This window comes from Urocitellus parryii, chromosome Y (genome assembly GCF_045843805.1).
Source record: "Urocitellus parryii isolate mUroPar1 chromosome Y, mUroPar1.hap1, whole genome shotgun sequence".
Classification (NCBI taxonomy): domain Eukaryota; kingdom Metazoa; phylum Chordata; class Mammalia; order Rodentia; family Sciuridae; genus Urocitellus; species Urocitellus parryii.
The window spans coordinates 34002879-34074967 of record NC_135548.1 but is presented as its reverse complement, the minus strand read 5'-3'; the positions used below and the strand labels follow the sequence as shown (position 1 = coordinate 34074967).

The 72089-nt window shown below is 37.5% G+C and overlaps 3 non-coding genes and 2 pseudogenes across 3 annotated transcripts; 4 read left to right on the top strand and 1 right to left on the bottom strand.

Annotated features, from left to right (window-relative positions):
* The first annotated feature begins 16617 nt into the window (after positions 1–16617).
* LOC144251215 (U6atac minor spliceosomal RNA) lies at positions 16618–16742 on the top strand. Its single transcript, XR_013342647.1, has one exon. It is a non-coding gene; the product is annotated as a U6atac minor spliceosomal RNA (small nuclear RNA).
* An 8941-nt stretch (positions 16743–25683) lies between these two features.
* Positions 25684–25790, bottom strand: LOC144251205 (U6 spliceosomal RNA). Its single transcript, XR_013342639.1, has one exon. It is a non-coding gene; the product is annotated as a U6 spliceosomal RNA (small nuclear RNA).
* A 3828-nt stretch (positions 25791–29618) lies between these two features.
* On the top strand, positions 29619–31011 carry LOC144251091 (zinc finger protein 385B pseudogene; annotated as a pseudogene).
* A 4856-nt stretch (positions 31012–35867) lies between these two features.
* LOC144251021 (vitrin-like) lies at positions 35868–63688 on the top strand (annotated as a pseudogene).
* Positions 53208–53279, top strand: Trnaa-agc (transfer RNA alanine (anticodon AGC)). Its single transcript has one exon. It is a non-coding gene; the product is annotated as a tRNA-Ala (tRNA).
* Positions 63689–72089: the final 8401 nt, after the last annotated feature.

Below are 72089 nucleotides of genomic sequence, written 5' to 3'. Positions count from 1 at the left end.
CTGGATATTGCCAGTCATTAAGGTTTTTGTGAATCTAATAGATGAAAATTGTTTTCTCACTATAATTTGCATGTCTTTGACTATATTTGCTTAAACTATTTTTGTATGTTTATTTGTCATTTTTATTTCTTCTTTGGGGAATTAATTGATTTTGTATATTTCCATGAGGGACAATATTTATCAATTTTTTTGATTGAAGGAACTATTTTTATACTAAGCTAATGGTGTTTTAAAATCAAAACCAGGCTAGGAACCTAACAAGTCTAATTTTCTAGTATATTTATAATTGGATCAAAGGGCAGTTCCAAAAATATTTTGGGGAAATGTCAATATTCTTAGGAAATGGGTATATATATTGTCTCAAGGTAACAGCATTATTACTTTGAAAAACAACACTATCTATAATTTTCTATTTGTTTAAATAAAACATTATAATTCTTTATGTTTGATGGAAAGCTTGTGCTCTGAAATCAGATACCCTATCTCCAAATCCTGACTCTCCGATTGATAACCTATAACCTGATCTAAGACAAGTTGCATAACTGATTTGTGCCTAGTTTTCCTCATCTATAAAACCAAGATAATGGTCCCTGTTATGTAGAATTGTTTGGGGATTAAACAAGAGAATGTACATAAAGTCTGGGAACAATATACATAATCAACAAATAATAGTTACCATTAATTTCATTAACTGTAATAATATTTGGATTCATGGCCTGCTGAAACCTAAACCACCAATTTTATTTTTACACACACACACACACACACACACACACATATATATATATATATATATATATATATATATATATATATATATATATATGTTGTAGATGGACACAATACCTTTACTTATTTATCTTTTTTTCATATAATGCTGACAATCGAACCCAGAGCCTCATGCGTGCTAGTTGAGTGATGTACCACTGAGCCACAACCCTAGCCCCAAGTTTTACTTCCTGAAAGCATTTTTTAATGTGTGTTTCACTGCATCATTGGCAAATAAACTGCTCTGATGATATGCTTAGAGTCTCAAACTTTATTTTAGTAACTAAAAAAATAAAATAAAATTCAGAATGAGAAACAAGGAACTCTCCCTTTAATCCTTTGGTGGCTTCAGAATGTAACAATGTCAGAATAAAGATGTAAAATCTTCACACAGATCTGGACACTAACATGTATAGTTTCTGCCTCATCTAAGCAGGATTTAGCCTAGTAGTAAGATCAGGATGAGCTGGATGTTGGGGAGTTAAGAAAGACCTGTAAGCCCAGTTAGCCAGTAAGACTTGGGCATACTCCTAGTTCTAAACAGGTAAATGGCCACCACCCTGATCAGCAACTAGGGACGCGGAAACACAGTGAAACCTAGCAGAGACATTTTGATGTGGAATATGATAAGCATGCCAGACTCCACAACCAACAAGCTGCTCCTGGATGGAAAGCAACATAGTGTCAACATGAAGTCACCAGAACCTTGACCTGAATCTTGACTCAGGCACATAGCCTATGGCCCTTTGGAATAATTAAATCATTTCTCTGAGCCAGTTTCTCTTCTGTAAAAAAAAAATATGTCTGATCATAACTTATGATGAGATTACTCTGAGGATTAAAAGAGATATCAAAAACATTTAACATATACTCAGGCTCATGTGTTCAATTAATGATTTCTAGAAAGCAGAGGAGACAGAATGTTTAAGAACTAAACTGCATGGGTGCTGATCAAGCATTACAGATGCATGACCAAAGAGGACAATTAAAAGTGACCCCCCCCCAATGAACAGGAAAGTTGGACCAATCAATAAGAAGAGATGCAGCCCTGAACACCCTATTGGTACATACTGCTTCTTAAAGATGAGAAAGGAGTTTCTCATATTGAATAAAGATCCCAGAGTTGGGAGTTTGGAGCAAATATTCAACAGAGCTTCATCTAGCAAGCCACATACAATCTGAAATCAGACCGAGGGAAAGAACTCAAAACTGCCTGGCACTGGTGTAGCCTTCCGGGCCCGGGTGCTCCTGCCGTGGTGGCCACTGTGCTGGCGGGCGCTCTGAACGCGGCGATTCTCCCACTTCTCTGGGTGCGCCCCGAACCAAGGCAAGCAGAGAAGCAGCGCCAAGCAGTAGCTCGGCCGCAGGGCAGGCTCCATGCGTCCGGAGGCTGGAGGAAGAGGAGAAGGAGGGAAAAGATGAGGAAGAGGCGTGCAAGGGAGGAAGGGCCTGGCCGCCCAGGTGGGAGGAGGAGGAGGGGGATGGGGCCAGCCGGGCCGAGAGGGGTGGGGGGGCAGTCAATGAGCCGCGCGCTGCTGGGGGGGGGGGGGCGAGGTCTGGGGGATGAGGTAGGATGGGGGATGGCGCAGCCCGAGCAGCGGAGGCTCCAGCCATAAACAAGCACCTGGAGGAGCCCTGCAGGAGTGAGGCGAGCTGGGCGCACAGAGTAGACCCGTGGACCTTCTGCAGCGCCACCGCGCCCACTCCGCGGCTCAGGAGGCGGGACAGGCCCCGAGGCTGCGCAGCCGCTGCTGGCAGGCCAACTAGGAAGAGAAGACGGAGGAGGCGCCGCCAGCCCCGCCTGGAGCCCAGCGCGGCCACCACAGCCACCAGACGTTTGGGTTGAACCAGAGCTGCCCGGAGGACACTTCCCCCACCCCCTATAAGATAAGAGAGAAATTTCAAGAAAGGCAGATGAGGCCAGGAGTGGTGGCTAATGCCTGTAATCCCAGTGACTCTGAAGGCTGAGGTAGGAGGATCACAAATTCAAAGCCAGCCTCAGAAATTAAGTGAGGCCCTACACATCTTAGTAAGACCCTGTCTCAAAATGAAAACAAAACAAAACAAAACAAAACAAAAGGAGGCTGGGGATGTGGTTCCGTGGTTAAGCACCCCTGGGTTCAATCCCCAGTACCAAAAAAAAAAAAAATGCAGATTATAACATCTAAAGAAATAGTACATAAATGAGGAAAGAAAAGGGTCCAGAGGAGGTTATTAGAGACCTTCTTCAGAGTATTTTCTTGGGTTGGTAAAAGCCAGATTGTAGAAGATCAGGGGGGTGAATGAGAAAGCAAATGAAAGGAAGGAGCTGGGAAAGGAAGGAGCAAGACAGAGGAGGCATGTGGGTAGATAAAAGGGTCTAAGAGACTTTGGGAGCTTTAGATAAGAAAGAATTGAACATTTTTCTTATATTGAGGAGAATAGTCTAACTAGACAGGGAGGTTGAAGACATATGAGATATGATTGAAATCTTTGAAGAATCCCTGGAAGTCAACTAGGATGGGAACGGTGGGATCACATGAAGAAAGATGAATCAACTTGGGAAAGAAGCTGGGCATTAGATAAAGTGGAAACATTAAGGGAAGAGGTAAAGGTACTTTATTTGTGATTGAGCTTTCTCTGACTTTGAAATTTGAGGCAGACTCATTGGGCAGACTACCTGTGAAAGCTGAAAGTGAAAGTTTGTAATCGTTGCTGAGGTGAACAGAGGAGGGACTCGCCAAAAATCCCTGTTGTCTGTGGCACACAACTCTCAGGTACTCAGCTTAGATTTGGTTTAAGGGCACTAAACTCTAACAATATTGTTTAATTCAAGTATTTTTTAACTGTGGGAGAATAATTCAACTTAAATATTTAAGACATCTGTTGCTTAAATATCTGTTAGAATGAAATGTGACCATTTCCCAAGGTTGTTAATATTCTTATTTGTTACACAGCCCTCTATGTTAATATTAATTGCAAAATACTTTGTTTTCATATGTATGTTTTCTCAGCTTTTAATAATATACGTTTATCCTTTAAAATTAAAATTAATTCAACTTATTTGATTCAATTTATAATAGCTGATTGGTGTTGAGTTTCTGAGTGTTTTGCATCATCTCCTTTTGACCTGAAAAGCTGTTGGTTACTGGAGTTTTACAACAGATAGTAAGAGCTGCTCAGAATTATTTGTAGGAAAAAAGAAATACTCTAAGTAAGCACTTTAAATCACACTAACTTAAAGTAAACCTTAGTTGCACTCTAATTTTTTAAAGTAGTAAGGCCAGGAGGTTTATGATTTTAAAAATGATCATACATTTAGAAAATTTGAAACTGATTTTGTTTTCATTAGGACCAAATGAAATTGCTGATAGCTGATCATTTTTCCCCTCCAAAAATGTCAACTTCACATAGTTTAACCTAGCATATGTGTTATCTTTATTAGGAAATAAATACCTAATATTTTCCAAGTAAAAAATAACTATCCATCAGTTTAGAGAAGTTAATACACAAAATTCTAGTAAGGCATAGAATTATACTAAGAAAGACATTTGGCATTATTTAGGCATTTACCTGTAAATCCTTTTGCAGGAATTTCTTAAAGGTATTTATTGTGATATTTTATATGCCATTTTCAATTTTCTGCTGAAAATTTCACCAAAATTATTTTTTATCTAAGATGAAGATCAAATGGAAAAAGAATCCTGTCCAGTATTAGGAGAAGGAGTTTACAGTTGTGGCCTCATTCCTGGAAAATCTCTTATGTTTGCAACTATGGAACTATTGATGTTCATTTTAGTTCAGCATATGCCACATCTGAGTACCAAGATGTCAGACTCTCCAAGTCACATAGCCACTAAAACCCGGCTGTCAGAAGAAAGTGCTTGTCTGGTGGCAGCCACAGTCACCATTCTCTCTGATTTACCGTCCCTTTGTTCACCTGCTGGTAAAGTATTGATCGGTATTTCAAAATGCATTATATGCAGTAGTGAAAGTGATCTTGCCTTGAATTTTAAACACTTATAATTTATTTTTCTCTTAAATCTCAAGTGTGAAATGAGAGGTCAGTCTTTTAAAAAGATTTATGTACTTTTAAGATCCTATAAAGATTAATGATTCAAAAAATGAAAGACCTAAGCTGTCTTTTCAGATATGTTTCAAACAAGACAGAACTGCAGACTGGGAAGATAGTAAGGTAGAATTACAAAGCTCATTAGTTTCTAATCTGGTTGACATTCATGAGAAACATTGAAAAGCTAAAGAATTTCAGAGGAGAGTGATATCCAACTCTAAGGAGTATCTAAAGAAATCATGACTAGTAAATATAATAGATATTGAAGAACTGTTGTATGGAAGCAAACTTTCCTTGTTTTGCTGGAAAGTAAAAATAATTATTAGTAAACATACTGGTAAATTTCAGTATAACCAAGGGACAATTTTTTGATTCTTACACATACCCTACATGTGTAAAAAGAATGACTTTCTCTCCTTGGAGTTTTGTAGGAAGCTACCTATAAGAATAGTGAAGGGATTCTTTTGTTAAGTGTGTGGTTGATTTTTTTTTAGTTGTAGTTGGACACAATATCTTTATTTTATTTATTTTTATGTGGTGCTGAGGATGAAACCCAGCACCTCGAACATGCTCAACCACTGAGCCACAACCCCAGGCCCCCCAACCCCCGCCACCATGGTTGAATTTTTATCCACAAATTCTGGGATTCTATAATTTCTTCTTTGCTTACCTCAGTAGTCTTCTCATTTTCCTGGCTTGATTAGGCTGCCTTTAGTACACTGAAGTTTAATTATATATTTTAGAATTACTAATAAGATTCACCAGGTAACTTAGATGCTTCTCAAAGTATATGGTAGTATTCTCCTTCTGTTTTTCTATCTTCTTTTTCATTTTAATTATGAAGGGTATGGACTACTAAATAGGTGAAATATTAGCAGTAACAAAATGGCTGGGTTGGAAAAAGAAAATATCAGTTCTCTCTTCTCTAAAATAAATGGCACTTTCTTATGTTCTTTTTTAAACATTGAATTATAGTAAAAGTAGTGTAGCAAATTTTATATAAAAATAAAGAAAATAAATAATATGAAACCATAGTCAGCCAGGCATGGTGGCATGCACTCTAGTCCCAGCTATTCCAAAGGCTGAGGCAGAAGGATCACTTTAGCCTAGGGATGTGGGGCCAGCCAGAGAAACAAAGTGAGACCCTGTCTAAAGGAAGAGTGGAAAAAAAGACAAACATAATTAATTGTAAAAAAAAATAAGGAATGGAAACTTCTTCAGTGGCATTGAGTAATTATGAGGTAATCTGATTTGTTTTTATTTTAGGATGTATGACAATCCTGCCTACAATTCTGTTCTTAATTGCAAGAATATTAAAAGACACAGCAATAAAGTCTGCAGACAATCAGGTTCCTCTACCAGTCAGTGCAGCTCTTCAAGGGATTAAAAGTATCGTGACACTTTCAATGGCCCAAACTGAGAAAACTCAAACAGTGGACAGCTCTAATTCATAGCACTCTTGCATGTATCCTGGAATATTCACAACCAGGTAATCTGTCAGAGTTTTTTAAAACTTTTGATCTGTTCAGATATCTATCTGTTCTCTAATTAATTAATTATTTAAGTACTCTAATCAGAAAATTGCTGTATAACATTGAATTAACTCAGAGAGGTGCATTAGTCACATTTTTTTGGATTTGAAGTTTCAATAACTCTGTCTGAATTATTGACTTTAAATATCTTTCTCTTAGAACTTTCATACATACTGGAAAGTTTAAAAAAGATATGATATATACCCAGAATTGACATGTGTTAGTATAATTGATATAAAATTGGAAAGAAGTTCAAGTATCTGTCACTATTGCAATGTACCCTAAATGGAACCATAAACTTGGTATTGATATATTTTATCCCAGAAATTTCCCTATTATAAATTATATTTTCTATGTTAATGTGTATCAATTATTTTAACAAATATACTTAGTTTATATATATATATATATATATATATATATATATATATATATATATGCATTATATAGAAAGTGAGATGAGTAACCATGAATGATATATATTTTTGTACTATTTAATTTACATAAGTAATGTTATAATATCCCATTCTACTTTTTTTCCCTCTGAAATTAATTTTTGGTTCTATTAATGTAGATAAATAAAACCTTCATTCATTCTTAACTCCTATGTAGCTTTACATCACATTTATTTGTTCAATTATTCATTCCTGTCAATGGATATTTTTGCTGTTTTTAGTTTCTCCCAATTAAAAAAGTTGCTTTAGCAAACATGGATTGCTTTTGCATGTGTGCTGTGAGAAATTTTCTAGGGTATATATCTATAAGTGGAATTGATGGCATATATTAACTTCCATTTTATCAGACATAGCCAAATTTTTCTCCAAAGTAGCCAAGTGAATTTTCACTCACATCAGCAGCATAAGATTATCTTTGTTTCCCCATATCCTGACCAATACTTGGTATTATTTGGTTTCCAAATTTTGTTATATGATGGCTAATATGTCCTATCATGTTGTTTTAATTGTTACTTCTCATTTTCCTAATGAATATAAGTATTTTTCATGTTTGTGTTTCATTTGGAGGGAAATCCTTAGTCATGTTTTTGTCCATTTTCTTCTGTGTTTGGCTTTTTCTCTCAAGTTTTTCTTTTTTGGCTATAAAGAAAATGTAGAAGAACTAAAAAAAAAAAGAATAATAAGGAAAGATTTGTCCTGTTGCCTAATACAAAAATTCCACATAATTTAAAAATGTTTAGTAGCCCAAGAATCAGTGGATGGGACAGTAGAACAGAAGAGATTTCTATAGAAGACACATGTATTTTAAGCAAATAAACAATAAATATCATTTATTCATGATTCTTCAAATGGGTGTACCAATTAACTGTTTGAGAAATAAATTCTCATTATCCCTTCATCTTATATCATGATTTAAAATAAACATGAGATAAATTTAAATGGTAATATAAAATGTTTAAAATAAGAAAACAAAGAAAATACAGATGAGCTCTTTTTGGCAGAATGGCAAAAGACTAACTAACTATAAGTCAGTGAGAGATACTGCAGAGGAAATATACATATACACAGACTGATATATTGGCCTATGTAGGCATCAAAGCATCTTACATTGAAAAGTGTATGAAAAACTAATAATAATATCTATGTCACTGTTTATTCTATTAACAAATAAAGAGGCCTTATAAGAGGATTAATAACCAATAGAAGAAAGAACAAAGGAAAGAAGGCACATTCGGTAAAAGTGGTGGTGCACGTCTGTAATCCCAATGACTAGAGAGGCTAACACAGGATTGACAGTTTGAGACCAGCTTCAGGGACTTAGTGAGGCCCCGAGCAGCTTAGTGAGACCCTGTCTCAGATTTTAAAATAAAAAGGACTGGGGATGTGGCTCAGTGATAAAGTAGGTTAAATTCCCAATACCAATTAAAAAAAAGAAAAAAGAAAGAAAATGCATACTTGGGGCTATATGTAGCTCAGTGGTAGAACACTTGATTAGCATGCATGAGGCACTAAATTTAATCCATAGTACCACACACACAGAATGCATACTCTTTGGCCTTGTTAATTAAAAAATTAAATTCAAAATTATTTATCATCAATACATTTATTTTATAATAATAAAATGTGTTATAAATATATTTGTCAGTGGGAAAAATTATTCATGACAATATATTTGTTGGATGGTAGAATTAAAAGTTTTATTTTCTTATTTTCTTTTCCATATGCTTTTTATATTTTGAATAATGTACAGATATTTAGAATGTGATTTTTTAAAAAAAATAACGTATAAGGGAAAAACTTTAGTTATATTAATGTAACTGAAATTATTTTAGCTTTATAAAGTGTTAATATTTTGCTTCTTAACATAGATTTTAACAAACATAAAAAGATTAAATGCCTCATATATGAATGTATGTGCAGATTGATAGATAAATAGGAATATAAGGAAGAAGAAATGGTTAAGAATTTGTTATAAGTACTTTAGTTTTAATTTTGTTGAGCATATCTAGAATATATATATATATATATATATATATATATATATATATATATATATATATATAATGTAGTTGGACACAATACCCTTATTTTATTTTATTTTTAAGTGGTGCTGAGGATCAAATCCAGTGCCTCACATGTGCTAGACATTCTATCACTAAGCCCCAGCCCTAGCCCTACAATATCTTTATTTTTTATTTTATTTTTTCTATGTTGTGCTGAGGATTGAACCCAGTGCCTCACACATGTGAGGCAGGCACTCTACCACTGAGCTGCAGCCCGAACCCTAAATTGTCAATTTAAAAAAAAAAAAAAATTAGTTGTAGAGGGATACAATGCCTTTATTTATTTTTTTTAAGTTTAATTTTATACAGTGCTGAGGGTCAAACCCAGTGCCTCACATGTGCTAGGCAAGCACTGTACCACTGAACCACAACCCCAGACCTAAATTGTCAACATTAACAGAAAATGTTTGCTATTTTATCAAGCTGGTTCATTATATGAAGTGAATTTGAAGGTCTGATAATACAATTAACTTGCCTAAGATATTCTGTCCAGAGCTGAACTCACAGGAGGTATATTTATGCATGAAGGATCAAAGCCATGGGAATATTGATATAGTATAAGGCTAGCAATTCCCTTAATTCTTTTTTTAAAGATAGAGAGAGAAAGGGCAGAGAGAGAGAGAAATAGAGAGAGAGAGAGAGAGAGAGAGAGAGAGAGAGAGAGAGAGAGAATTTTTTAATATTTATTTTTGCTTTTCGGCAGACACAGCACCTTGGTTTTTATGTGGTGCTGAGGATGGAACCCGGGCTGTAAGCATGCCAGGCGAGCGCGCTACCGCTTGAGCCACATCCCCAGCCCCCCTTAATTCTTGCTTAAAAAAAATTATGGGCTGGGGATGTGGCTCAAGCGGTAGCACGCTCGCCTGGCATGCTTACAGCCCGGGTTCCATCCTCAGCACCACATACCAACAAAGATGTTGTGTCTGCTGAGAACTATATAAATAAATAAATAAATAAAATCTTTAATAAAAAAAAAGAAAAAAAATTATAATGAAGAATTTCCATTTGGAAACCCTACTTCTTTACTCTAAGAGCTGAGATATTTTATTTTAAAATATGTGTATGTGTATTTATGTGGGCATACATACACACGTACATAAATCCCATCAAGAATGCTGCAAAACATTTTTTTTCACTTTTAATCCTTTGATTTTTGAAATAAATTTCAAACTGAATTTTTTTTTGAGAGAGAGAGAGAATTTTAATATATATTTTTTTTTAAATTTTAGGTGGACCCAACATCTTTGTTTGTATGTGGTGCAGAGGATCGAACCCGGGCTGCACACATGCCAGGCGAGCGTGGTACCACTTGGGCCACATCCCCAGCCCATCAAACTTAATTTCAAGTGTAGAAAACACCAATATACCCTCCTCCTAGATTCACCAGTTAACATTTTGCCTCAAGGATTTATTATTATCCACATAACCCTCATACCTTTATTTTTTTTTTAAATTTAGTTGTACATGGATACAATATCTTTATTTTGTTTATTTATTTTTATGCAGTGCTAAGGATAAAACTCAGTGACTTACATGTGGGAGACCAGTGTTCTGCCACTAAGCAACAACCTCAGCCCCTGTACCTTTATTATTAATTTTGCTGAACCATTTGAGAATATGTTGAAGTCATCATGACTCTTTAAATACTTCACAGATTTCCTAAGAACAAGAACATTCCTTACATGATAATAGAAGAATTATAAAATTTAGGCAATTTAACATTGATAAAATGCTGTTATTATTCATATGCATATTTTAAATGTCCTAATCATGACTTTTATAGAACTTTTTCTTTTCCTTAGTTGTCATATTTCTTTAGTTTTCTTTAATCTGGGATAGTTCCTCAGGGTTAATCTTTTGTGACATTAATTTTTGTTTGTTTGTTTGTTTTTAAGTTGTAGTTGGACAGAATACCTTCGTTTATATTTATTTATCCACTTGTTTTTTATGTGGTGCTGAGGATCCACGTGATAGGCGAGTACTCTACTGCTGAGCCACAATACCAGCCCCATGACATTAATATTTTTGAAGAGTGCAGGCCATCTACTTTTGTAGAATGTTTCATAATTTTGAGTTATCTATTTTTTTCTTTACTTTTATGCATTTTTGGAAAAATACTATATAAATACTGTTATATCTTCTCAGAGCATTTTATAAGAAAGCATACAATGTTGCTTTGTCTCATTATTGGGAATCTTAACTTTAATGACTTCGTTAAGATTGTATCTGCCTTGTTTCTCCACTATACAGTTGTCATTTCTCCCTTTTATAACTAACAAGGAATCAATGGGGAGATATTTTGAAACTACCTTAATTGTTTGCTGTCTATCTAACTTTCACACAGTGGTTTTAGTATCCATTTTGCCTGAATTATTTATAATTACATGTTTCAAAATGGTAACATTTTAATTTATTTTCTTGATAAACTGTGATGAATGTTAGGAGCAGGAGAGAGTTGTTGAAGATTGAATTTCCAAAGTTTTGGAAATGGCACTTTTTTCCCCATTTTTCATTTTCAGAAGATTCTGTGCCCACACCTGATGAAGTTAGCATGCTGACAGCAATTGCACTATTCCTGTGGTCTGCTAGTAGTGAAATAATAGGAGTCCAGTCATTACAGAATGGCTGCATGAACACATTTAAAAATGCATTAAATTCATGTGACCTATGGGTAAGTTACACCTAAGCAAACATTCCACTTTATCAGGAGAATATCTGGTTGATTCATTAAAATGTGTTATATATAAGGAAAACCTAAATATTTACAGTAAGAGTTTTAAATGGAAAAACTAGAAAATATCACTGGGTTTAACTATAAAAGAAACACATTTGTGTTTTTTTTTTGTTTTTTTTTATTTTTTTATTGGTTTTTCACCACATTACAAAGCTCTTGACATATCATATTTCATACATTAGATTGAAGTGGGTTATGAACTCCCAATTTTACCCCAAATGCAGATTGCAGAATCACGTCGGTTACACATCCACAATTTTACATAATGCCCAATTAGTAATTGATGTATTCTGCTACCTTTCCTATCCCCTACTATCCCCCCTCCCCTCCCCTCCCATCTTCTCTCTCTACCCCTTCTACTGTAATTCATTTCTCTCCTTGTTTATTTTCCCATTCCCCTCACAACCTCTTATATGTAATTTTGTAAAGCAATGAGGGTCTCCCTTCATTTCCATGCAATTTCCCTTTTCTCTCCCTTTCCCTCCCATCTCATGTTTCTGTTTAATGTTAATCTTTTCTTCCTGCTCTTCCTCCCTGCTCTGTTCATAGTTGCTCTCATTATATCAAAGAAGACATTTGGTATTTGTTTTTTAGGGATTGACTAGCTTCACTAAGCATAATCTACTCTAGTGCCATCCATTTCCCTGCAAATTCTATGATTTTGTCATTTTTATTGCTGCATAGTACTCCATTGTGTATAGATGCCACATTTTTTTTATCCATTCATCTATTGAAGGGCATCTGGGTTGGTTCCACAGTCTAGCTATTGTGAATTGTGCTGCTATGAACATCGATGTGGCAGCATCCCTGTAGCATGCTCTTTTAAGGTCTTCAGGGAATAGTCCAAGAAGGGCAATAGCAGGGTCAAATGGTGGTTCCATTCCCAGCTTTCCCAGGAATCTCCAAACTGCTTTCCAAATTGGCCGCACCAATTTGCAGTCCCACCAGCAATGTACAAGAGTACCCTTTTCTCCACATCCTCGCCAGCACTTGTTGTTGTTAAAGAAACACATTTGTATGTTTACTTAAATATGCAGAAATTCTCTAATAACTTTGATTAGTTTTCGGCCATATTAGGAGACATTTTCAGGGTTTCCAAGATTTATTTAAATGATACCCACTACATTAATGGATAAATTTATATTATTGCATATTTTAATAAGCCTATTCGAAACTTGTTTGTTTAGAAAACATGCTTTATTATTTTACAATGTTGAAGCCTAAAGTTATGATTATCAAATATTCTGCATATCAGGAAAAATAAAACAACTTAGGAACATTCCTGGATTCCTAGCTCCCTGAATCAGAGTCTTCAGAGTTGTGACTCAGGAATCTGTATTTTTAAAATGCTCCCCAGGTATTTCTGATGTCAGTGAAGTTTGGCAATTTGTATTCTGCAAAGTGCTGAAACAATTTTATTCCACTATTCTCCCCCAATACTTATAACTTTTCTTCCTTCCCTTCTTCCTTTTTTTAAAAAATAATTATTCATATGAAGTTTTTCTAATATAAAAGCCAGTGAGACTTTATTTTCTATGGCTACAAAACTTAAATTGGTATAAAGAATTATTTCGAGAGATTCCAATTTTTTTGAGAGGTTTATTCAGTTAGCTTATTGAAAGAAAGTTCCATTACTCTCTTTCATTTCTCTTATATGGAAAATAACATTTATATTTTCATTGTGCTGTATTACATACATATTAAGATGTAATGTGATTGTAGAGCAGGTAAGAACAATCATGTGTTAATTGATTGAATGATCTCCTTACATAGGTACAAGCCAAATGTTACCAGCTTCTCCTCTCAGTTTTCCAGCATTCCAACCATGCCCTTTCAACTCCCTACATCCATTCATTAGCTCCCATAGTGGTTGAAAAGCTAAAAGCTGTTGAAAGAAACAGACCAGCCAGTAACAATGAACTTTTGGCTGTTCAAGAAGGAATTAAAGTTCTTGAAACATTGGTTGCTCTTGGTGAAAAACAGAACAGTAAGTATTTTTAATAAAAAGCCATTACTCCAAAATGAAGATCTGTATTATACATAAATCTTATTTGATATTGGACATAGGCATTTGCAACAGTAAGTTTACTAAGGAGCAATTACTGTCTGAAAGCATAATATTTTTGCTTATGTTAGTAACATAATGCATTGAATTGATTATTTTTATGAGCAGAAAGTCTCAATGAATTACTGATGACATTTCAACATACTGAGTTTTAAATTTTCTGGGAATATATCCTTTAAGACTGAGAAAAAATACATATGTTCAATAGATTTTGAAAAATACTTTTTTTAGTTGTAGTTGGACACAATATCTTTATTTTATTTGTTTATTTTTATGTGGTGCTGAGGATCAAACCTAGTGCCTTGTACTTGCTAGGCAAGCGCTCTACCACTGAGCCACAGCCGCAGCCTCAGATTGTTTTTCAAATGGAGCCTCTCATATGCTTGATGATCTGTTTGTTTGTTTATTTATTTTTAATATTTCAACTTTTTTTAATTTTTAAAAAAATTTTTAAAATGATTTTTTAAAAAATAAATGACAGTGGAATGCATTACAATTCTTATTACACATATATAGCACAATTTTTCATATCTCTGGTTGTATATAAATTATGTTCACACTAATTGGTGTCTTCATACATATACTTTGGATAATGATGTCCCTCACATTCCACCATGCTTGCTAACCCGCTGCCCCTTCCCTTCCCCTCCCACCCCTCTGCCCTATCTAGAGTTCCTCTATTCTTCCCATGCTCCCCGATCCCTACCCCAATATGAATCAGCCTCCTTATATCAGAGAAAAGATTGGGAATTTGTTTTTTGGGGGGAATGGCTAACTTCACTTAGCATTATCTTCTCCAGTGTCATCCATTTACCTGCAAATGCCATGATTTTATTCTCTTTTATAGCTGAGTAATATTCCATTGTGTATATATGCCACATTTTTTAATCCATTCATCTATGGAAGGACATCTAAGTTTTTTTCCACAGTTATTGGGAGAAAATTTTTACCCCTCACACATCAGATAGTGCACTAATCTCTACGGCATATAAAGAACTCAAAAAGTTAAGCATCAAATAAACCAAATAACCCAATCAACAAATGGGCCAAAGACCTGAACAGACACTTCTCAGAAGATGATATCATTCAACAAATATATGAAAAAATGTTCTACTCCCTTTCCAATTTTCTGTGAAAAAAAATTTTAAGAGAAGGAGTATTTGAAAATGAGATAATTAAGAAAAAGTTGAGGGCTGAGGTTGTAGCTCGGTGGTAGGGTGGTAGAGAAATGCAAATCAAAACTACTCTAAGATACCATCTCACTCCTGTGAGAATGACAGTTATTATGAAGACAAACAACAATAAGTGTTGGCGAGGATGTGGGGAGAAAGGTACACTCATACACTGCTGGTGGGACTGCAAGTTGGTGCAGTCAATATGGAAAGCAGTATGAAGATTCCTTGGAAAATTGAGAATGGAACCACCATTTCACCCAGCTATCCCTCTCCTTGGTCTATACTCAAAGGACTTAAAAACAGCATACTACAGGGACACAGCCACATCAATGTTTATAGCAGCAAAATTCACAATGTTCAATAGATTTTTAAAGTAACACATTCTACTCCTTATAATAAAGGTATAAAAACCTCATAACAAATATAATCAGATAAGTATGAATACCAAACCTCATTGTTAAAATACCTCAAAAATTGGTATTTTAAAATTATTTTTAATTTAATGAAAAACTGCCACATACAGCCATTTAACCAAATTTAAAATAGCTTAAATCTTACTTTATTTGCTTAATGCTTAAATCTTGATTTCATCAAAATATATTATTTGTCTTTAAATATTAGTTTTATTTATTTTAGAAAGTCTAAATTTTTAAAATAGTATCTTATGATCAAACATTATGCTCTTTACAATTTTCAAGATTCTCTTCCCTGCCTGTCTTCATGTTACATTTAATTTTAAATGAGCATATGTGTTCAGGAATTGATCTTGAGTTGACTCAACTGAAAATTATTTTAACTATTAAAGGCAGTAAGATCAGTGCTGGGATTACAAAGTGAATAAGATTTAGAACTCATCTTTATGAAGTTCATAGTAGTAAAATAAAAGTACACATAAAATTATATTGATTTTTCTAACATGCCATAGTGTCAGGGATAAATTTTCTACCAAAATAACCTATATATTAATTTATTACTAATTTCAACTAAATTTATCAATTTCTCTAAAACAGTTGTCTCTAACTTTCCCAATTTTGACACTCCTTCCATGCAATATATTAGTAATTGCCTCTTTTTATTTCTCCCCATAATCTGGGAATCATTAATCATCAGATCAAATGAATTTGTCTTTTACATTCATCTGTGCATTTTTCTCTTCTGCTATCATAGTTCTAGACTATAGATTTTTAGAAGGGAGTTATTGCAATGGATTTCCTTTCTTTTTTTTTAAGAGAGAGTGAGAGAGAGAGAGAGAGGGAGAGAGAGAGAATTTTAATATTTATTTTTTAGTTCTTGGCGGACACAACATCTTTGTTGGTATGTGGTGCTGAGGATCGAACCCGGGCGGCACACATGCCAGGCGAGTGCGCTACCGTTTGAGCCACATCCCCAGCCCCATGGACTTCCTTTCTTTTCCCTCCATTTTTTCTTTCTTCTCCTTTTCTTTCCCTCTTTTCCTCTGTTCAGGGCTTTGTGGGCCTTGTACGTGTTAAAGCATATGCTTTATCACTGAGTATCAACTCCAGTCCTGCAATAGATTTTCAAAAACCTCTACTACCTTTCCAGTTTCCTGTGAAAAATTTTTAAGAGAAAGAGTATTTTCAAATGAGATAATTAAGAAAAAGTTGAGGGCTAGGGTTGCGGCTCAGTGATAGAGCACTTGCCTAGTGCATGTGAGGCTTCAATTCTCAGCACCACATAAAAATAAATAAATACATAAATAAAGATATTGTGTCCATCCACAACCAAAAATTTTTAAAAAAGCAATTGAGTGATAGTGTTGAATGACAGGATAAAAGGTTATAACTCCCTTGACAAGGATGGAAGAGCCATTGGGCCAGACAGTAGGCATAAGATTAAGACATTGCCACTTTCTTCTATGACATCTAACCATCATTTTTTCAGAAAAATAGAAGGGACATTGGAAGAGTAGAAGTGTGCTTTGCAGGTAGGGGGACACATTGGGGAGGAAGGAGGCAAGGGGAAGGGGAAGAACTGGGGAATTTAGTTAACCAAATTATTCTAGGGACATTTATGAATATATCACAGTGCATTCCAATTTATATGTAACTATAATGCATCAAGTGAAAAATAAGTCCATAGAAGGAAGACCAATAGAAAAGAGGAAGGGAACCAGAGAGAAAGCAAAGGAAAAGTAAGAGGTAAGGAGTATTAGGATTGAAATGGAGAAAACTATGTTACTTCTTTTATGAATATGTCAGAATGAACTCTCCTTTTATGTATAACTATAATGCACTGAAAAACAAACTTTAAAAATCAAGGATAAAACAAATTCAAGAATTGAAAATTCATGCAGTGGCTCTGGAGGCTGAGACAGGAGAATTGCAAATTCAAAGAAGCCTCAGCAACTTAGTGAGACTATGCTTCAAAATAAAAAATATAAAAAGGGCTGGGGATGTGCTCAGTGGTTAAGTGCCCCTGGGTTCAATCTGTAGTACCAAAAGAAAGGAAAAAGAAAATTTACCCCTTTGGAATCATATCACTCAATATAAAGGTAAGTCTAAAAATGTTGCTGTCAAATTAATATATTTATTCATTTATTTGATGGTACCCTCCTAATGAATGTTCTATTCATTAATAAGATTCATTTGCCTGTGTGTGTGTGTGTGTGTGTATGTGTGTGTGTGGTACTGACATTGAACAGGGCCTTAAGCACACTAGACAAGCATTCTACCACTGAGCTACACCTGCACTGTGTTTAGCCTTAGATTTTAAATTTTTAAAAAGCCAGCTACTTATTCTACCTTTTAAAAGTCTTGGTATAATAAAAAAAAATTGTAATCTGAATAAAGCTGTCCAAGGCTATCAAATGACTTCACATATTATAAAATTCCTCTATTTAAAGTGTACAATTCAGTTGTTTTATTATAATCACAGGGTAGTACAACTCTCACTATAGTCAATTTTGAACATTTTCATTACTCCCAAAAGAAACTCCATATATTTTACCTGTCATCTCACAATTTTCCATTTCCCATCAGCCTTAGGCAACTGCTAATCTACTTTCTGTCTCTATAAATTTTCTACAGTGGTATTTCATATAAATGAAGTAATATAATATGTGGTCTCTTGTGACTGGTTTTTTATCTGTGCAAAATATTTCAAGGCTCATCCATGTTGTAGTGTGAATCAGTAATCCATTCCTTTTTATGGCTGAATAATATTCCATTGTATATATGCCACATTTTATCATCAACTGATATATTTTATGAGTTGAAGGACATTTGGTTACTTTCACTTTTGCCTGTTATGAATATGATGTTCTGAATAATTATGTACCAGTTATTGTGTGTGTGTGTATTTGTATACTTATATATACATTTTTTTTTTGTTTTGGGTACTGGAGATTGAACCCAGTGGTGCTTAACTACTTAGCCATATCCCCAGCCTTTTATATGTTTCATTTTGAAGCAGCATCTCACTAAGTCCTCAGTGCCTCACTAAATTGCTGAGGTTTGTCTTGAAATTTCTATCCTCCTGCCTCAGCCTCCTGAGTCACTAGGATTACAGGTGCACACCACCATGCCCAGCTGGATACATGTTATAATCTTTTGAGTATATCCCTAGGAGTGGAAGTGCTGAATCAAATAGTAACTTTATATTTAACTTTTTAAGGCACTGCAAGACTGTCTTCTAGTCTCATTTTTTTGCACACATGCATGTGTACACATATCTCCTTTTCAGTCATCTATTTATATATTTATTTCTGCCTTGGCTATTTTTTGCTGTTCTTGGTACCTCTCAAACTTTTCCCATAATTACCCTTTTCAGAGTAGACTGCATCATATCTTAGTAATGTCTCTCTTCCCCTCCTCCCTGCCTCTCTCCTTTTCTTTCTCTCTCTCTCTGTTAGTACATCTTTATTCTTTCTCTAAATATTTTTAAGCCATTGATAACTTAAATTCTAATTATCTACAATCAACTATCAAAGGAAATTCTTTTTGATGCTTTGTATTTATTAATATTTCCCCAGCCCATGAGATTTTTACAACCCAAAAAATCATATATATTTAGATTATAAACATCCAGTGTCATATAGCTAAAAGCAGAAGCAGCATTATAGCCAGTGAATTCTGAAGCATAATCTAAGTAGTTTAAATAGCATAAGCAATAAAGTATCTTCTGTTTGCTTTCCAAGTTCTCATTAATCAATATTATAGGTTTGGCTTCTCAATTTATCTAGAGAAAAATAAGCTCTGAAGTCAGGTGTTCCTGTTCTGAATAGATTCTACTAGACACAGGGATAAAATACAGGACCACATCTACAAAATGAGTGGAAAATTTACTAGGTATTTTTTCTTTGATCTTTTACGTATCTAAAAAGTACATCTGTCTTCATAGTTATCTGCTTATTTTTATCAAGAGTGAATCTTTGAATAATCCTTTAATATTGGCAAATAATAATAATATTAAGTTTGATAAATATTCTTTACATGTGTGTAAAATTGTTGTTACAGTATGACAGCATAAAACATCAAATATTTCATGCAGGCACAGAAATTATAAAGTATTCCAGATCATGGGGCTTGGGATGTGACTTAGTGGTAGAGAGCTTTCCTAGCACATGTGAGGCACTGGGTTTGATCCTCAGCCACATAAAATAAATAAATAAATGAAGTTGCAAAAAAATATTGCAGATCATTAACTATCAATAAAAGCTGCCATTTCTCGGCTGGGGCTATAGCTCAGTGGTAGAGCGCTAGCCTAGCAAGCATGAGACCCTGAGTTCGATCCTCAGCACCACATAAAAATAAATAAGATAAAAGCTGCCATTTCTGTTGAAAGCCAGACTTGTGTTAGACACTTTATATTCATTATGTCTTCCATTCAAACAGTACTGAATGATGGATATAATTAGCCAATTTCCAAAACATTTAATTTATGAAATATTTAATTATATGCATTACTATTCCTCACATTTGGGGGGGTGGGTATCAGAGATTGAAGTCAGGGATGTTTAACCACTGAACTGCACTCCCACCTTTTTAAAGAATTTTTTTACTTTTTTATTTTGAGACAGTGTGTCACTAAATTTCTGAGGCTGACCTTGAACTTGCAGTCCTCCTGCCTCAGCCTCCCGAGTCAGTGGGATTACCAAACTATGCCACCATACCCAGCTACACATTTTCTTCATTCTTAATTGGAATTTTTATGTTTGTGTAAGAAATGGCTAAAGTATAGCTATAAATAAATTTCTTTCCTTAATACTTTCCATCAGATGGGTTATTTTAAAAACCTGATTTAATCATTATAAGTTCATCTCTAGTTCTTTCTTATACAGCTCACAGAATTTTACTTAAGAATTTTATATATCAATCATAACTATCCCAGGTTTTTATAAAAATTATCCTAAGCAAGCATGTAATAATCATGTCTACCAGTGACAAGTTACAACTACTCTTTCTTTCCTATTTACTCTATTCTTTTCCCAAAGAGGAATTTGTTTACACCCTTTGTCCGATACCAACAATTCTCTGTCTCTGTCATTGGAACTCATGGCTTTCTACCTCAGTATGTTCTCATACCTGTAATGTCTTTTTCCCTACCCCACTACTGTCAATTCTAGTCAAAGAATCCATAGAAATTTAAGTGGACTTCTTCGAGTATTCTAACTTCCATTATTGATACTTTCTTCCTTTCTTTTTCCTTTGTTTTTGATTATTTTCTTTACCTCTTTCTTCATTTCAAATTATTTCAAGTTAGAGAGAAAAATGGCTTTTGTTTTGTTTGTGAAAAAAGGGCTTTAATCTTTTGGTTGGTTGGTTGGTTGGTTGGTTGGTACTGGGGATTGAATCCAGGGGTTTTTACCACTGAGCTGTATTGTCAGCCCTTTTTATTTTTAATTTTGAGTCAGGGTCTTGTTAAGTTGCTGAGTATTTTTGCTGAGGTTGCTGAGGCGACCTTGAACTTGGGATCTACTTGCTTCAGCCTCTGGAGTTGCTGGGATTACAGGATAGTGCTACTATGCCCAGCAAGGGCTTTAATCTTGTCCAATGAGCATATAAAGAGACTCAGAGGAAAAAGAAAAGTCAATTTTATATCTTGTTATGAATTAATTTATTTCAATCATTAAGTTTACATTCAGCAAAATTTTGGAAAAATTCCCAGAACTCACCAACCAGAACAAATGTTAATATTTGACTTTATTTATTTCCATAGTTGCAATCATCCTACATAGTGGATGTTGTATCTTGCTTTCCTCTATTTATTTTATAAGCATTTCCCCCATACTACTACTCTGAAAATATAAGAGGGATTTAGCAATGACATTTTGATGGCTGGCTACTTAATGTTGGATGTGCCATAATCAATATCCTGTACATGGACACTTTGTTTCCAATTTTTACATTTCAATAAGTAATTTTGCATTTGACTTTTGAAAAGTCAAACTTTGTATATTATTTTTTTAGGATAGATTTCCTAAAAGGGTTATAGAAATATAACCATTTTCTAGTCCTACCAGGGACAAAAAAAAAAAAAAAAAACAGACTTGAATTTTGATAGATTGTTGAATCTTTAGAATGTATTTTTTTTTTTGAATAAACAGAATTGAAAATGAAACTGGGTCACTCTTTTCCAAACTCCAAGAAAATAATACAAAGGAGACCTTTTACATTGCCAAATATTTTGATATAACGAAGTGTTATATTTTTTTTAATGGCATTTTAGTTGAGCAGCAAGTAGAAAAGTTAATGGAGTTTGGGCTGTTTTTAGTGAATACTAAATTTTTGATAGTACTGTTTTGAATACTGTGAACCCCAGTGTGTATATATAGGAGGTGGAGAAGGGTAGAGAATGTCAAGGACAATGACAAACTGATGTTCATTTAAGCCAAGTGATTTAGAGGAACTCAGGTTTGAAAAGAACCACGTGATCATTAACTTTTAGGTAGGAGGTCCAGGATAGCCCACCTGCATAAACAGGTCAGTATGTCACATAAGGGTTTTCCAAATTACTTAAAAAAATGAGTTTCCTGGGGCTGGGGTTGTGGCTCAGAGGTAGTGAGCTTGCCTGGCATGTGTGAGGCTCTGGGTTCCATCCTCAGCACCACATAAAGTAAAATGAAGACATTGTGTCCACCTATAACTAAAAAATAAATATTAAAAAAAGTTTCCTAAGCTGTAAAATAAAAATGAAGCTGGGTGTGGTGGCTCACACCTGTAATCCCAGTGGATCTGGAAGCTGAGGCAGGAGGATTGTGAGTTCAAAGTCAACTCAGAAACTTAGTGAGACTCTAAGTAACTCAGTAAGACACTATGTCAAAATAAAAAGTGCTGGCCCAGTGGTTAAGAGCCTCTAGGTTCAATCCCTAGTAAGCCACCCGCTCCTCAAATGGATTGCCTTATGACAGTGCTTTTATTCACACTGGACACATGAATAAGGAGAACTTGAATTCCGCTTTATCAAAAAATTTTGTGATATGATTCTCCAAGGCTGTCTTTTATTCATTCATTGGACAATTTATGTATGACAGATGTTGGGAATATAGTGGTCAAACAAAAAATCTATCATAATAGGCTTACATTCTGGCAGGAGATGGAATAAAACAATCACAGATGGTAGTAAAAAGGAAGGAATGGTATGAAATATGGCATGCAAGAGGACAAAAGGTAACATTCTTTTTTTTTTTTTTTTTGCTAGTGCATTCAATTACATATTTTTTATTGCTTGTTCAAAACATTACATAGCTCATGACATATCATCTTTCATACATTTGATTCAAGTGGGTTATGAACTCCCATTTTTACCCCAAATACAAGTTGCAGAATCACAAAATTCTCAATAAAATCCTGGCAAATCGAATACAACAGCATATCAATTACATATTAAATCTCCCCTTAAATCCTGACTTAGATGAAAAAGACATCATTCAAAATTTAAGATTACCTCAGAGAGTTCCTGAAGGACAGTTACAGTTGATTTGGCAATGCTGGAACTAATTTTGCCTCTTTGCCTTGTAATTTACATGTTCCCTTCATCCTTGGACTATGGAATGTCTATGCTGATCTGCCACTGTATATTTGATGCACTAGCTCCAAGAGGACCTGGATCTTACCCCAAACTTAACTGAAAACAGCTTGGATTTGGTTTGTAGGTTTGTTTGATTTTTACAGTTTTAGTTTTCTGCACATTGTCTTCTACTCCACAAGAGGTGGCTGAATTAAAATCTTTGTCTTAATTATTCTGAGTCTTTTGTTTATTTCTTTATAATGCACCAGTGGCTTATAATCTTATTTCTTTTCTTTCAATATCTTTGTAAGTTTGTTGCAATTAGTGTTTCTTAGATTATAAAGAAATGCTGCTATAGTTTCTCAGAACAAAACGTTTTTAAAGCCAAAATGTGCATTTCTTCTATTAATCTCTCTGGCTGAACCATTTTTTCCCCTTAATTTCTCAATTACTATTTATTATAGAATAATTGATGGCTTAACTTTGGATTAAGGCTCCCCAGGAAAAGTGATGGGAACTGTAATTATTAAGTATCTGTAAATAGATGGATTACTTATTGTCTTATAATGAATTAATAAATGGGTTAAATATTATGCATACTTAGTTATAAATGCCATCTGTTTATTTATTATATTTTATATAACTTAGTTATATTAAATCCATTATAAATTCTATATGCATTTCTATAAACATGAAAATCTTTATTAAACTATTTGAGTCATTGCCATAATCTTTCCATCTTAAACTGCAGTATAGACCAAAACATATCATTTTAATTCAATAGAAGTGGTTAGCTCAATGGGAAGCCCATAAATTTGACTGCCAGAAAGACATTGACTAGTGAATTAAATTAAAAATCTATTCCTTTAGAACTTAAATAAACTATATTGGGTAACATTCAATAGGAACTTTATTCTTTAAAATAGCATTTATTTGAAAATTTGGCATAAATCAATATTTGGAATGTAATCATACTACTAGTTGTAACTTCTATTTATGAATCGTATGGTAACTCCTAAAATTAAATAAAATCAAACTGTTAAAATGAGTAAACATTTCTCACTTATCTCATTTATCCACTTTAGAGTAATAATATTTAAAATACCTCATTATATGCTCATTTGCTCTTCTCTTCAACTAGATGAAAAGCTCTTTAAGGGCAGACTCTTCTCTGTATTCCTGTGACAAGCACAATTTTGGGCACATGGCAGATGTTTAAGGGTTTGTGGAAATGGTGAATTCAATTTCCAATTTCATCTAGGTTTCTGCTGTACAAAATACTTATTTGAAGTTATATTGAATTAATAGCCTTGTGGTATTTGATGAAAATTGTACTGTGCACAAATCAGAGGAGATGTTGACCAATTCTAGATAAAATATTAGACAAATTCTGAGAAAGAGACTGGAGTACACATCATAGCACTGGGAGGGAACTTAAGATCATGAGAACACAGGCCTGAGGTTTTCATTAGAAATTCCTTCATAGAGATGTATTTCTTTAAGACAGTGTACTTTTCAAAGCACCTTTATTTAAGGTTAATTTGAACTTCCAAAGAACATTATGTGTTGCATAGGGCAGAAATATATAATTTACCTCTTAATAATAGGAAGAAAATCTTACAAAGAGAAAGGCAACAATTCAACAAGTGTCACACAGTGAATCAAATTTCACTCTTAAATATAATTGCATCATACTGTGCAATGCAGAATACTGTAACATTTATTTTCAAATAAAGCCCAAAATTCTAGAAAAGACTGGCACAATTAATAAGGATACAAGCAGGAGGTGCGGAGGTGCCCTATTTCATTACTACTCATAGAACTGGATGGTGTTGATCAACGGTGGCACTTATACTACACACTCACCCCTATATAATATAGAGGTCTTACTAAGTTGATAAGGACCTGGCTAAGTTGCTTAGGCTGGCTCTGAACTTGCAATCCTCCTGCTCAGCCTCCAGAGTTGCTAGGGATTATAGGTGTGTGCCACTCACCATGTAACTACAACCACACTTTTAACCTACTATTCATTAGAAACATTATGTACACAAATATATGCAATAATAATCGGACTTACTCTTTTTTAAATCAATCATTGCTACAACTAAAAAGATTGTATGGTATTTGAAAAAAGAGGCTGTGTTTCTCTTTTATGTATCCCCTATTATAATGCTTAATGATAAAGTACATTTTCACAAATATTTTTATTATATATCTAGAACATTAACTTCCTCTTTTTAAGGCCAAGTTTTCTATGTGGAAACTAAAATTGATTAGACAAATTTACAAGTTATTTATTTATGAAGCAATAAAACAGAAAGTCCAAGAAAATTCAATGATTAAAAATTAATGCAGAACACACATTCTAAATAGTGTTCTTAAGTTTAAAACAAGGTTATCAGGAGCCCTTTAGATTTACTTTTTTGTCGTCGTCTTTTTTTTTTTTTTGTAACAGACATTGAACCCTGGGTTGCTTTACCACTGAGCCACATCCTCAGGCATTTTTTATATTTTATTTAGATACAGGGTCTTGCTCAGTTTTTTAGTACCTTGCTACATTGAACTTGCTGACTTTGAACTAGTGATCCTACTGCCTCAGCCTCCTGAGCTGCTGGGATTACATGTATGAGCCACCATACCCAGCCACATTTACATCTTAAATAACCCGTTAGTTGTCTCAGAAACTCCTCAAACTTGGTTAATTTAAGATTGAACTCTTCATCTCCTTACCTAAAACCTGCTTCTGTGACCATGATCTCCCACTCAACAGCTAAATTCTCATTTTGCTTAAGACATAAGCATATCATCACTTTCAATTCCGGCCTTCTCGCTCACTATGCTTAATACATCACCAGATCTCAATAAATTTTTTAAAAACATGGAATGCTTCACAAATTCACATGTCATTCTTGCACTTGAGCTGTGCTAATCTTCTCTGTGTGACTCCAATTTTAGTGTATATGCCGCCGAAGTGGGCACAAGTCTCAATATCTTACCAAATCCTTCCATGTGTCTTTATTATTACTGTTACTACCCTACTCCAGTTCCCCATGCTCATTTGCAGTACAGATGATTCTTGACTTAACAATGTTTCATCTTAAACTTTTTTGACTTTATGATGGTACAAGCAAGAGTGCTACACATTCAGTAAGCATCATACTTCAAATTTTGCATTTTAGTCTTTTCCCAGGTGAGGAATAGCCATAGGATAGTCTCTCTCCATGTTGAGTAGTGGCTGTGAACTGCTGCTCCTGGTCAGCTTCAGTTGAGCCTCGTGCTACTAAGAGGAAACACAACCATGTCTCTACAGTGTACCCTGTTGCTAAGCTAGGATGTTCGGTAGGTTAGGTATATTCATACATTTCTGACTTATGATGTTTTCAATTTAAGATGATTTTATCAGGATAAAACTCCCATTATAGGTGAAGAAGTAAAAATATAGCTGTGGATGGTAGGCTCAGCCTGGGTAGGAATCCAGCTATGTCACAACTTGTATAACACTGGTAAGTCACTTGTTTGTTTGGTTTTTTGCCTCAGTTTCTGTTTCTGCAAAATAAGAACAATAATACTGTTTATCTCATAGAGTAGCTCTGGATTTGCTGTTTTCTACACACAAAATCAAATGACATATATTAAAATTTGACACCTTATTAAAAACTCTTCAGCTGGTTACCTTAGATAAAGACCAACTCCTCAACACAATTCTCAAGGTCCTACATAACCTGGCCCCTGCCTTCTGGTATCTATGGCCATGTGTTAGTATCCTTAGATGTCCAATAAAGATCGAATTTACCTTATGGGGACATTGTAAAGTTTGAATTAAAACACATGAAATGCTCTTCTTAGTACATGTTCAATAAATATTAACTATAAAATAATTGTTATTACTTTTTGTGTCAGCAATATTGGGTTTCTTTCATCATACTTTTCTTCCTCTGAGTATTTGAACTCTGCTTTAAAACTCCATTCTGCCCTCTTCCTTTTTAAAAAAATTAAGGAAGAATTAATTTTTAATTAATGTTGCAGCATTAATTTGGATATTGCCAAATACTAAGAATCATTTTATTTAAATTGTCTTGTTTTCCCTAGTAAATTTATATGTATTGGCTAAATTTGAATGCAGTCAGCTTATTGGTCATATTAAACATTGTGAGTTCATGGGAAAGTCTGGATTAGCTGGTTCAAACCAGTCCCACTCTCCTACTCTTGTTACTTTATGTCCTGCTGCTGAGGGGAAATCTGGAAAAGGAGATAACATAGATAATGGTAGAATTTTCCATTTTAGAGAACAAGAACAAGTAATATAACACATATTGAACAATAATAGTACCCTATGGAGAGCCTGCAGAATAGAGTTGTAGTACATTCAAAATATATTAAATCCTGTTTTAAAAAAATCTAAGTAAAGCATGTGTCTTCAAAAACTTAAACAGACATTAACTTCATTTTTCTTTGTTTTCTGGCACAAAGTCCAGATATTTTTCCCCTGTCAGGTTTGTAAAAAAATAATGTGCAAAAGTATATCACATTTTAATTCTTTTGAGAAGCAGTCTAACAGGAGTTTGGAGAGGTGGTGCTGTTCTGAGTTATTCACACCTAAATGAAGATTGTGTGTCTTCTGCTGAGAAAGTGGCTATACCTAGAAGCCAGTGTATTTCAGTTGCATTCTTGGCAGGAATAGCCAGTGTTCAAAAATGTTCTTACACACACACACACAGACATGCACACCCCCCCACACACACACACAGAGTTATTTTTAGAGAGTGAAGGTTATATAATTGTTTGAAATTCAGTTCTTAGCTTAGAAATGGGGACACTTTAGTTATTAAAAAAACAATATTTGTTGAGTAGAATTTTCATTCACTGGAAATTTTAAAAGGGAAAAGGGGTAGAGAAACAAGAGATGGAGTTGAAGGGGAGAAAACCAGAATGTGGTTTTGTATGTGGTTTTGAATATGTCAAAACCCAGTCTTTGCTTAGAAAAATAGAATTTGATCACCATTAATATTCCAAGAGAAGTCTTGCTACAGTTTCAGAACTGTGTAATCAATTTGGTCTTTTCTGTGTTATTTAAATTTATTAAAGTAATCCTGATTTTGGATTTGAAGTATTTATTTCTCAGATTATCAATTATGATAAAATTAGTTTTAATTTAAAATCAAATTTAATTTTCATAAACTTATTAAACATAATTAATAAAATAATTTTAAAATTAGGCAGCTCCTTAACCTCAACCATACTCATCGAAGAGAAAATAATAATAGTAATAATAACAACAACTAACAGAGGCTATTTTCCCATCATATCACAAGCCTATGATGTAGATTTAGTTCTTGGACTCAAAGAGAGTTTCAAATGATAGATTTCCTTCATTTCTAACTTATTATTGGCTGTTTTCCCAACCAAGCCATTAGCAGACTTCAGATCTAGGCAGTAGGTTTGGCTGGAGTCTAAGGGAAGTCAGACGCAGAAGCAGGTAAGCAGTCGGGAAAAGGGAGAGAGATTGCCAAGAAGCCAGATGGTAGCAGAGGAGCCTAGACAATGGGTTATCACTTGTTCTTCCCCCAAATTCTCTTCACCCTTGGGGCGACCTCTCTCTTAGCTCCAGCTGTTCCCCTTTTTTTCTGCTCAGAAATTTGAAAGAACTGTCAAGTTCAATTTGAAGTTTTTCTTTGGGTAAATTCTCAAAGACTCAAATAACTGGTCATTTAAAATCACTTGAGGAAATGAGCCCTCTCCCCGCCCACGAGGGTTTCAGGTCCAAGCAAGGCTGCGATGCCTCGGCTCTCCGGGCCTTCCCGGCTCATCCATAAACGCCCAGGCTGCTCCGTGTGGTCAGCGAGCAGAGAGCTGGTCAAAGAGAAAAAACAAATAGTTGGTCTGCTCATCTCCAAGAAGAGAGTTTCACTCTGGTTTACCTAATACATGAAACATCCGCCCTCTGCGAGGCTTGGCATCCGGGTTTGGGGACCTCTGTCATCGCCAAGCATTTCTTCAAGGACCTGAGCCCCGAAGCTGCGCCCTGGGTGAGACCCCTGGTCGGCGGCGCCTGCTCTCCCTACCTGTGCGCGCGGGCCTGGCAAGGCGGGATTTAAGGCAGCGCTGCTGCGGGAGGCTCTACAGTGTCAACCAGCCCCGAACAGTCCCGCCTCATCGCTTTAGTGTGTGTGCCTTGCAAGTCTCTCCTTGGTCAACCGTCACCACCATCGGCGCGCGGGAATGGCGTTGGAGCGTCTAAACCCGGGGGTCCTCGGCCAGACAAGGGAGCCCGGCGGGCAGCTGGTGCGGGCAGGGCGCGCCCGGCGGGCTCAGGGCACACGCGGCTCACCTGGGCGAGGCCGGGCGCACAGGCGCTCAGCGCCGGGGCCGCGGCCGGGCGTCTGAGCCCCACTCCCGAAAGAGTTGGACAGTTCCGGGGCCGCGCTGCGCCCAGCTGTCGCCGTCGCCGTGGCCACCGCCGCGGCTGTCACGGTAGCTACCGTCCGGGGCTGCAGCAGATCGCGGGAGAGCGTCTGCGCGGAGCTTCAGGGCAGCCCTGGCGGGACAGCCGCAACCGCAGGAGCGCGAGCAACAGCTTCCAGGCTGGAGGAGCCACTGCCCTACGTGCCTGTGGCCGGCGCGCCGAGATGGTCTACGTTTCAAGTTCATCGAAGATTAAATTGATGTTTATGGGCTGATCTGGAAACCTAAAAGCAATTTGTTTTTCTAAATCTATAAGAAAATATGCACAATTTCCCATCAACCGACTTAAAAAGGGGGTTTTAGAACACAACCCAGTGTATGAAGTACCATCTTGAAGATGGAATTATGAATATGGCAGCTTTTCTACGGTGCTTTGAAGAAAGGGGGATTAAGACCGACAGGCCTGAGGACTAGTTAAGTAAAGAGAAAAAGAAAATTCTGTTCTCCTTCTGTGAGGTGTGCAACATCCAGCTGAACTCTGCAGCCCAGGCCCAGGTCCATTACAACGGCAAATCCCATCCCAAACGAGTGAAGCAGCTGAGCGATGGGCAGCCCCCGCTTCCAGCCCAGAGCTCGGGGACACTGCTGGTCAGCCCCAGCCCCAACACCAGCACAGGCAGTTCATGCCATACTACTACCCTTCCTGCTCTTGTGCGCACTCCTACTCTGATGATGCAGCCTTCACTGGATATCAAACCATTTATGTCTTTTCCAGTGGATGGTAGTTTGGCTATTGGGCTCTTTCCAAATTTTAACACAATGGATCCTGTGCAAAAAGCAGTCATTAACCACACATTTGGAGTATCCATTCCCCCAAAGAAGAAAAAAGTTATTTCTTGTAATGTCTGTCAGCTTCGCTTTAACTCAGATAGCCAGGTCGAGGCCCACTACAAAGGAAGTAAACATGCCATGAAGGTCAAAGCACTAGAGGCAACGAAAAATAAACCCAAAATGGTTTCTTCCAATCACAGGCAACAGCTCTGACAAATCAGAAGATAAAGGAAAGCTGAAAGCCAATAGTTTCAGTCAGCCATCATGCTCTGAAAGTGGCTCATTTCTCCTCAAATCTGGCACAACTGCCCTGCCACCTGGGACAGCCACTTCGCCCTCCAAAAGCACAAATGGAGCACCAGGGTCTGTTGCTGAATCCAAAGAAAAGAAAGCCAAAAAATTGCTTTATTGTTCACTATGCAAAGTGGCTGTGAACTCCCTGTCATAGCTAGAGGCACACAACACAGGATCTAAACACAAGACCATGGTTGAGGCTTGTAATGGAGCTGGTCCAATTAAGTCCTATCCTAGACCTGGATCAAGATTAAAGATGCAGAATGGCAATAAGGGGTCAGGACTACAGAACAAGACATTTCATTGTGAAATCTGTGATGTTCATGTTAACTGGGAAATTCAACTCAAACAGCACATTTCTAGCCAGAGGCATAAAGACCGAGTTGCAGGGAAGCCACTGAAGCTGAAATACAGCCCTTACAACAAACTCCAGCAGAGCCCAAGCATTTTAACAGCAAAACTTGCATTCCAGAAAGATATGATGAAACCTTTGGCCCCAGCCTTCCTGTCCTCACCCCTGGCAGCAGCAGCGGCTGTGTCCTCTGCACTGTCACTGCCACCCCGGCCATCTTCCTCGCTCTTCCAGGCTCCAGCCATCCCTCCAGCTCTCCTGAGGCCAGGGCACGGGCCCATCTGTGCCACTCCGGCCTCCATCCTGTTTGCCCCATACTGACATCTGCAAGCCCCAAGACCAGCCAGGCCAGTAGGAAAGTCGAAAAGCCAAGCCAAAAGGATTTCAGCAACTTGAGCATTTTGTGTAACAGTAAGTATCCCACCTACCCACAAAATGCAGCCTACCACCTGAAACCCCAGCTTCAGTGAAAAACAAATCACTAGATTCAAGAGTGCTTTTATGGACCGATCAAATCATTTTGGAATGTGAGCAGCACAGGTTCCCTCTTCCCTCCCCAACTCGACCCCATTTAATTGGTGTATCTGAGAAATCTGGGTTCTTGAAAATGTACAGTCAGAAAGTAAAGAAAAAGAAAAACAGTCTCTGTTTTCCCATGGGTATAATCTGGCTTAGAACAATATGGAATATTTTCCTGACAGACTTGAAAACTAGGATCTTCCTCAGATGTCTGTAAATAGCTCTGGAATCCAACTGGGCATATTCTAGTGTGAAAGAAAAATAGAACACAAGTGCTTACTTGTGAATACCATCTTACCAACGGATCACGTTTTCTTTTTGGTGTACTCTCGACAGGGATTGTGTACTGTTTTAGACCCAAGTACTGTTGTATCCTGTGTAGTACTAGATTGTATCTCTTGTCTGAATTCAACATCTTTAGTTGCTGTGTAAATGTTAGGAAGCAAAATAGCTTTGAATTTCTCGTTAAGAGAACAAAAGATAATGTATTTTCTTTATTTCATATTTTATTTGGAGATATTTAAACAAAATAGAAAGCCATATAACATAGCTATAATTACTACCTGTTTGCTATTTTTGTCTAACTTATTTTGTAGCTTCCTCACTGGTTTGAGTTGCTAAGCAAATATATACAAACACAAAAAGAGCTTCCTAAATTGTACATTTTGACACCTCCTGTGCATTCTGCAAGAAGACAATGAATCCATGTATTTCTACGTAATTATCTTCATTTTTAACCTGTTTTCATTTGTAATGATGCTACATAATTTTGTGGCTCCCTAATGCAATAATGTACAGAAGATATAAAATTTATAATTGAACAATTTGTCTTTCTGTTCACTGAATATGTTGCAGGTCATGCTCCCATGCCCCCCTTTCGAAGTTGGTATCAACAAGACTAGAATATTTGTGATACAGGGGCAAAAAGTATCATAAAACAATAAAATAGTGAACTCTTTTAGAGTATTGATATCTGCAATCTGTAAATGGTAAAATGTCTGTGTATTTTTTAAATGTACCTTTTCAATAAAAGCATCAAAAATAAATAAAATAAAATAAAATAAAACCACTTGAAAAAAAATAACCACTCATTTTAATGAAACACACACACATACACACACACACACAAACACACAGAAAAGCAGATGTATTGTCATTTTATAGAACTATAATGGTCATCCCACAACACATACACATATATAACAAAAAGTAGAAAATATTCCTATTATCAAAATAAACTTTTAGTATTTTACATTTTTCACTTTAATCTGGTTTTAACTCTGTGTTCTTAGGGAACACTATTTTTATATTATTTAGACTTCATTATAAAGGAAAAGACCAGAAAATCAACCACACTATGAGGTCTTAAATGTTAGACTTAGGCATTAATTTTGTTTTGTTTATAAGATTATTTTAACTCTACTACATTAAAATTCTGAATAGGGGAAGAGGGATGAGAAAGTAAAAAGAACAATAATCGAACCCCTCATATTTATCAGGGCCTGTTTTTTGTTTTTAATTTTTAGACAAATTGCTTAGGCAATTTTGAGACAAATTTGCTAAACTCTCCAGGCTGACCTCAAACTTTGTAATCCTCCTGCCTCAGCCTCAGAAGTAGCTGGGATTACAGGAATGTGCCACCTTGCCCAGCTCAAGGCCTGCTTTTTATATGCATCATTTTAGTCAATATTCTGAATTGTATTAAAATATAGCCATTATTAGTATTTACCATATGCTAGGCACTATGCAAAGGGATTTATATTTCATCTCTCATATAATCTCACTGTTACTTTGTAGTGTAACTGATATTACCATATTAAAAACAAAATAATCAAGGATGAAAAAAATCTCATTTGCTCAAGGTTTCCAAATCTGGAAAATTAAGTAGAGAGTAAAATAAAGTTTAACTTTGACTAATTACAAATGCTATGTCATTTTTGGCATTAACTTTTAAAGGATATTTCCCTGGAATTCAAGAGACATTTTTGCTGTTATAACTGAGAATGTACATTGAGAGGAAGCTTCTGGGATGCCTATAATGTTGTATGTCATGATTTGAATAGTGGTTATATGGATATGTTGAATTTGTCAAAGTTCATTGGCTTTTTCTGTATATATGTTATATTCAATAAAATAATTTTAGTAATTCATAATTAATATAGAAAATATGAAAAACAGAAAAGCACAAAGTGGGGCAGGGGAAACACCAGTAAGTTCACTACTAAAAAAATGAATAATTTTAGAAGTTGATTCATTTAGGAGGAAATTTGGGAATGCATGTATCTTATTATCTTAAAGCAATTTGAGGCAAAAGAACTACAAGGGCAGTTCTCCTATTTAAAAGTATTTTTTGTTACTAAAAAGAAATATAACCATATATGAAAGATTTTGAACAAGTGAAAATTGCTCCATAATCCCATTTCTACTATAACCACTTTTAATATTTTGGTAAATTGAATGATATTCTCATGACATAAATCATCAACATTATCTTGAGTATAAATAAATTCTTGAAAAGGAAAAAAAGGTAATAAAGTTAAACCACGAATCAAAACAGTGCTTTTTGCATATATATGGTAGTCCAGGTTATCTCAATTTAATTATGTTTCATAGTCTGTTATGAATTGAGTTGAAGGATGAATCAGCACCCGTCTACATTAGAGAAAAACAGGTAATATTCAAACCTGTAAGATTACTTAAACCCCTCAGATTAAAAAAAAAAGTGGTTATTGAATAATTGTCTCCTTGGTACTCTGGTAGATCAAATGAGAAGAGTCAACCTGTTAATTAACAAAAAAATCCCTGAATTAGCAGGCAGGAAATCATTGTGGACAAGAATCAATTTCTTTGGACTTTTGTTATTTGAGTTGTAAATGAGAAAACTGGGTTGTATCTCAAAGGACACTTAGCATCCAAAATAATTTATGACACAGGGAATACACCAGGCCCTGATCAACTTCTTATTGTACTAAAGGATAAATTCACAAAACGGAAACATTCAATAACAGAGAAGCTAGAGCTTGCCATCTTTATTTGCAACTAGACCAGATATAATGTGTTTCCTGTTCTTTGCACAAGTATCCATGGGAAGAGGGGGAGGCCAGAGAGGACAAGGACAGGATGTCCTTCCCTTACATATCACTCATCACCCTATATTTTTACGTTCCCCCTCTCCATGGACATCAGTTCTGATATCCCAAAAGATCATCCTATGTAACAGAGGATTACAAGTAACTTTGTAGGTTGAAGAAATCAGTGCCCAATAATTTCATTTTCAATCCTTAAGTGTTTTTCCTTCCTTTGTCCCTTCGTTGTAGTGAGGTTTTTTAGTAATATAATAATATCAAGGTATTCAGAAAAGAAAAACATTTACAAAACGTCCATTTAAAAGGAATGGACTTGGGTGTGCCTTTGGTAGATTGATAGTGTTGCTAGTATGCAAGTGAAATGTGGAAGAAACTGGGAACCTGACAAGTGAGAAAGGAGAGGTCCCTAGATACCCAAGGGAGATCTGGTCTGGAGCAGACAGGGACTTTGTTCTTTCACATAGTGTAGTTTTTTAATTAATTGTTTTAATTAGCTATGTATGACAGTAGGGTGCATTTTGACATATTGAACACATATGGAGGATAACTTCTCATTCCTTTGGCTGTATATGGTGCTGAGTCACACCAGTAGTGTAATCATAAGTTTATATAGGGTAATAATAATGTCAGTGTAGTTTCAAGGCATTGTGTGTGTGTATGTGTGTGTGTGTGTGTGTGTGTGTGTGTGTGTGTTTCTGTGTGTATAAAATCTCAATCTCTGATGATAGGAACTCTGAACTGTGTCATCTATCTTTACAGCTCCAGGGCGCGGGATATAACTGACAAATCAAAATATCTGCTCTACTGAATTGAGCAAAAATCTCGGGGAGTGGGGGATGATAGGAGAAATGAGACCGAAAAAACATATAGCATGTCTCATTTCCACTCTCCTGCCATGCTACATGTTACTTGATATCTGAAACATTTAGAGGATTCACTGCAGGATTACTACAAAGGGAAATGTACTTCAGATGAAAGAGTTTTTCTGGAGACCTCAACAAACTAGAAATGGGAACAAGCCCCAGGAAGCCGCTGTGTTGTCTCAGGGAAGAGATGACCAGAGTTTCCTGTAAATGAAAACTCATCAGGCAACAGGTTTGAGCCCCTCGGGTAAAAAGGCAAGCGCCACGGCGACGACCACACGGAGTGGGCGAGTGGAAGGTCTTGGAGTACCGAGAAACTCCCGACGTAGGGGCTAACGAGAGGACGGAGTGCGGCAGGTGGGAGGACCAACGTCCTGCAGGTGGACAGTACAGCTTGCTTTCAGCTTTTTTATTTTTAAAAACAAAATGATCAGGAAGCTCTAAAAGATGTGCAACTCTGGCTGATATGTTAGCGTGATACTTCCGTGTGTGAGTGTGCGTACAACAGGGAGCGCCCACCATGAACTTCTGCAGCTTCTGCCCCGGGGCGGGCGCGGGGCACGGCTCCGAGTAGCCCATACGTGGAGGAAACCCGCGCTGGGCGCTTCCAAGGCCCCTGGATGGACATCCGCGGGCGCGGGGCACAGCGCCGCCTAGCCCAGACCTAGAAGAAACCCGGGTGGGGCGCTTCCAAGTCCCCTCGGTGGAGATGGGGCGGAGCAGGACCTCGGCCACGCCCAGCCCAGGCGCAGCCTGCTGGCCTCCCGCGCCCCGCCCCGCGACTACATTTCCCAGCAGGCGCTGGACTGCGGCGCAGCCGCAGTTGACCCACTTTCGCCCGTCATGGGCTAGGCTGGCCCAGCGCCCAAGCGACTGCTCCCTGCTGACTGGGATGTGGGCGGGGAGCTGCGGAGGTAGTGGGAGGTGCTTCTGGCTGCCTCCGTTGCCTCAGCTGCTGGGCGCCTGGGCAGCTCCCTGGGTTTCTGCGGCCGCCATGGCCAAGCAAGGCAGGTCCGTGCGTCTTCTTCAGCAACAACCACCCCGGCGGGCGCCGGCGGTGCTAAGGGGTTCCGGCCTCTGGCGGAGGCTGCTGCAGCCGGCGACGGGTCCCTTCCCCCTTGGCTCGCCACCATCCCACCCAGAACCTCATCCCCTTCTTCCCTTCACCTTTGGCTTTCGCTAACCCCACTTCTTCCACCCGGGTTCTCACTCCAGCTCTGGATGCGTTGTTGACCCTCCCCGCGCCTTTTCCTCTGCTGCTTCCCACTCTTAACTCCCAGTCTCATTTCCACGCTCCTGCCATGCTACATCTTAGGGCGTCCCTTTTACTTTACTAATTGGGCTGACAGTAGTTTTGAGAGACACTGTGCAAAACATGCTGTCCTACCGTGTCCCATCCTAGGTCTGGACACGTTATCTGCCAAAGGTATTGGTAGTTGATTTCTCTTTCTGCAAGGAAAGTGATCCAAGAAGACAGCCCAAGTTGTGTCCCTGGGGCCTTGGCTTTCAGTGAGAGACTGATGTTGGGCAATAGTGTTAGAAATATCAACTCCCTTTTTTTGTATGTGAATGTCTTTTTTTCTGGCCTTTTCTTCTTTTTCACCGCTCCTGTGTTTCATTTAGTTTCATGGATTTTGAATGAAGGACCTAGGTAATTGTGGTCCAGTCATGGTTTGCAGATGGTTCCGGTTCTCAGAATCTAAAACTTGCCAAGAGTTAATTTTATGTTCCATGTTTTGTGAGACTGGCATGTATTTTTAAAGGAGCTAAAGAGGCTTCAGTATTAATTACTTGCCTTACATAATCTGCCAGATAAAATATATCCAGAGGTGAGCTATTGTGGGCCCTGAGAAGAATGAAAGTGAGTTGATACTTTACAGGCCATTCTGAGTTGGTAAGTTGGTTTTCAGTGCTGGTTCTTAAAAGTTATAAAGCACAGGCCTGGGGATGTGGCTCCAGCGGTAGCACGCTCATCTACAAACAAAGATGTTGTGTCCGCCGAAGACTAAAAAATAAACATTGAAATTTTCTCTCTCTCTCTCTCTCTCTCTCTCTCTCTCTCTCTCCCCCCTCTCTAAAAATAATAAAATTAAAAAAAAATAAAACTGATATAATGAGAAATTTGTAGAAGTTTATATATTAAAAAAAAAGTTATAAAACACACACTTAATTTCAGGAGGAACTTAAAGAACTGTTATTGGTTGTGCCTGTTTTAGGGGCTAGTCCTATATGCTTAGGAAATTTGAGTACAGTTTTTGTTTGTAAAGTACTTGAAGTTAAAATGCTATCCAGTTAACCCCCCCCCTCACCTCTTTTTGTAACATGTATTTTCTTTGGCAGAGAGAGAGGGCAAAATCCGTTAAGTAGAATCATGTGCTAAAACAGACTGCTTTTGTGGAGAAGTGGTTCTGGAAAGACCAACAAGGCAAGATTATAGTAGACAGGGTTATCAATAAGGACCATGCTTGCTGCTGGCTCTGTGATCTAGAGGAAATCCTTTAACCTCTCTGGGCTTCACTTTCATCATTTATATTCATGACATGTTTACTGAATACACACCATGTGTGTCTAGGTTATGGGATTAACAAAAATGACAGAGCTTCTGCCCTCCTGGAGTTTGTTTTAGTCTGAAGGCAAATAATAAGCAAGTGCAGCTGTGTAGAATAATGGTTTACAGTGGTAACAGCTGTGGGGAAAAACAAGTCAGCGTACAGGAATAAAGTGTGATGGGGCAGCTGTTTTAGATGGGATCATTAGGGAAGATCTCTCATGGAGATAATGGATGAACAGGTTGAATGAATGTGAAAGTGGTCCATGGTGTCTATGATTTCTTCTAAGTCTGTATTTCTACAGTTTTATGTTTATATTCTTTGGTGACTTTCATTTCTACTGTTATGGTGCTCTAATATAGTCTATTTGAAATTTGTAAGTTTTCTTAGAATGAGTCTGATCATGTCTATATAGTACCCAACATGTTTGAATGCTTATACATTTTTACCTTTATTAGTAATGCATTGTGTAAATGAGCTTGTGGATTTCAGGCTTCAAGAAAGAGTTAAAGGCAGGGCTTAACTTTAATGTGTGCATTTGCAGGATATGATTTTTTATATAGCAGCTTATATTTTAATTTCTGATTTAGGAATTGTAAAATAAGTCATGCTAATTTGGTCAAAAACAAAAAAGAACTCAATACTATAAGTAGGAGTTTGAGAATTTCTAATCCATTCTGTCCTGTTCACCCTCTCCCTCACATTTAAACTTTTTGATTTTCCTGTGTTGTCAATCTTTACTTTTTGACACAGACACACACATGCACACTTTAAACTTAAGGAAGGTTTCTCATTCATGCTCATCATATTAAGAACAATACATTTTTACAGTGTCTTGACTTGTGCTAAATTAAGTTCCCATAGATAAACTTAAGAACTCTTTCATATTTTCTGAACCTAAGTATTAAAGGGGAAGAGGGTTTGCAATATTCTGTGATCTTTGTCTCCCTTATTAGTGAAATTGGAAATTTAAAAAAAAACATTTTTTTTTTTGCATCAGATCATCATTAAATTCAAACATTTCACTTCATTTTTCTTCTTCTTCGCCATTAGAAATATTCCTAGTAAAACAATAGGAAATAAAATAGTTAAATGAATTTTGATGAAAAATATGGATCATTTTAAAATTTCTTCTTATGTGATTAACACCAACAAAGATTTAATATTCTGTCTAATTTGTCCCTTCAGGAACCTGTCAGTTCTGCTCTTTCAAGTTGACAAGGCAGAGTTTTCAAAGGCAATCCAAGATCCCAACTACCTGGCCTGCCTCTGCCACCTTCAGATTTTGAGAGTAAGGAAACAGCTATATTGTACCGAAAACTTTTGTCATTTATTTCCCCAGGCATATTTTAATAGACTGTCTATTAACTTTTGGCAATGTTCTCCCACTCTAAGAGAATAGGCTATTCATGGGAGGAAAAAAAGAATAATCAAGGTATTACTGAGTTTTACATGTGTGAAAGGAATTGGAGAAGGAATACTAATAAGATTTGAGAATATTTTCTGTATATGAGACATTGTGCTAAAGACCCCAAAGAAACATGTAGTCTAGTTAGTAAAATAGAAAATAAAGAATATGTAGAAGAATCAGAGTTTCTAATTTGCTAGGAAGGTTAATTTTATTAGAATAGCATAAGAGGGAAGAATTGAGTGCTGGAGGAAAATACTTTGAGTTAAAGAGAACCCAAAGGTCAGTATTTGAAAATTTCTAACTATTAGGAAAGCAAATATATGAAACACAAAAATTAGTGGCCCTAGCTGGGAGCAGTGGCACAGTGCTCACCACCCCAGCATATTGGGAGGTTGAGGCAGGAGGATCACAGGTTCAAACCCAGCCTCAGCAACTTGGATTCAGTCTCAAAATAAAATGTAAAAAGGAGTCTGGGGATGTGGCCCAGTGATTAAGTGCCCCTGGGTTTAATTCCTGGTCCTTCCCCATAACCTATGCCCTAGATTTTTGGGGATTACTAGGGTTTGAATCCAGAGGTGATTTACCACTGAGCTGAATCCTCAGCATCCCTCCTTTTTTGTTGTTAATTTTTAAATTGAAACAGGGTTTCTTTAAATTGCTGAGGCTGACCTCGAACTTATGATTCTTCTGCCTCAGCCTCCCATGTCACTGGAATTATAAGTGTGCATCACTCACTGTTCCTGGCTTGGTCCTAGATTTTGATGATTATGTGTGGTAGAATTGGAAGAGGCTTGGATATTTACCAGAAAGTGCTAGAATTGTATGTTGTTGGTTATAAGATTGTGCAGGGCATGTGGTGTGGAGGTTGTATGCTGGAGTATTCATGAATCTGGGTTTTGTCAGTAATAATTTATATTTTCATTCAGCATATATTTCTTAAGTACCTACCTCATGCTGTATCCCATTTGAGGTACCAGAAAAGATACAACAATGAAGAGAGAATGAAGAGATCTTGCTCTAATCAAGTTTAAATTGGGAGCAGACAGTGATAAATACATACATAACAGATTGGAAGGTGATAAATGCCCTGTTGGGATAAGGGGGATGTGTAATCCTTGAGAGGGGAAGAAAGCTTTTACTGATAAGATGCCATTTGAGTTAAAACCTGAAAACGTAATAACCTGAAGTGAAGCTGTGTAAGCAGGGGAAGCAGCCAGGAGAAGGGGGAATGCTTGGAATGTTTGGGGAATAACAAAGAGGCAGATGTGGCAAGAGTAGAGAAAGCTGATGGAAGAAATAATGTCATAGAAGTACTGAGTCTTGCCTATTATACCTCAGCAAGATGGACAGCCATTGTAATGTTTTAATCAGAGAGCAGAGGTAATGGCTGTCTTTAAAAAGATCCCTTTGCCAAAATGAGAATAGATGTGGAAGGGTAGAAGAAGCAGGAAGACTAGTTAGGAGGCTGAGTTAATTCAGGCTAGAAATGAGTGAGGGTGGCAGGGATATATGAATGTATTTTTTGTTATGTCATCAAAGTATAATGGATTCTGAACAGCTTTGAAGATAGAACCAGCAAGATGTACTAGGCGTTGGATGTAAAATTTGAGAAAAGGGGGAGTCAAAAATGATTGAAATATCTTTTGATGAAGTGGCTTCATAAAACTGTGGAGAAGACTTTCTAAGCATTTAAGTGGAAAAAGTAAGCACTTAAAATGATGTTTATTTTTGTTATTATGATAATATATAAAATATTGTGAAAGGCACAGTGGTATAGATCTTTGTTTAATTCCATGCTCTACAATTTACTGTTGTATATCATGCCTTTAATACATATTTGCCAAAATGACCTTCCAGAGCCTTGATTTCTTGTGTGTAAAGTGAGGATAATTAATTGCCTTGTGAGACTTAAATGAGTTATTTTAAAGTATCTGGTACAGGTGTGGTACATAACACAAATAAGTGCTGAATAAATAAATAGCAGCAAATGCACTGTGTTAAGTTTTACTCTATTTCTTTTATCCCCAGAGAAAAGTATGATCTTCAGTCATGAATTCTTTCAAAGCTAGAGTATGTATGTGCCGTCCTGGGTCCATGCAGTCTAGTATTCTGGTTCTGACCCTTGCACTAAGGACATTTTAATAGGAATGATGATCTTGAGTATCTGCTTCAAAATAGTTATATACTTTGAAAGTACTTGCTCTCTTTGATAACCCCCAGGCATCTATTATCTTGGAATTCATATGAGCTCTTCTGAATATAATTATCTAAAGTTTGCATTATACCTTGGGTAACATTGTACACACTTACTACTCTATGCAACTAATCCTCAATTTCAATTGGTCCTTTAACTTCTTTATTTTGGGAACAGGTAAACCCCATGATGGTATGGTATAATTTTGTGAGCAGGTTCATTTTTCATTCTATTCATAGCCTTGATAATTTCACAAGCTTTAATTATGAGGTTTTACTCTTTTAAAACATATCTTGTTATTTGTTATTTAAGTTTTAACATTTCTGAAACCTTGCTGAAGTCTTAGAATAATGTGTGGAACTTTAAAAGTTACATATTCCCTGGGCTCCACCCCAGACCAATCAATAATATTTATCAGAGTCTTTGGAAATATGGTCCCTGGCATTACTGGGTTTTGTTGTTGTTGTTTGTTTGTTCATTTTTTAAAGCTACCTTATAGTTGTAATATGCAAGGTTTAAGAACAAGTGCTTTAGTTATTGTTTTTTGTTTTTACATATACAAAACACACAGTATGTATTAAAAAAAGTTTGGCAGTTTCAACACTTGTGTTGGTTTTCCATATATGGATAGCTTTATAGAATTTGGGATATGATTTCTTTTTTTATTTCCATTGTTCTTTCTGATGATAGCTAGCATTTTATGTTTAGGCAGTAGAATATTATAATTTGAATCACTTCCCACTGACTGAAGTATATAATGACAGTGTAATCTTTGAGCTGGAACTAACTTTGAAAATAACCCTTACTTTAGGTATAGGTAAAGTAAGGCCAGAGAGAGAAAGATTAAATGATCAAGAATGAAATAGTTTTTTATAAGCTCTGTCACTTAAATTTCCAGATGTCTTTTTTTCTTTTTGGTATTGGGGATTGAACCTATGGGCGCTTAACCACTGAGCCACATCCCTAGCCCCCCCACCCCCTTTTTAATGTTTTATTTAGAGATAGGGCCTCACTGAGTTGCTTATGACCTTGCTAAATTGCTGAGGCTGGTTTTGACTCCAGATCCTCCGGCTTCAGCCTCCAGAGCTGTTGAAATTACAGGTGTGTACCATCATGCCCAGATCCAGCTACTCTTTTAAAAAGTCTTTTCAGATACTACTTCTTTTTTTTTTTTTAAGAATTTCTTCTTTAGTTGTAAATGGACACAACCTTTATTTTGTTTATTTTTTAATGTGGTGCTGAGTATTGAACCCAGTGCCTCATGCATGCTAGGTGAGCGCTCTACCACTGAGACACAACCCCAGTCCCACTATCTTTCTTTTTATTGTTGATTTTATTTTATTTATTTTTTGGTTCTGGGGTTCAAACTCAGGCCATTAGACATGCTAAACACACACTTACCACTAAGGCACACCCTAGCCCTAATATCTCCTTCATTCCTAAAACTTTCAGAAGTAATCAGAGCCACACTAGTGCTACTTTTTATTATTATGATTTTTATTTGTTCTCCTTAGTTGTGACAGAATGCATTTTACTTATTTTATTTAATATATCAGACACAAATATTTTATTGTGTTTTGCCACTTTCTTATTTTACATTTCATATTTTCTTTGTCTTTAGTGTTTTGTAGTTTTATTGATTTGTCAGAGTATGGATTCCTTTTTATTTTGTTTGGGACTTTATTAGGTTTCTTAAATCTTTAGGTTGGCATTTCTTTAATTTTGTCTAATTCTCATAATTTCTTTAAATATGTCTCTGATTGCACTTTCTTTTTTTGAAAAAAGGCTTTAATTATATGTATATCGTAGGTCCTCTCCTTTTCTCTAGTCTATATTTTACATCTTTTTATCTCTGAATTTCTTTCTTTCCTATTTTTTTTGATCCTGGATCTCACTGAGTTGCTAATGATGGCCTCAAACTTGCAATCTTCTCCTCATTCCCCAAGTAGCTGGGATTACTTGTGTGTGCCACCATGCATGTCATCTCTGTTCTATTCTGGGTAATTTATTCTCATTTATCTTCTAGTTCATTTTCTCATGTCTTAATTCTAATCCTTTTATCCAGTGAAGTTTTGGTTTTGTTGACATTCACCTTGGTTATTTTTTCAATCAAATCTGCTGGGTATTTTTTATCCCCCTCCAAATAACATTCTGTTTGTAGTAGATATTTTCAGAATGATCTTTTATTCTTTAAACTTAGTAGTTATTTCATAATTACTGTCTCTGTAGTTCTTACACTTGAGATATTAGAGGAGCCTTTGAATGGTCTCTTGTTTTCTAGTTCTTGCTCATGATGACTTGACTTATTCTTTTATATTCCTGGTTTATTTTTGTGTTCTACTCACTGTCCTTTAGAAAGTATAAGACTAATATGAGCTCTGAGATAGAGGTGTCTTCTTTAGGAGGGTTTTGTTTTTGCTTCTTGTGGATATCTGGAGGCATTATCAAAATTCAAAGCTACTTTAAAGTGAATTCATTGCTAAGATTTTTTTGAACATCCAGCTGATATAAATTATGATTATAAATACATCTGAGTGTCACTACACTTATGCCATTTTTGCTTTGAGTTTGTTCTTTAGTGTCTTAGCTTAGTGTGAAATATGTTACCTCTCAGACTCTTCTATTTTGGATTGTCTGGGTCTTTGATTTTTTTCCCTTGGGTCTTACATAGCTGTCCAAACTAAAGTTCAAGTTTTTTTTCTGATTGTTCAATACCCAAAAGGGGAAAAAATGGCTTTTATTCCATGTACTTAACTGGATTCCCTTGTCTTGTCAAATTTTGACCATGTCATTCTTTGTTATCTTGTCAGCTTTGTGTTTCTTTTAAGAAGATTGTAAAAATATTTTGTACAGAATTTATAGCTGTTTTCAATAGGAGAGTTGCTGTAGGGCACCATTACTGGAAACTGATTTTTTTATGTTACTTTCCAAGTCTAACAAATAAGAATGACTCTAGTAATTATCTTAGGAACAATACCACTCACTGATGGCAAACAGTTCTTTTTTTCCCAATGGATTTAAATTCCAAATAGACTTGTAGACTTTTCTTTTGCCACTTAAAAATGGGTCATCATCCCATTGTTTCCTAGATTCCAATAATTCTCATGACAACTCAATAATCATTTTTTATCATTGTTTTCCTGTATATAATGTGTCTTTTTCCCTCCCTCTGGATGAATTTTGAGCAGTATATCATTATGTCCGTAAATGTGTTTTTCTTTTATATGTATTCTGATAATTTTTGTTTTGTCATTTATTCACTAAAAGTTGGAATATTTTGACCAATACTTCTTTAAGTGATTTTTTATACCTCTTTTTCTCTCTCTCTTTTTTTAGACTCCAGTTATATATATGATACACCATTTGATGCTATCCTACAGGTCACTGAAATTTGTTCATTCCCCCCTCCCCCGTTTTCTGTGCTTCTGAAACTCTTTCAATAATTTTACGGACATACCTTGAAGTATATTCACTTGTGTCCAATCTGTGTTGATCCTATTCAATAAATTTGTAATTTCAAATGTACTTTTCAGATCTAGAATTCCCATGTCATTCTTTCAATTTCGCATTTTCACCTTGTCTACCATTATATTTACATGCTTATTTAACATATTTATCAGAATATTTTTTTACAGTCCTTGTCTGCTAACTCCAAGATCTGATTGTCTCTCACCCCTTTCATATTGTTGTTATTGACTGCCTCCTCAACCCCCACCCATTACCCTACTCCTGTCTCTGAATGACATTTCCCTATGTTATTCATTTGTATAGCATTGTTAAAAATTGTATTTTGAACATTATGGATAATACATTTTAGAAACTCTCGATTCTGTTATCTTCCTGTGAAAATATCGCTTGTATTTTTTCAAGCAATTAAGTTATTGATGGATCAAATATCTCTTGAAAAGGTTTTGTTATGTTTTATTTTTAAGTTTTGTCAGGGTCATCTATATAGGTTTTGCTATCAATCTTATGGTGGTTTTCTTCTTTTTTTAAAAATATTTTTAGTTCTAGATGGACACAATACCTTTTTAATTTATTTATATGTGGTGCTAAGGATCAAACCCAATGCCTCATATGTGCTAGGCAAGCACTCTACCACTGAGCCACAACCACAGCCCTATGGTGGTTTTCTTAATCCTGGAAAGTGTTTTTTATTCTAAGTCATACCCTTTCTGTAGACTCAGTGAAAAACCTGAGATATTTGCCAAGACTATCTAATTCAGCAGGACATGGGATTCAAATTCTGTCTCACCAACAGTGGATATCTGCAGAAATCTCTCCTTGACTTTTTAAGTCTTCCTGTTGATGTTTTTTTTTTCCCCTGAGGATTCTCAGAATCTCATTCCATACAATCACGTTTGAACATGTGCCAAAAATTTGAAGGGAGTCTATAGATTTGGGGTTTCCCCTTCTATGACTCTCTTAATCAAACATAGGTTCTATGCTATCACCCAAACTCTTTCTTTGAAAATTCTTTGCCTTGGATAGAGCATATGGAAGACTAGTCTTTCCAGAAGTTGAGTGCCATTGCTCTTTTTCATGTGCCAGAAGAGGAGGATTTTGAGATGGCCTAATAATATTGTCAGGTAATAATCATCTTGATAACATACATGAAGTTTTATCCCCTGGTTTGGACATGGAAAGTGAGGTTCTTTATAGAGGTTCATTGCTTTTCTTATTGCCTATGAGCCTTCAACAGCCACAGGTTCACCCAAGAAAACAACTGAGAAGTGCCCTAGGGTATGGGATGGAGGGAAACTCCTAGTGCTTTACTGTCCAGGACTTGAATTCTAAGTCCAGCTAGCTACTTGAAGTAATTTTCCAGGTAGAAGAGGAATGTACATGGAAAGGAGAGGTATTTGGGTAGATATGTTGATTTTCCCTAACTCTTGATGTTTGGGTCTATCATTTTACTTAGGCTTCTTCTTCCTTTTCTTTTTCTTTTAGTTGTAAATGAACACAATGCCTTTATTTTATGTGGTGCTGAGGATCGAACCCAGTGCCTCACCCATGATAGGCAAATGCTCTACCACTCAGTCCAAACCTCAGTTCTTACTTAGGCTTCTTATGTACTTCTGAATATAGAGGCCACACTCTGTCTCTGAATATCACCTGTTGCCCAAAACCATTAACTTTTCAGAAGGTATCCTAATACTGCCACTATGAATGAAAGAGTAGGAACTCTACCAAACTTAAATATTTTTTAAAAATGGTATCAAACAAAATTCATGGAATTAATTTCAGTTTCATAATAAGGTAAGGACACTGACCATTCAGTGAGGATCAGCCACCCAATTCCTAAAAATGAATTCTGTTTGATCTGCTTAGATTTAGTATGTGGCAACAGAGTCCTTTGATACCTACATCTATTAATCATACCTTCAGTCACAAGAATCACATGATCGAAATTTGTTGCATGTGTGCAAAGGGCATTTTGCTCAGTGAAATTCAAAAGCAGGTACTTCCTATGAAACAGTTATTGACTGAGATCCTTGAGCTATTAGTGTCAAGGTAAAAAAGAGTGGTCAGCAGTATATCTAGCGAATTTTTGATAAGTAAATTAAGCTATTTCCAGGCAGTAAAATTTGTGTCCCTTTTAAAGGTAGATTTGATTTGCCATTCTTGGGGTTTATCCAAGAATAGGCTGATGTTTAGTAACTGAAGGTTTTCAACACATGTGCTCAAATACAAATCTTCCAATTGCTATTATTTTGTGAGCCACTAACAGGATAATTCAACATAGTATATTTCTTTCTATCTCTAATCATTTATTTATTCAACATTTACCAAGTTCTGCCTGTATTACAATCCAGGCCCTGAGGATAGACAGGGACTCAAGGAATTCAAAGGTACACAGAAATCCTTAGAGCAAGTGGCACATGCCTAATAGAATTGCCTTCAAGGTCTTGTGGAAACCCAAAGAGGAGATGACGAGTAGGTAAAGAAGGATGAGCCGGAGTGTTCCGGGCTGAATTTTAGAAGAAGGACATTCGGTGAGAGGGGATGCACCTGTAGGACACAGGCAAAACAGATGCTCCCATGACTGCGCCAAGGGCACAGTAGGATGGGGTGGGAAAAGTCTGGGTAGTGAAGGGAAGCACCTTAGGACTGCTATGACACACCCAGAAGTTTGGATGTCCTGCAAACAGTGGGAAGCACTGGAAGATCTTAAGTGGGATTTAAGCAGCGTAATGCTTACAGATTCCTCTGGGAAGAGTGGGGAAAAAGCACTAAAGGAAATAATAGTAAAGCAAGGAACAAATCAGGAATTTGTACAATTTACCACAGAAGAAATGATGGTAGGATTATCTATCCATTGAAAAGAAATAAAGAACTGGTCCATGCTACCACAGGGATAAACCTCAAAAGTGTTATGCTAAATGAAAGTCACATATTGTATGATTCCATTTGTATGAAACTTACAGAATTAGTAAATCTATAGAGTTGATTGTAACCAGAAGAAACAGAAAAAGTGGAATGGCAAAAGTTGTGGGGTTTCTTTCTGGAGTTATAAACATTTTGATTCTGGGGGGGTAGATATACAACTCTGTGAACATAGTAAAAGCCATTGAGTTGCATGCACACTTAAAATAGGTAGATTTTATAATATGTGAATTATACCTCAACAAGGAGTATTTTTTAAGAAAAAGGAGAATGATAAAGCCAGATCAAGAGATGCACCAATGCTCTGATTACAACCTGGCCATCTGTGTGGATGGGCCTACCACAAATCAGGACAGGGAGTCAGAAGGATTACAAGCTTCTTTCTGCATATTTGGTTTGAGACATCTACAAAGTTGTATTAGTCGCCTCAGACTGCCATAACAAAAGGTCATCAATTAGGTGACTTAAACTACAATTTTTTTTTTCTTATGATTCTGGAGACTCTAAAGTTTAATGTCAAGGTACCTGCAGATTTGGTTCCTGGGGAGGGTCCTCTTCATGGCTTATAGATGGTTGCCTTCTCTCTGTTCTCACATGGTAGACAGAGAGATTTCTGGTCTTTCTTTCTCTATATAAGGACACTAATCCCATTATGAAGACCCCACCCTGGTAACCTCATCTTAACCTATTTGCCTCTCAAAGGCCCATCTTTGCATGCCTAGTCTCCACTGGGGACTAGAATTTCAACATATTGGTTGTGGGGTAACAAAAATATTCAGTACTTAACAACAGTATCACAATGATGATGAATAATAGCTAAGGGAACTTATAAGAGAGTCTAGAGATAAGAATTTGAAAGAGTTCATCATATACTTAGTATTAAAACTACAAATGTGAATAAAACAAACTGAGGAGGAAGAGGGAGGAGAAGCAACAGTTGGGGCTAGACCACTAGGAAGGCCAGAGCCTCAGGAGCAGACACAAGATCCACCTGAGGAGGGTGAAGGAAGCTGGCAGGAAGCAGAGATCAATAGAGAGCATAAACCCACTCAGTCTATACAGGTCATGGAACTGATTTGAAGTCACTGAGAATACAATTTTGCTAAACCAGGGAATTTGGTGTTCAAGTGGGCCAATCCTGGACTGTGCACAGTGACAGGACCCTCTAGCTGGACACCAAGCCCTGGTTTGGGGGCTTTCAAGCAATGCAGAGGACTCCGGCTCACCTGCCCCATGGCTGGGAACTTCATTTTCTTCCAAGTGCCATTTCATTTTGCTAATGAAGTGTTTATGTTCAACTTTCATCAGAATTAGGATTCATTTAGTTCGTGCTTTGTAATTAATCTCTTATGTTAATTAAACATTTTAGGGCTGGAGATGTGGCTCAAGTGGTAGCGCGCTCGTCTGGCATGCGTGCGGCCCGGGTTCGATCCTCAGCACCACATACAAAAAAAAAAAAAAACCATTTTATACATTAATACATCCCACAAATGTGCTGGGGATTGAATTCAGGGCCTTGTACATTCCAGGCATGCACTCTACCCACTGAGCTATATCCCCATCCCATTATTTGTATTCTTGATGACTGGCATTCTATTTGGAGTGAGATGAACTCTCAGTGTAGTTTTGATGTACATTTCCCTGATTGCTAAGGAGATTTAACCTTTTTTTATATATATTTGTTGGCCATTTGCCTTTCTTCTTTTGAGAAATATTTACTTAGGTCATTTGTCCATTTATTGATTGGGTTTTTTTTTGGTGTTAATTTTTTGTGTTCATTATATATTCTGGCTATTAATCCTTTGTCAGAAGAGTAGCTAGCAAGGATAATAGGTTTCAGATCTAAAGACATAGAGGTTATTATGTTAAGTATCTATCAATTCTTATTTTTTGAATGTTTTTTTATCAACAAGAAGAAATGTAAATTCAGAAAGAAGGTACAGGGAAAAAGGACACAATGACACACCTGGACCTAATAAAATATGCTTGTGTATTAAATCTAAGAATCTTTTTGAATAAGAATTATAACACTTTAGTTTGTATTGCAAAAGGGTAATATTAAAATTATTAACAAAAACTATGGGACATGAGGTCAGAGTTAAAGAGGCCTAGGATTCTCATCAGGTTAAGAGGAGCGTACAAGTAAAAAATAACTTAAATTTTTTATAGCTGCACATGAAAGGACAACACTAAAAGTTCAGAAGCATAATATATAAATTCTGAAAATAACAGAGAGGGAGGAGGGAACATAGAACAGGTGGTTATTCTATCAGAAGATAGAAAAATAAATAACGTGGCTGCATAACCAACGTGATACTGCAATCTGTACATGTGGAAAAATAAGAATTCATACCCCATTTAAATAAAATGTATGATAGGTCAAGATCATTGTAATGTTTTGAGCAACTAATAAATTTTTTTTAAAAATCAATCAATAAATAAAGTTAAGAATAGTACATAAAAACAAGTAATGAACTTAAATAAGACCAGCAATGTTTGTAATTCTAATAAATATAAATAAATTAAGCAATAAAATGAAGAGATTCATGAGTTAGAATTTTTTAAAAAAATTCAGTTGAATGTTATTTCAAGATTCACAATAAACATAAGGACAAAGGAAAGGTGACTATTAAGGACCTGTGTGTTAGACTGGATTTCTACTGGTCCCAATTTTTCATTCCCCTCCGATTCACACTCTTGCCATAGCCTCTTCCTGAGTAGTGTAGATTCTTGCTTCTTGGCTTTGGACTTGGTCATGGGACTTCCTTTGGCTAGAAATGACAATGTGCCAGTTCTGAGCATCCCCACGTGTTTTCCATTGTCCTCTTGCTGCTTTGCCTTTGCCATGAGCACTTCTCTTATAAAGTTGCTGTCCCAGTATACATCCTTGTAGAAGAGAGATCCCCCCCTCTCCTCCCGCCAACCCGCAGGCCTGCAGCAAGAAGCAGAGCTGTCTGGCCCAGCCCAGCTTAGATCAGCAGAGCCCAGCTGATCAGTGTTCTGTGAATCAATCTTTTATTTTAGTCTCCATGTGCTTACTTGGCATAATAGGGAGATATAAGGCCTATAATCTCCTGCCTACCATTTTGAACCCTGGTTTTGTACAAGGTGCTTTTGTATTTTCATACCTTGCCAGCTCAGCAGCCCTCAGGAATACTACAATCTGCAGGATGGCCTCCAGTTCTCCATATCCTCCTTTAGGTCTTAATCCCTTTTATGCTATTTAAATCACAGTGACTTATCTGCATTTATTTTTTGTCAGATTGGCCTAGAATGTTGTGGGTGCTGTCCAATACTTGATACAGTGTTTTCTGGCTCATTGGTTGCAGGGAAGCACTTGGGAGTAGTGACCTTTTCAACTTTTAAAAAATAACATAAGGAAGAAATCCACCATCTCGTTTCCTCTGCTGAGTTTACCTTTAGCTCCTAATATGAGTGGCTCCTATTTATTATTTAATCAAAATTGTACCTCTTTTTCTTTTTTTTGGCATGCTAGAGATTAAACTCAGGATGCTTTATCACTGAGGTTCATCCCCAGCCCTTTTTATTTTTCATTCTGAGACACGGTCTCACTAAGTTGCTGAGGCTGGCCCCAAACTTGCCATCTTTTTGCCTGAGCCGCCTCAGTCAGTGGGATTACAGGCATGTACCACTGTGCCTGGTGCCTCTGATGTATTCTTAACAACATCTTCCTTGTGGTTTTGAGAGCTTTTTTGGGACACCTATCCTCCACCTATTTATAAGTTGTCTATGGTCCCCATTTGGCTCCTTCAATTTTTGGAAAGCTATGTTTTTCCTGTAATAACCTCTTTGCTTCTGATAGTTAATAGTGATGTAACAAGAAGGCTGTGCTATGGCTTCCAGAGAAAGTCACAAAAGTTAGATGAGCTTCCCTCAGGCATGAGATATAGTGCCATTGGTTGTGAGCTCAATGTTAATTGATAATTTGGTACTTTCAGCAATAGGAGAGGAGATTTGCTGATTGGTATGTGAGTGTGTTTCAGAAAGTGCTTAAGTAACATCTACCATGTGTGGTGAAGCTGTGGAAAAGATGGAAAAGAGACCAAACTCAGGAATTCATGAGGTGACAACTGACTAAAAAGCAAATCACCAAACAAAGCCTAATGAACAGCACTGTTATGAGACTGAAAGCCAAAGACATTTACACATTATCCAAGGTCAAGAAAAGTATTAAACCCTTCTCACCTAATGTTGTATTATTAAAAAAACATACATATCATTAATTTTTAAGAAATATTAACTTTCAGTATCTTCAAAGACAAACGCATGTAAAATAGGTAATGTGTTGATCTGTTGATGATACTACTATGACCAGAGGTACACAGGAATGGATCCCTGTGTTTCTTTTAGGTAACACGTCACTGTCCCCTACAAGCCAGTGATTGTGGTGGCTGAAAAACATGACCACAAGGAATAACAAGACTTGCTGGGTGTAATGATGCATGCCTGTAATCTCAGCCACTCAGAAGGCTGAAGCAGGAGGATCGCAAGTTCAAAGCCAGCCTCAGTGGCAAAAAGCGCCCATGGATGCCATCCCCAGTACCACGAAACCAAACAAAAACAAAGTAACAAGATGGTATAGAACACAGGAAAGAGTGATCAGTTCATTTTGGCATTTTGACTAGAATATAGGATATCTTGGAAAAGAAGAAGAGAGGAGAGAAAAAGAGAGAGGAGTATCACCATAAGTTAGAACCAAATCATGGAGGCTTTGAAAGCCAAAATATGAAGCCAAACAATGGGAGTACATGAGTCTGGGTTTTGTTACTATAAAGAAATTATTTGAGGACTGGGGTTGTGGCTCAGCCGTAGAGCATTTGCCTAGCATGTGCAAGACCTTGGGTTCGATCCTCAGCACCACATAAAAATAATTAAGCAGAATAAAGGTATTGTATCCAACTACAACTAAAAAATAAATATTAAAAAAAGAAAGGTTTGAGCCTCCATCCATCACTGGATTGCTTTGTAAGAGTGTAAGTGTGTGACTACCTCCTCAGATAAGGACACTTGATGCTCAGCTAAGAGGTCCAAAATTCCCCATTTCCTGATTGCTTTGCTGTTTTTACTTGTTTTCATTTAATCCTCACCATGGGACTTAGTTTTCATCTGGTGGGGAGTTGCCCCAAGGCCTTACCTTGGTTGAACTTATTTTAAATTTCCTGTCTTCCCTGAAAGTGGCTTTCTATCTCCTGACCCCAGCTTTACATCACCTGCCATTTTGATTAGCACAGCTTATGGAAATAACTCAGATCACCTTGAGATACCTAAGAAGATTAGAAAAGAGGGAAGAAGGAAGGGTGGGAAAAGAAGCAGAGAATGTCTCCTGTCTCTTAGATCCTGGTGACTGGTTCCCTGGTGACTGCATTGTCTATCCCCAAGAACTCAGTAGGGATCTACTGTCAGGCACCTTTGCCGCCCAAAGCAACTTCTCATTGATCTACTTCTGGGGATCTTGGAAAAGATGCTTTGAAAGTCTCCTCCCGGGTTGGGAGTGTAGCTCAGTGGTAAAGCTCTTGCCTAGCATGCAGGAGGCCCTGAGTTCAATCCCCAGTACCATCAAATTAAAAAAAAATGCCCACACTTGAGGACTTAGTAACCTAAAGCCCAAAATATCCTCATAATATGCAGGTCCTCTTTCAAAAATTGTTAAGAATCCCAAATGGTGGTAGCAAAGCAGTAAACCAACCCCCATCTGACTACATGGATTGCACACCCATACAGTGTGTCACAGTTCTGAAATAACCTCTCTCCATCCCCTGTGAAGGATCCCGGTCTCTGTCTTCCTATCACTCTGCCTACAGTGGAACATTTTATGAACCACAGTTTAAGGCTTTGAAGCAGCTTCTCTTTGTATATAAAAGAATTAAGTATTATTTTTACCTTTCTTGACAGTAATAACTTTTGAGCTAATTTTTATTTTTTTTTTGTTCTACCTCTTCAATGACAACCCTGCTAACCAGTTTAACCTCAAAACTCACATGAATTCTCGAGACCTGAAGACAGCTTTTGAGAAAATTACCCAGAGAGGAGGGCTTTCTAATGTAGGTATGTGACCCCACTTCAGATAATTCTATCTTGTTGCCATGGTTCTCTTTCTATGTGGTTGTCTTCTAACATTCTATATTAAAGGAGGAAAAAAAGAATCCATGAAGTAATGACTCATGTAACATCTGTGTCTTTTCTAAAGTATTATAATGAGTTCAGGTGGCAAGAATTGTCAAAACATGTGTGTCATCTAGTTCCAGCTTGCTTGGTTCCTCGGGATGCCAACATTCTTCGGGACAAGCAGGACTGCTGTTGTGACTATTTCCTGGTTGAACTCCAAGTTGCCAAGATTGAACATTAAATCCCACCACCAATTCCATCAGAAAGCAGTTCAGTGCTCCTTGGGAGTCTTGTTCCAATCGGCTACTGTTGCAGCAATGACTTTGCAAACAGAGTCTTGTCCTCTATTTCAAGATGAATCTTTTGTGATGTTTGAGCCTTTGGAGGGGGAAACAGAGGTTCAAGATGTAATCCTCACTGGAGCCGGTTCAGAAACTCCATTTTATCATTTCACCCAGAGGTGACGGGGCATTAGGAAACAACAGTTTCACATTTTCACACTAACCGTGTTCAGACTGTCAAAGAACCCATGCCAATGTGTAATTAATGTCTAAATGTTAGCCTGATTTGGGGGGACACAAGGGGGGATGATTATATGCTTCTCAGGGAACCTGTTCATACCATCAAAATCCAAAGGACTGGAGATGTGGGCCACATTTGCTTGGCATGGAGAATCTACGTGCAGGGTGTAGAACTATCTTATCCTTGAGGGAGTTACAATAAATCTGATTAATTATTTTCCTCCCCCAACCCTGAGAGAACATTTTGTAGCCATCAAACATAAGAATCAAGTAAATGCAGAGCCTGTCACTTGTGAACAATGTTAAATAACCACTGACCAAGCTGCTGTTCTCCATGCCCCAAATTCAAAAGCATCTTCATTACAAACATGATAAAGTTGATTTCTGACTTGTTCTCCACTTAATCCTTCCATGAGCAAAACTTTACTGGAGAAAAACTTCAGAAGACAATTAACTTCCCTGAGGAGATCAGAAAGGTGTTTCAACCTAATCAGTATACCTTTTTCAGTGTAGCACAGGTTTTAATTCTGCCTCTGGTTCAGGATTTGGGTTCAGAGGACAGAATCCAACCAGCTGGTTCAGGTATAAAGTGATTTATTTCAGAGCATTAAACATTATGAGAATTATAGAAAGGACTGAAGAAGCAGAATTTGGGAGGTTTTTTTTGCAACAGGGCTTCCAAAGGAGCTGCTACCTCTTCCAAGATCTAGAAACAACTTTCTGAATTCTGCCACCATAACCTCTTCAGGAACCTGCTTCAGCAGGAAGCCTACAATTAGGAAGCTTCTTCTACAGCTGCCACTCCAGAACCAAGTCCTCCCTGACCCATTCTTATCCACAAAAGGGCTATTCTGCACCCTCTCTCCTAACACCATCAAAGCTAGCAACCAACACAAACATGTCTGTCAAAGGTGCTCCAAGAGAAGTCAAATACTCTACAGATTCTCATCAGCATAAACTGCTGAAAGAAAAGTACAGCCCCTGCCTGCTGTCATCTTCTAAATCTCATGTAAATATATCAATTTGTGAAAGTAAAAGAAAGCTGAAAACCTAGATGCAAGAGAGTATGGACATTGTATTTTTCAGACATCCAGCATCTGGTTTCAAGACCCACTACAAGCCCCTCACAGTGGTGTATGCCTGTAATCCATCAGCTCTGGAGGCTGAGGCAGGAGGATTGCAAGTTTAAAGCCAGCCTAAGCAATTTAGCAAAGCCCTAAGCAATTCAGTGACAACCTGTCTCTAAATAAAATATTTTAAAAAAATGGCTCATGATATGACTCATTGGTTAAGTGCCCCTGAGTTCAATCCCTAGTACCAGAAGAAGAGGAGGATGAGGAGGAGGAGGAGGAGGAGGAAGGAGGAAGGAAGGAAGGAAGGAAGGAAGGAAGGAAGGAAGGAAGGAAGGAAGGAAGGAATCAACAACAACAATAAAAATCCACTGCAAGGTGGGTGGAATGTGCTTCAAGCACTGGTTCACTGTGGGCTCAACTAGTCTCAAGATTAGGTGGGGTCAAAGTGATCTTTTGGCTCCCTTATGGTGCCTAATATTGAGCCATAAAGGACTACTGGAAGCTTTGGGACTTGATGGAAATTATGCCTTGGCCATGGAAGCAGTTTTTAGCAGCCAATGTTTTCCCTTAGCAACCAGGTTCAGTGCAGACAGTTCACAGGGGTTCACTAAGACACTTCTCCAGGACTTTAGATGTAACCATTTGATACTTTCATTTGACAGGTAATATTATACTGCCCAAACCAGAGAAGCATTTAGTGTGATAATATTTACTTAGCTGTTATTAGGGACTCATTTGAGAATCTCCAAAAAGAATATGTATGGCCTTGCTACCCAGATAGTACTCATACAAAAGATCCTGTGTATAATTTCAGAGGATGCATGGCTATACATACACATCTCTCTCACACACACATACACACACACACTGCTTCCACACAACCCAGCAAGGGAGCCTTGTCATCCCAATTTTCCCAGGGGAACTTGGACTTTTAGCACTGAGACTGGGAAATTGCTGGGAAAGTAGGATAGTTTGTCATCTAGTTGACTCTGAAAATGTCCTGAGACCCTGCACATGGGAGAAAGGCATCTCAAGGTTTCACAAAGCCTCATGACTGTTGCACTTAGCTGAAGCAGATCATTGGCCTGGAAGTCTAGACCCAGAGACCATTAGGGACCACCCAGCGCCACACAGCCAGTGGTTGGCACAGCCAGGGCTAGAACACAGTCTCTCAGTTCCTGGTATAGCTCTTCCCTGGACAGCCAAACTTGGGCCCCTGGCTTGGAACTGGCAGAAAGACCATTGACCACAGAATACAGCCCTGCAGGCCCAGCAGCTCCCAGGATTTAGGAAGCCCAGAGAAGGCTACTGTCACTCCAGTTCAACTCCCCTGATCCTGTGCTCTAGGACACAACGTGAGGCAGCTTAGAGACTTAGAGTGAGTCTGGTACCCAAGCAAATAAGAGTCCCTTTATTTCTATGAAAGTCTTTCCCTGCTACTTGCTGGTCCCTATAACTTTTTTCAAGGCAATTAGAAATTAAAGGCTTAAAATGAAACTAAGGGAGTGATGTGACAGCTGCATTGTGAATGTGCCCCAGTGCCACTAAACTGTACACTCACAAATGCTGCTGAATTGTACACCTAAAACTAAAGTGGTTCAAAAAATAGAACAGTCAAACTGGGAGGGAATGAGTGTGTTTTTCTGGATCTTTTTGTGCTGCTGTGATCTGTTTCTGAATTTACCACTTGCATAATCCCTTCAAGCATGAGTCTTTTTCTTCTAGGCTGGGCCATGTCCTTTGTGACCAAGACCTTCTTTTCCAAAGCCAATGGAAACAGAGGTGGTGCTCCCAATGTGGCCATAGTGATGGTGGATGGTTGGCCCACAGACAAAGTGGAGGAGGCTTCAAGGCTTGCAAGAGAATCAGGAATCAACATTTTCTTCATCACTGTAGAAGCTGCTGTGGAAAATGAGAAGCAGTATGTGATGGAGCCTAACTTTGCCAACAAGGTTTGTAATTGCCAGAGACTCACCCACAATCAAGCTCCCCGTACTCTGAAAAGCTGAAATTCCAGGAAGATTGTTTTCTTGGGCTTTCAAAAGTGTATGAATCTCACATCTAGGTAGTGGTATCTCCAATGAAGGAACCTCAAATTACTCTCTCAAAGAAAAGTCTCACACCCACCCAAGGCCAGCAGCTTGGGAACAGAAGGCAGGAGCGGTGTTCCAAAGGTCTCATGTGGAGGCTCTTCCTTGTTCCTCCCACAGCATCAGGGACCTCGACCAGGCAGTCCAGGAAGGCTTCATACAAACACATGAGCATGCACATGTATGTACACACACACACACACACACACACACACATGTACTTTCACACAAACATGCTACAAATTAATCTGATAAACAAGAGAAGGGAGGTGTTGCGACATTTCAGGCAGGTCATGTTTCCAATGCTACTTCTGGGTTCTGCTGAGATGTCTGGCTGGACGTGAGGCAGGACAGATGGGATAGTTGGCTTCCTTTTCCAGTCTACTAAACCACCTTTGGTGTTTTCCACTGGTTGTCCACATAAACCTTCCTTCAAAGGCAAAGCTTCAACTGAAGGACAGAAAAAGAGAGAAGAAAGGATGGAGGGATGGAGGAACAGAGCCAGCAAGCTTGGACATGTCTTTTATTTTTTATTTTTTATTTGTTTCATACTGGGGTTTGATTCTAGGGGTGCTCTACCAGTGAGCTACATCCTCAGGTCTATCTATCTATCTATCTATCTATCTATCTATCTATCTATCTATCTATTTATTTATTTATATATATTTGAGACAGAATCTTGCTAAGTTGCAGAAGCTGGCCTTGAACTTGGGATCCCTGCCTCTGTCTCCTGAGTTGCTGGGATCTCAGGACTGTGCCATCACGCCTGGCAAAATCTTGTCCATGATGCTCCTCCAACTTTATTATTATGTTTTTGGAGCTAATAAGGCCGGACCTCCTGCAGCATAGCAGGCTGCTGACTTCTTCTTGCTCCATGAAATCCTCTTCATTGGCTTCCTGGCCCTGTGCAGCTGTTATTTCACTTGCTCTTTTCTTCCATTATGTACCCTGAACATGGACCTTTTCAGGACTTAGATCCTGTTCATCCATCTTCCTTCACAATCGTCTCTTCCTCCACTCTTCCCAAGGCCACAGCTTCAGTTCTCATCTCTTGAGCTGTACAGTCTTCTCTGTTCAGATGAAAGACTCTCTCCCAGTACCTCCATACTATGGATTGAGCCCTAGGGTGCTCTGCCACTGAGGTATATCCCAGCCCTTTTTATTTTTAGACAGTCTCCTGCTGTTGTTCCTGCCTCAGACTCCAAAGTCATTGTGATTGTAGGCATGTGCCATCATACCTGGGTGACCTTTCCCTTTTCGGAAGCCCTGTCAGAACCTGAAGTCCTACATGCAGCAAGCCAAGTTCATCATCATCTTTCCCACCCAAAATATCTCCTTCTCAGGACTTTGCATGAACAGCCCCATCCATCCCAGAATTCCTCATCAGATCCCAAATTGCATCCCTTTTCTCTCTGTTCTTTCTCTTGCCCAGTGACATCTCCCCACTTCAAGTCAGTATTTAACATCTTACCTGCCTTTCTCCTGGATCTCCTGTGTAGAGATTTAACAGTGAAGCCCAACTCATGCTTATAAAGAGTTCTTCCAACTTTGGGGCTCTTGCTCCAAACCCTTCACTGTTTCTCTTTGTTCTTGAGGCCTTCTAAAGCATAGTCCCAACCCTGCTTCTGGCCCTGCTGCTGTGACACCACAAAGGCCCTGTGCTCAAGCTAATGGCCACCTGTCCCTGGCTAGCACCACCACTCTCTGCTGCTGGAATCTCACACAGGCTGTTCGATAGGGATACTGCCTCTCCATCCAGAAGATAAGCTTCCTACCAGCACTCAGCCTCTTGTGCCGCCTCATCCATAGAAAGTTTTGTAACCTGCTTTAGGTTTTTACAAATCAAAGAAAACATGTATTTTTCCTGGAATGTTTAAGCCATTACTAGTTTCAAAATAATTTTTTAATTATACAGATTCATCCGTAGTCATGAGGTCAGACATGCTCTGTGACCCGCAAAGGAAGGGACAGGAAGAAATGTTCCACCTAGGGCTGGGGATGTAGCTCAAGCGGTAGTGCACTTGCCTGGCATGCGTGTGGCCCGGGTTTAATCCTCAGCACCACATACCAACAAAGATGTAGGGTCAGCCGAGAACTAGAAAATAAATATTAAAAATTCTCTCTCTCTCTCTCTCTCAAAAAAAAAATGTTCAAATGTTCCACCTTAGGAACACTAGCCCTGTCACTTCCAGGAACACACCAGCAAGTTTGCTCAATGTTTATTTGTAGCTGACTTGAATTTTTTCTGGAACAAGCTTAGGCACAAGTAAATAAATATTTGTTTGCCTATTGGCAAGGTTGTCTGGAAGGCAGAGCTTGGGTTTTGAAGGCAGACAGCTAGGCAATCTAGTTTGGGGAACTCAGGCATGTGCCCTTGTAGTGGCCCTCAGTTTGTTCTCTAACAATGGGGGGGTCATTGTTCCCCTTTTAGGGTGAGGTGAGGATTGAATGAGAGAATCTCTCCAAGAGCACCTAGTACGACCCTGACCCATGTGACTACTCAGCAACTCTGGGGCCCCTTCTCAGTGGGTGCAGCCTGCTCTGGAAACATTCCTCAGTCACTTCTTAGGTGTGCTCTGTTTTCCCCAGGATAACAAAAGCTTTCTTTAATTTTCTCATGCATTGGTGCCCACCAATGCGAGTCATGGGTGGCTGCCAGTACAAATGAATTGAGCTGAAGAGGCATAAATCTGAAGCAGAAATCAGTGACTTACATCTCCCTGTGAGTTTGCCTAGTACAAGGACTTCCCACTGAGGCATTGTTATCTGTGGAGACAGGAGTGATTTCAGAGATTACTGGAGAGGTCTTTGTCTCAGCAAGTGCCTACATAGGGGAACAGAAAGGGAAAGAGCCATCAACAAGGACTAGCCCAGTAAACAGGAGTCTGTTTGCTTCTTCACCCACCTGAAGGCCCAAGGTAAGGGTGCCAGGTTGGGGGACTTGACTGCTGACCTGGTGAGTGTCCCTCCCCTCTGTCCTCCAGGCTGTGTGCAGAACCAATGTTTCAACGTGCAGAGTTGGTTGGGCTTCCCCAAGACCATGCAGCCCCTGGTGAAGCGGGTCTGTGACACCGACCGCCTGGCCTGCAGCAAGACCTGCTTAAATTCAGCCGACATTGGCTTTGTCATTGACGGCTCCAGCAGTGTGGGGACAGGCAACTTCTGCACAGTCCTGCAGTTTGTGGCCAACATCAGCAAGGAGTTTGAGATTTCAGACACAGACACACGTATCAGGCCGTGCAGTACCCTACGAGCAGCAGCTGGAGTTTGGGTTTGACAAGTACAGTACCAAGCCTGACATCCTCAATGCCATCAAGAGGGTGGGGTACTGGAGTGGTGGCACCAGCACTGGCGCCTCCATCCAGTATGCCCTGGAGAAGCTCTTCAAGAAGTCCAAGCCCAACAAGAGGAAGCTGATGATCCTCATCACCGAAGACAGCAGGACCTAGGATGACGTGCACATACCAGCCATGGCCGCCCATCAGAAGGGTAGGGGGAATCTGGCTCAGCCAGCTGCTGAGGCTCCTCTCTAGGGCAGGGAGAGGCTGTCCTTGGAGGGCAAGGAAGGCTCTGCTTTTCTGTGCGTTGGTTTTGTCTGTGACTCTCAAAAATGTTCAAAGCCATTAGAGGAGCAAATATTGCAGGTGTCTGAGTAGCAAAGAGGGAAGGATGAAGGGCAGCCAGAGACTCCCCCAGTGTCTTTGAAAACAGGGAGCCTTTCCTTGACCTCCTACATCCTGAGGCTTTTCCCACCAGGGCTTGAGGCACTAAAAGGAAATTCTATTTTTCACTTTCTATGAAAGAAAAACAAATCCCTAGCTGTGTTGAAGACACCAATTTGTCCTTAATACCTTTTAAAGACTAATAGTGTTCTTTAAGGAAGTCGTACTATGTTTGTAAATTAGATATTGAGGGTTTGGGGGGAAACCCTAAGAAATATTGATTCAGAATATTTAAAAGTGATATTTCCATATAAAAATGTCTAAGTTGTCGAGAGAAGGCTCAAAAACACACGAAAATATGAGGGCTGAGGATGTAGCTCAAGTGATAGTGTACTCGCATGGGGCACTGGGTTCGATCCTCAGCACTACATAAAAAAAATGAAATAAAGATATTGTGTCCACCTAAAATTAAGAAATAATTATTTAAAAGAACCCCAAAAATGAACAAAGTACTTAAGTGTTTAGAAAATAAATCACATTTATGAATTAATTAATTAATATATATATATATATATATAAATATATATATTCTCAAAAGTGCCATAAAATAGCATGAAAATATAATAGCCTGAAGAAACCCAAAATGATAATAATAATAGTAATATTAAATGGGCTGGGGTTGTAACTCAGTGGTAGAGCGCTTGCCTAACAAGTGTGAGGCATTGGGTTTGATCCTTAGCACCACATAAAAATAAATAAATAAAAGGTATTCTAGCCATCTACAACTAAGAAAAAGAAAAATAGTAACAATAACAATGATAAAACTGAATAAAGTAGTCAGAGGAACTGGAGACCTCTAAGTGCTAGGGTACAAAACTCACACAATGCAGTGGTCAATTATTTTTCCCTTTTCTGTGCATACTTTTAATATGGGTTATTTTTTCAGGATTTTTTGTATTCTTGAGAGCTGCTTTAAATCCTTTCTAAGACAATTCTTAATGAACGGGTGGTGCTGACTTCTAGAAACCAAAGTATCTAGACAATGCATTCCAGCAAAGTCTTCTCAGGGACTTGCCTTTTGCAGAGTCTGTGGGGCACCTTCACAATGGTGAGATGGTGATGTTCTTTGTGCCAGTTGTCACAAATTCCCTTGGTCTCACATCAGCAGAGTTGGTTCAAGGGTCATAAGCTACCTGCTCCAAATCCCAGAGTGAGTGGCACATGGGCCAGCTCTTGGCTCATCAGCTCAGGGCTTTTTCCAGCACATCTGTCCAAGCTCACGTTTAGTCCCACCCTCACTTATTTCTCTAGAAACCTTCTTTGGGCCTCACCCAGGAAGTGAGGGAATGAGAAGACTGTTGGAAATGGGAGTTCTCAGGGGATCATATTCTCATATTCTGAGAAGCTTTAAAGAACTGGGACCAATAGATACAAATTACATGGAGGCGGGTTCCTGCTCAGCCAAACACTGTGATTCATCTAAAAATGCAATGAGCATTGTGTTCCTAGGATAATCCAAGTCCAGAGTTAACAACCATCTGTCAGAATTGACAGTAGAAGGTTCTGTGCAAGGGTGGTCTCAAGGATCTGAAAAGTTGCATACTGTTCTCTAGTCTTTATAGGGGGATATTCTTTCTTTCTTTCTTTGAGCAGAAACATGGGCTTGCTCAGTCTAAGCTCAGTTCCCATGGCCACTTAACCAGCATTTTAAAACCCAAGGCTAACTTCTCCTAATTGAGACAATATTCAGAGAAAAGAAGCTGGGAGGTGAGAAAAGGGACTGGCAGATAATATGCAGAATGATGGATAACTGAAAGCATATTAGACCAGAGCTATGTGAAGCATTGATAGCTACTAATAAGCAGGACTGTACACCTAGAAGATGAGATGGGCCACTGGCATAAAGTGGGCTGCAGGGCAGGTGCCTGGGCAGGAAGACCACCTCAGGTTCTGCCCTCTGTTTCCTGGCCATCCTGTGCATCCACCCTGGTTAACCTGAAGGTGGTATAGGAATAGGAGTTTGTAGAGTAAGGTCAAGTACCTGATATCCAACTGCCCCCAACCAAATCAAGAACTATCACAGCAGGCAGTCTCTCCATTTTCCCCACTGAAGATTGTTACCTCCTGTCTGAAGTGGATGCTCAAAAGTATTTCTTGAATGAATGGCCATACCTGGTCTTAATTCTAGAGCCTAGAGTTCCATGGGAGTTTTTTTCTTTTGCTTGACATATTTCTGATTTGGGATTGGGTTGTGCTGACAGGGCAGCAAAAAGGCAAAGATTCATCAACAACACTTTTTCTTAGGGGCATTTGTTTCATCTGATCTTTGTCCCCATAGGAGTGATCACCTGTGCAATAGGGGTTGCATGGGCTGCACAGGACAAGCTGGAGGTCATTGCCACTCACCCTGCCAGAGACCACTCCTTCTTTGTGGATGAGTTTGACAACCTGTACAAATCCAACCCCAGGGTCATCCAGAACATTTGTACAGAGTTCAATGCAAAGCAGCAGAACTGAATTCAGAGCAGCAAAGCATAGCAAATGCTGCCTTACTGACTGGCTCTTTGGACCATCCCTGTGCTTTCTGGGGAACCAACAGGGTGGGCGAGTCTTGGGGAGGATTTGGGCAAACAAGATGCATTTCTATTCTTTGCTATTGCACTTCTCATATGTCAAAATTTGGCACTGGAAATATGATCATCGACTTATAGATTGAATCAAAATGATAAGTCATTTTTAGGGTGCTGAGGATTTACATTTTGACAGTTGTTTTCAAAATCCATGTTCAGAAGAGAGTGCAGCACTTATAATAGGCTTAAATGGAGCTTTTGTGAGAATTTTTTATTTTTATTTCTCATTAAACTCTGTAACCCTCAACAAGTTTCATTTTGTCATGACAGTGTAGGAGTTGCTTAATTAAATGTTTAAAAGGATCACGTGCACTCTTTCTCACTGTGTCACGTGTCATGAGGTGGGAGTTCTGTGATGTGGGCCACCCTCCACTCTTCCAGCCCAAGTTAACAACATACCCACTGGTACGGAGAACGTGGTAAGGTCCCTGTTGTTCCTATTGTCTGAATCACTGAATGCCTGCATCACACTGCTTTTGGAACACTGGCCCTTAAGGAACAGGTAGATCTTGCTTGAAAGTGGTGCTACCCAAATCCTGATTCTCAGGTTCCATCTTAATACCAGTGAATTCTGAGTCTCTGGGAATAACTGGAATCCAAAACAAGTATTGGCATGTTTTAAGAGCTCCCCAGTGATGCTTAGAGGTTGGTAGGATTGAGAACCACTGCACTACCTCAGAGGGATCAGTGTTACAGTCATTTCCTACAAGTTTCCATGCCTCTTGTCCTAAGGGATCCATCTAGTTTAGCATTTGTCCTGGATTTTTCAATGATAGCTAGGTTTCTTATTTATTTAATTAATTATTTATTTGTACCAGGGATTAAACCCAGGAGCACTCAACCATTGAGCAATATCCCCAGCCCTATTTTGTATTTTATTTACAGACAGAGTCACTGAATTGCTTAGTGCCTCAATTTTGCTGAGGCTGGCTTTCAACTAAAGATCCTCCTGCCTCAGCCTCTGGAGCTGCTGGTTATTATAGGCATGGGCCACCACAGAAGGCTGAGAGCTAGATGTTATTATTGATGTTTTTGCATTACAATAAGCTGGGAGAAATCTGGTTCAACTTTCCTTTTTACTTCCATGTTCTGCCAAGAACATATCTGTCAAAATGTGAGATACATGTATAATGGGGAGACATTCAAAAGAATCCTAAAAAGGGCTCACTCAGTGTCTGGGTATATGTGATGTCTAAAACTCCACTAGACTTGATTTTTCTCAGGAATTAGGGTCTTTGGAAAAAAAACCTTTTTTGTTGTTTGTTTGTTTTTTGCTAAGGTTCAATGTTTGCTTGGGGTATTGGAGACTGAACCCAGGGATCTTTTACCAATAAGTCACATCCCTAGCCCTTTTTATTTTTAAATCACTTAGTTTCCAAAGTTTAAATCACTTAGCTTAAATCACTTAGTTGCCAAAGCTGACCTGGAACTTGGTGATCCTCCTTCCTCAGCCTCCCGAGTCACTGGGATTACAGGTAGGTGTGTGCCACCATGCCTGCAAGTGTCAAAGTTTTGCAATAAGGCTCTGCTAAAAATTTCTGGCCAAAATGACAAGGTCCAGATATTTCTTGTTTTCTTGGGCTTTTTAATTCTTTTGAACAGCACCTTCATAAGATAACTTTCCCGGCAGCCGCCTCAAGGGCCTGTGTAGGTTTAAAGAAATCTTCTTGTGTCCACGGATGTTTCAGCCTCAAGGAAGAATTCCAAAGAACAATGTTGTTTTCTAGTCAAAATACTAAAAGAAGAGCTCCCCTTAGATTACAGTCTATAAATATAGTAAACAGGAAATACAACTGAAAGCATGATATCAATTGCTTTGGGAAAAGGTATTTATTCAACCAATGCCTTTGAGGAATTCATAGCCTGGCAGAAAACCACATAAAGAATTAAAGTCATATCATTGTCATGGGCTTATACACCAAATGCATGCCGGGCAACTGCAATCGACCTCATAAGAAATATAATTGTAGTTTTGAAGTAAGTATTTGCCACAGGTTGGGCACTGTTCTAAGGATTCACACATGCTAACTCACCCCTATGATTTGCTGAGAAACTCTTCTTATTCACATTAATCTAGGCTGCTAGTTGGGTTTTCTCTAGCACATAAGCATTTCCTTTAGCCCTCTGTCTTAAAGATAGTTACATCACATGGTGACATCAAAATTCACCTTCAAAATTACCTAGAGGACTAATTCAAACACAGATTAGGCTCCACCCTCAGAGTTTCTGATTTAGTAGATCTGGAGGGGGCAGAAGAATCTGCATTTTTAGCAAGTACCTATGTGATGTTCTAATCTAAGACCACATTTGAAGAGCCACTGACTTACATCATCTGTGATACAGGTAGAAGGCCAAAATATAGCAAGTAGGCCACTCAAAAGCAAGGACCCAGAACCACAACTCTTTACTCCATGAAAGTATGGATTCTTACAGAAGCCCACAAGCTGACAGACAAGTATATACACTGGCATTTTGAATCTCTTCCAAATTTCTTATTAATGGCTGTGTTTTTAGGAATCTCCTGATAAATAAATAAAAACTACCAACATATTTCAGTTCAATCACATGTTTGAGAATACCTATTACCTACTACAGCCCAAAGTGTTATAAAGAAGAATTTAAGAAAGACAAAATCAAGTTCCTACTCATAACACATTCCAATCTAGTTAGGGTACATGACCAGTCCACAAGAAAAGCTAAGATAAGATAGTTCAGTCTTCAGTCTTCTAATAAGTGATAATTCAAATGATACAGTCAAATATTCATATTCATTCAACTCACAATATTAATCAAGGACCTACTCTGTACTAGGCACAGTTACTGGATTAAAAGACTAACAATAGAAATAAAACAGTATTCACAGTCCAGTAGATGTAACATGTCATATACACCATGAGTACAAATAACATATGATATATGTACTTACAATAGAAACAGTTACAGGCAAAAGCAGTGAATATAAAAACAAACACAAAATGCAATGGGACATCTATTTAATTTTGGAGACAAATATAGAATTGTTGCTCTTTTCAAAAACTTTTGACCTGGTATTTATTCTGTAACTAGCATAAAAAAATTCCTGTACTATTTACATTTATTTGTCTATCATTCCTTTTCAAAAAAGATTAGGAAGTTTTTAGATGACATATTACCTCTGAAATGCTATAGGAAAGAGTGGTGCATTCTTTCACAAAGCCATCTCCAAATGTCTGATAACAAATACTGGTTTTTCCATACAGAAAACCCTCAACTACCCAAACCACTAAATTAATTATATCCACATCATTGCCTTATTTCAGTGTATAAGTAACCACCCAGCAGTAGGTTTCTACAATCTCATAAAGGTTCACTTGGGTTCCCAACCAATCAGTTACCACAGCACATTTTACTCTCTTAAATATTAAATCTTTACAAATGTTCCTGATGTTTGCTCAAGGGGCTAGAAAGTTCACTGAAAAAAACACAAAATCAGATGCATATGGTATACATATCTACACACACACAGATACAGGCACACAAAAAAGTGTGAGAAAAGAAGATATGGATCAAGGGAAGTATTCTACAAACATATTCAGTATATCAGACTATGACACTCATGGTTACCCATGCAGAAGATACTTTGTGAAGGCAATGGAGAGGCTAAGGCCTAATTCAAAGACTAAAAATGCTTGAGTTTAGCCTAATGTTTTTAATTTATATCTCAAAGTTCAAAGGCAATTACTAAAAAGTGTTATTTTTTTTTGTTATAGTTCGAGAAGGGGAATAGCTGGGTCAAACGGTGGTTCCATTCTCAGCTTTCCAAGGAATCTCCATACTGCCCTCCAAATTGACTGCACCAATTTGCAGTCCCACCAGCAATGTACAAGTGTACCTAAGAGCACACTACAGGGACACAGCTACATCAATATTCATAGCGGCACAATTCACCATAGCTAGATTGTGGAACCAAGCTTGATGCCATTCAACAGATGAATGGATAAAAAATGTGGCATTTATACACAATGTAATATTACTCAGCACTAAAAAATAACAAAATCATGGCATTTGCAGGAAAATGGATGGCATTAGAGCAGATTATGCTAAGCAAAGTTAGACAATCCCTAAAAAACAAATGCTGAATGTCTTTTCTGATATAAGGGAGGTGACTCAAAACAGTGTAGGGAGGAAGAGCATGAGAAGAAGATTACCACAAAACAAGGAAAAGAGGTGGGAGGGAATGGGAGGAAGAAGAGGAATTGCACGGAAGATGGAAGGAGACCCTCATGGTTACACAAAATACATATATGAAGGTGTGAGGGGGAAGGGAAGAAAAAAGAGAGAGAAATAAGTGTCACAGTAGAATGGGTAGAGAGAGGTGATGGGAGGGGAGGAGCGAGGAGAGGGTGGATAGGGAGGGCAGCAGAATACAACTGACACTAGGATTGCTGTATGTATACACATGGATGTATAAACAATGTGCTCCTGCAATTTGTACACATGGAAAAATGAGAATTCATACCCTACTTGAATCAAATGTATGATATGTCAAGATCATTGTATTGTCTTGAGCAACTAATAAAAAAATGTTATTTTTTTAAAACCCTGAGTTTCTTTTGTTAAATATTTTTTTTTAGTTGTAGTTAGACACATTATCTTTATTTTATTTATTTATCTTTATGTGGTGCTGAAGACCAAACCCAGTGCTTGCCCATGCTAGGCAAGCACTCTACCAGTGGGCCACAACCCCAGCCCACAAAGTTTCTTCGTAAAGAATGTCTTCCTCATCTCCACCAAAGAAAGCCAAACTGTTAATAACAATATTGGAAGAAGGGAAAATGTAAAGACTAAGAAAATGATAGCTCTTAACCTGAAAAAGGAACAGATTGTCAAATTTGGTAATAACTTGTAGCTATGAATGTGAACAAGTCCACCAAATGTTTGAGATTAAAAAAAATCATTTAACTGATTCTCCAAATACTCCAACCTGATCAAAAATAATTCATAAAGTAAAATAAAACATTCACTAAAGTTGAAATGAATATTAACATGTAGAATTGTAGTATATACAAGAAACATAAGACTCAATAGAAATACATTCAGAGCAAGTAAAGATTTGTACAAAAATCTTACAATGTTAAAATCTGAGGATTTGAAATGGTCTCAGAAAGCATGCCATGCAAATGGCAAATCTTCTGTACTGTATGATGTTTATGGCTCCAAAGGGGTTCTAAACACATTTTAAACCAATAAAATTCATTTGATATGTACATTCATCCTTAAAGTAGCATTCTTCAAGGGGCCTACTGTTCTATATTTAAAGCATTCATTCTCTATGTATAAAGTATAAACCTACAAATTTCAGGTGGCATATAAAGTCCAGCCTGTTGAGAGCCACAGCCCAGTCAGAATGATGCCTGGCATTTGCCAGAGGGAATGGATGAAAGACGATGCCAGTGAACCATTGAGATGATGATTTGAGTTAAGCTGTATATAATTGCTGTGATGCTGGATTGATTGAATTGCATATTTGACCTTTACTGTTGGGCAATGGGGCAGCCCTTGCTGCCTCAGGCTCCTGCTACTTTGGAGTTCCTGTGAGTTCTTGGGGGGGGTGTTGGGGAGATTGGACAGAGCCCGGTGGAGGGAGTGTGTTCCCGTGTGGTGTGTGCAGTGCCGGTAAGAGTTAGGAAATAAAGAGTGGCTGTTTGAATCTACAAGGCTTTGTGACGGCTCAGTTATTTGTGCCCAGCCAGACTTCGGCAGCCTCTTCCAAGCAGAATAAGGATATCCACAATCTGTCCCAGACTACTCTTCCTAGCTTCACCTTTCATAATCCCTGTTCACACACTCTGTGCTTCAAATGAAGCAATGAATCTTCAGATAGAACTGAACTTTTCCAGGTCCATGCCTTGCTGTTTGCCTTTCCCTTTTCCTGCTAACCTCCCCAAACACCTTTTCTTTTCATATTCTACCAATATTCAAATTTGAGCCCACTCACCTCATAGAAATCTCTCTGAAACTCAAGCACATTTATTATCATTTAAAAACAAAACAAATCTCTACATGTAAATATTATTTTATGGAACTTTTAGTGTTTAGTCAAAAGGAAGTAAATAAGCACTTCAAAGTATTTACCATGTATTAGGCACTCTGTTAAACACTTTATATAATTAATCTCATTAAGCCAGGATTATTATGTAATTATTTTCTTGCTTTCATTTAATTTTTCAAGTGTTTATGGTTTATCTCATCCCCAACCAGATTATGAATCCTCTATGGGCATAAATCTTCATTTATACTGTAAGAGTAAAAGAAATTGAAATTGAAGAGTACTATATACATTCAGCATACATAAAAATCTGTATTGTGATATTACAAAAAAAAAAAAAAAAGCTCAGTTTCATATAAGCTTGCCACTGAGGGGAACTTGTTCATTCTCAAAACTAGTGCTTATTCTTTCTCTTTTATTCCATTGTGGCATAAAACACTTCTTTCTTTACATGCAATAAAATCCTTAAGCATGTACTATGCACTAGCCAGAAAGCTAGATACTGACATATCTCATCTTTTTCATCAAGGAACTAACTTTTTACATCTCTAAGGAAAACAAATTTTTTTTTACATCTCTAAGAAAATTTGGAGAATGGATTCAGGTAAAGATAGAATGATTAATAGACCAGAACAGAGGACTAATATAAAATGGATTTGAAAATATAAAAATGACTATACTGTTTTTACACAGGATACCAATTATTTAATATAGATGTAAACCCAAGACCCCAAATTCTACTATATAATCTCAACCGTTAAATGCATGCTATTATAGACATGGAGGCCTAATGTGGTTGTCAATTTTCTTCCTCTTTAAGGATTAAGATACTGGATCATTAATAATCTAATTTTGTAACAGTTATTAATAGCAGAGACATTTCAACTAACCATTTCTAAGGATTTGTCCCATACCAAGTTCAATTATGTCAAATTTCTATGAATAGAGTATTAAATTTCATAGCTCTTTAAAAGGTCACCTTTGACCATCATATTAACTGCTATGCATAGAAATGCTGATACTTTCAAATCAATTTATGTATTTAAAATGTTTAAATATTTAAGTAAAGACATATTTTAGTTAAAATTAAATCTTTATTATTTAAAAGCTATGCCACATCCATGGATTTTTTTCCAAGGATACATGCATTTATCTGTTATCACACAAAACTGAAAACATTCCATCTGACGTAGTTTGATGAATATGTAATTAAGAGAATGCCAAAGTTAAATATATATATATATATATATATATATATATATATATATATATATATATATATATATTGAGTTTTATACTTTTCTGCCATTACCAGTAAAGAATTCCATTCATGAGTGAATAAGTTTATCATATGACATGCTAAAGAAGATAGCATAAGTATGGAGCCCATTGTATTTAGATATCATATGTTCTGGAATTTTCAATTTATCTTGACAGTTACTGTAGATGATGTAAACAAACAGTCTTGAGGGGAAAATAGATACTAGAGTCTATCAATGTAAAAAGTAATAGAAGCTATACTTTGGGGATAGTGGTTCCAAACTACAGAATCCCTCACTTTTAATTCAAGGACACAGTTGTTGCTGTTTTCCTTTTCTTCTTAGTTTTTCACTTTTTTGGCCAACAGAGATATTTGACTCATGTTCATGGTGTATCCAAAATAATTGTTTTGAGTTTCCTCCTGACAAAAGATATTCATACCACAACAAATATTCCTCTGATACAAAAGAATTACATTCTTTTGCAGCATTTTGGTGAAGACAATGGACCCTGTGTGCACATATAGCAGAACTAGACTTTTATTATTAGTCTTTTTCTATAGATAGAAAAAGCTTGAGTATCAATCTGTGTTAACAAATTTCCTTAATCACAGTGCATATATTCTCAATTTATCATCATGTTCTAAATAGAAAATGTCACTTATAATTATTGTTTTTTTTCTGTAGTTATGTTGTTTGTACATTTTAAATTTATAAATGCATATTACAGACAAGAAAAATATATTATCTCAGTAGCATATTTTTATTTTATAAATTATTTCTCCTGTATTATTCAATATAAAGGTCATGGTACCTAGGGATCAAGGACTTCAACTTTAATTTCTGCATCAAGAGAACATTCTAATAAAAAGTAAATGAACCTTTTTGGGTCTACAGAAATACAGTTTTTGGTCAAATTTAATTATAAAATCCATTGTCTATAAGCAAATATAAAGTGATTTTATTTTACAATCATATAAGAATAAGAATTTGTGAAAAAC